The sequence below is a fragment of the Canis lupus genome, chromosome 11 (genome assembly GCF_011100685.1).
Source record: "Canis lupus familiaris isolate Mischka breed German Shepherd chromosome 11, alternate assembly UU_Cfam_GSD_1.0, whole genome shotgun sequence".
Classification (NCBI taxonomy): Eukaryota; Metazoa; Chordata; class Mammalia; order Carnivora; family Canidae; genus Canis; species Canis lupus.
In genome coordinates this window covers 27,268,693-27,340,781 of record NC_049232.1, presented here as the reverse complement: position 1 = coordinate 27,340,781, position 72,089 = coordinate 27,268,693, and the positions used below count along the sequence as shown (strand labels likewise).

Sequence of the window (72,089 nt, the reverse complement as noted above, 5' to 3'; positions counted from 1 at the left end):
GTAACATGTAAAATATCTTGTAAAAAGCCTTATCACAAGATGCCTGGGTGGTTCAGCGGTTGAGCACCTGCCTTTGGCTCAGGGTGTGATCCTTGAATCAGGGATTGAGTTCCGCATCAGGCTCCCTGTAGCGAGCCTGCGTCTCCTTCTGCCTGTCTCTGCCTCTCTCTGTGTCTCATGAATAAATAAAAAAAATCTTAAAAAAAGAATTTTGCAAATGATTTTCTGTATATATTGAGATATATATGATTTTGTTATGTGTTCTGCTCGAATGGTATGTTAAAATGATGGATTTCAAATGTGGAACTAACAATGTATACCTGGGATAAATCCCACATCATGATGTATCATCCTTTTATATATTACTGATTTTAATTTAACAATGCTTTGTTAAAGGTTTTGAGTTTGGTTCAGGAGAGATGATGGTTTGTATCTTTTCTTGTAATATCTTCATTTGGTTTTGTTACAGGGAATAGTGCTGTCATCCTAAAGTATGAAATTGGTATTATTTTTTCCTTAATTGCATGATAGAACTCACCAGTAAAGCCATCTAGGCATAGAGATGTTTTCATGACAATGTTTTTGGCTATGAATTCAATTATTTAATAAATATTCATATTATCTTTGGTAATTAAGTTCTTTCAAAAAAAGTCTCCTTTTTATTTAAGCTATCAAGTACATTGGCAATAAAATGTTGAAAATATTCTGTTATTTTATAGAATCTATAATGATGTCCCTTCTTTCATTTCCAATATTGATAATTTGTATTTTCCTTTTTCGTTTGATCAATCTGGTGAAAGGTTTTTCAGTTTTACTGAGCTATTCAAAGAAAGTATCTTTGATTTTTTTCTCTCTCTTTTTGTTTCCTATTTCACTGATTTCTCCCCCTTAATATATTTTTTCTTCTGATTGTTTTGGGTTTATTTTTTTCTTGCTTTGCTAATTTTTGAGGTGGAGGCTTAGAGCATTGATTTCAGCCTTTTATAAATTAAATATTTAATATTATGTATTTCCCTCTAAGCATGCTTTGCCCATGTTCCATCAATTTTGATATATTGTGGTTTTATTTTCATTCAAATAAAATATTTTCTAATATCAATCACAATTTTTATTTGACCATATTTAAAGATGTATAATTAATTTCCAAATATTTGGGATTTTCCAGATATTTCTTTCTTATTGATTTATAATTTAATTCCAATGTGGCTAGAGAAATACTTAACATGATTTCAATTCCTTTCTATTTCCTGCTTAGTGAATGTTCTATGTACCTTGAAAGTAATGTGTATATTGCTGTTGTTGGGTAGAGTGTTCTGTAAATGTCATTTAGGTCAATTTAGTTAACAGTGTTGTCAGTCTTCTATATCCTTACTGAATTTTTTTTCCTTTGTCAACTTGTTCTGTCAAATACTGAAGGGGAAGTCTTAAAGTTTTCTTTTTATTTTTTAATTATTTATTTATTTATTATTTATTTTATTTTTTATTGGAATTCAATTTGCCAACATATAGCATAACACCCAGTGCTCACCATCAAGTGCCCCCCTCAGTGCCCGTCACCCAGTCACCCCATCCCCCACCCACCTCCCCTTCTGCTACCCCTAGTTCGTTTCCCAGAGTTAGGAGTCTCTCATGTTCTTTCTCCCTCTCTGATACTTCCCACTCATTTTCTCTCCTTTCCCCTTTATTCCCTTTCACTATTTTTTATATTCCCCAAATGAATGAGACCATATAATGTTTGTCCTTCTCTGATTGACTTATTTCACTCAGCATAATACCCTCCAGTTCCATCCACATCGAAGCTCTAATTGTGATCATCCTTACATTCTTTCCCAAGTGTGCCTTTTCTGGCTCAGCAGTACTAAGGCAGGGCCTATAGTAGAGCTAGCATCAGCCAGGCAATTAAATGTCAATCTCCTTCTCTGGCTGGCTCCCAAAATGTATTAGTGATTTTATGGGAAATGTTTACTTTTGGTTTCCAGGAGATGAAGGGAGTGGATTGTTTTTCTTCACAAGCTTAACGTGAAACAGATGACTTCCATCCCTTCTCAGTTCTCTTTTGTGTTAAAGAGAAAGGGTGAGATTACTTGTTCAAATAGCTGAATTTCAAATATTGGGTAATTACCTGTTTTGTTTCCAGCAATGGGGACTTGGTAATAATCCAGGGGAAAATAGAAAAAGTCCTGTTAAATAAGTTACACTTGTGTGGAACTGAATACTGAATTAGTTCATACTATTATCCTTAAAATTCTATACTATAGTTAAGACTTCTCACTGAGAAAGACTGTGTCACAGAGGTAATGTGTCAGTGGAGGCTTATTCTAAAATTCCCAAGTGTTTGCTTAGATAATATTGCAATCATTCTTTTAATAGGAGCAAAAGCCGGTATGGTACAATAGTAGTTTGTTATCAGCAGCAAAAAGCAGAAACATTTAGTTTTCTTCTTGTCTATGTTTAATTTTACAAAGTACTTCTATAGGACGATCCCGTTCAACTGCAATGTTTTGACCTGATTTAACCAGTTTTGTTTTCCTTGAGTGTGATTTTTTTTTTTGTTTTGTTTTGAAAAGCAGGCCTTCCTGGAGGAGAAAAAAAGTTCTATTGGGCATCAAATTACAAATGCATGTGGAAGGGAGAGATAGGATTAACTTTTGTTGATCTCAGTATAGTCCAGACACTGTGCTAGGTGCTTACAACCATTTCTTTAGTCCATCTTATCAAGATCCCTATCTGGGATATACATTAGCCATATTTTACAAATTATGACACTGAGCTATAGAGCAGCATGAGGTCCCATAGAAGGCAGAAATTAAGATTAGAACCAGGATCTTTTTAGAGCCAAAATTCATGCTCTTTGCTGTCCATCATGCTTCCATTACTATGGAGGTCTGACACAAAGGTAACCCACAATCCACTGCAGTTTTTATTGATTAATTTTGTGGTTTCTGGTTATGCAATTGTAGTTGGCACAGAATGATATCTTTCTTTTTAGATTCACTGTTTTAGGAAAGCTTTGATCACACATTGTACCTTAAGCAGAAAATCGATTTTGGTCTTTGATAAATTTGGCATTATATAATACTGACATCTCTTTGGACTTCAACCTTTATAAATGTTAGTTTTAATGTGAGGATTGAACAGAGAGCAGCTTAAGGCCTTTGATCTAGGCAAGGAGGGAGAACTAGGAAAGTTCAAAGTGTAGCAAGGTTGATTGGCCAGTAGAAATGAGAAATCTGGTAGACAGACAATTCAGGTATCAGAATTCAAGGCAAAATAGTTATCAGAGACCCAATTCTTTCTTGCTACAAGAAAGAATAATCATGCAGAGAAATAATCCCAAAAATAGGTCATCAATGACCATGCACTTGTATGAATTGGAAAATTGATTTTAAGATATGATTTTCTGACTAGCAACATTGCCATCACAATTAATTTGTTAGAAATACAACTTCATGAGTTCCACTTTGATTTATTGAATCAGAATCGCTCAAGAATTTCTGCTTTAACAAAATTTCCAAATGATCCATATGCATGTTAAGACTTGGGAGCCTCTGAACTAGAGGTACAGAGCAATAAGTAGCAGGAAGGAGCAAACCAAGTCATGGAAGCTTGACTCACTCCTTCATGTACTTAATAAAGAATTATTAGAAATAGAAGATATCCGGCTGGCTAACAACCATAGGAAAAGATGCTCAACATTACTCATCATCAGGGAAATACAAATCAAAACTTCAATGAGATATCACCTCATTCCTGTTAGAATGGCTATAATTAACAACACAAGAAACAGATACTGGCAAGGATGTATAGAAAGGAGAATCCTCTTGCACTATTGGTGGGAATGCGAACAGGTGCAGCCATGGAATGGAGAATGGCTGGAAGAATGGCATGGAGAATGGCATGGAAGTTCCTCCAAAAGTTAAAAATAGAACTACCCTATGATCCATCATTTGTATTGCTAGGCATTTACCCAAAGGATACAAAAATACAGATTTGGAGGGGTACATGTTCCCTGATGTTTATAACAGCATTATAAACAACAGCCAGACTAGGGAGAGAGCCCAAATGCCCATTGACTGATGAATGGATAAAGAAGTGTGTATTATGCTAAGTGAAATAAGTCAGAGAAAGACAAATACCATATGATCTCATCATATGTGGAATTTAAGGAAGAGAACAGATGAACATATGGGAAGGGAGAAAAGGAAAAAGGGAGAGAGAAAAACCATAAGGGACTCTTAAGGATAATGAACAGTGTTGATGAATGGAGGTGGATGGGGGGAGGGTAATGGCTATTAAAGAGGGCACTTGTGATGAGCAGTGAGTATAGTATGTAAGTGATGAACTCCAGAACTGATGTTGCATTCTATATTCACTAACTAAAATTTAAATAAAAAATATTGGAAGTGCCAGGCATTGTGTTACATGCTGGTAATGCAGAGATGAAGGGATAAGAGTGCCTTTGTTGCTGAGATAGAGGAAAATAATACATTCGGTTGTGTTGAGTTTGAAGAATCTAGTGTTCCATAGGCAATAGGAAGCACAGTTGGCCTGTACTCAGAAAAATATACGGTCTAAAGAGTTATAAGTTCATAAAAGAATAGCTAAACCCTTGGGTTTAGCTAAACCCTAATGGTTTTGGGTGGGGTGGGGTTGAGTTGGGGGGTGGCAATATGGAGTGAAGAATGAAAGGGTCAAATGCCCGAAATTCCTTGAGGTCTTGATAACTATTCCCTTCCCAACCAGCTACAGGCTGCCAGGTGTTCTGACTACTTTCTAGTTACTCTGTTATTGAAAGGGGGGTGGTGATCCTTTGCCTTAGGTAGTATAAAATAGTTGAATACACAACACCTGATGTGACTGGATGAGATTGGCAGCTGTTTATTAGTCACATATGCTCATAGCCTGGGGAAAGGAGGACACCATATACCAGGCAGGACCCACAGGGGTTTCTCTTGGGAGCAGAGTGAACCAGCAGGGGCTATGGGAGGCAGGATTTATAACGATGAGAGGGTGAGGTGACCCTTTAACCCTGTTGGAGGATGTGGTTTGTTTGAATAATAACTCAGGCTGGCAAAGAGATGAAACCAATTAGGTTGAGGACCATGTAGGGTGTTGTTAGCTGGGTTGATAGGTGAGATAGCTGGGTGGGGAGCAAGGGAACTCATGATAAGCCTTTGGAACTCTCTCAAGGCAGCACATGGAATTTCAGATTTTATGATTCATCAGCATATGTGGGAAGTCCACTTCATCAACAATTTTCTTCTTAGGGAGCTTCTCTGGACTAAAGCCCTCTTATTCTCTTTTGCTTTTCATCTCACAGCCTGTTATCTCCCTTGCACCCACCTCTCTCTCTCTCTCTCTCTCCACACACACACATCCTTCTATTGACAATGGGTTTGGACAATCATCCTGGCTGTAAATTCAGCTGGCAGTCAGATTACCATCCCATTCTTGTAGAGAAAAGTGCCCTGTGTTTCTTAAATGATTCAGATACCCAGACTTGGCATTCTAAGCCTGGGTCTAGAGATCTCAGCCTTTGTTTATCTGAGAAAGTGGACCAAATATGTGTATATAGGACACAAATACTTGAGATGGCAGAGAGAAAAAGAGCATAGAGGCAGCCAAGAAGAGTTGTAATAGAAATTGGAACAAAACCAAGGGAAATATATCATAGGAGCCCAAGTAAAAAAGACTATGCAATAAGAATGGAGTGGTTGAGAGTATATGCAGCTGGGAGCACCAGAAGAAAGAAACTGAAAAGTGAATATTGGATTTGTCATTTTGGAGGCATTTTATGTTACCTTGTTAGAATTAACACTTTAATGGAATGTGTGTGTATAGATATGTGTGGAGAAGGGTTATAGGAGGGGTTGGAGAAAGAAAGATGAAACCATGGAACAATGAATTCAGAAAGAACAGATACTAAAGTATTCACAGGAGAAATGATGTCCTTTAATACTCCAGCAACATCAACATTTTAATGGAGTTGGATTGGGGAATCAACTAAATAAGAACAGAGGTCTAAAAATATGTGTTGTGTGATCTCAGTCTTTGTACTGGTTGAGGTCTGATTTGTGACCAAGTATGTGGTCTATTCTGGAGAACATTCCGTGTGCATTTGAAAAGAATGTGTATTCTGCTGCTTTCAGATGAAGTGTTCTGTATATATCCGTGAAGTCCATCTGGTTCAATGTGTCATTCAAAGCCCTTGTTTCCTTGTTGATCTTCTGCTTAAATGATCTGTCCATTGCTGTGAGTGGGGTTTTAACATCCCCTATTATTTTTGTTTTATTATCAATGAATTTTTTTAAGTTTGTTATTAATTGGTTAATATATTTGGCTGCTTCCAAGTTGAGGGCATAAATATTTAAAGTTGTTAGGTCTCCTTGTTGGATAGACTCCTTTATTATGATACAGTGACCTTCTTAATTTTTTTTTATTATAGTCTTGGTTTAAAATCTAGTTTGTCTGATATAAGGATGGTTACTCCAGCTTACTGGAGGTATTTTTGGGTCTAAAATGAGTCTCTTGTAAGCAGCATATCAATGGGTCTTGTTTTTTACCCATTCTGATACCTATGTCTTTTGATTGAAGCATCTAGTCCCATTTACATTCAGAGTAATTATTGATAAATATGAATATAGTGTCATTGTATTACCCATGAAGTCACTGTTCCTATGGATTGTCTCCATTCCTTTCTAGTGTTGCTTTTGGTTTCTCTTTCCCACTCCAAGGGAATATTTAATATTATTTCTTGCAGAGCTGGTTTAGTGTTCATGAAATCCTTTAGTTTTTGCTTGTCATGGAAGCTCTTATCTTTCCTTTTCTTCTAAATGACAGCCTTGCTGGATAAAGTATTCTTGATTGCATATTTTTCCTAGTTAGCATGTTGAATATATCCTGCTATTCTCTTCTGGCCTGCCAAGTTTCTGTGGAGAGGCCTGCTGCTAATCTTATGTGTCTACCCTTGTAGGTTAAGGACTTTTTGTTCCTAGCTGCTTTTAGAATTCTCTCTTTGTATGTTGCAAGTTTCACTGTGTCTTGGTGTTGACCTATTTTTATTGATTTTTGAGTTCCCTGTACCTTTTGGACTTGAATGCCTATTTCCTTCCCCAGAGTAGGGAAGTTCTCAGCTACAATGTATTCAAATAAACATTCTGCCCCCCCCCCCTTTCCTGCTCTTCTTCTTCTGGAATTCCTATGATACATATGTTATTGTGTTTTATGGAGTTGCTGAGTTCCTTAAGCCTATATTCATAATCTGATAGTTTTCTTTCTCTCTTCTTTAGTCAGCAAGAATTTCTCTGCAGCCTGGGTTTCTCTGATGTCTTCTATGCCTTTTTTAAAGCCCAACTAGTGTTCTTATGACTGCTGTTCTAAATTCTTATTCAGATATATTGTTAATATCTGTTTAGAGCAATTCTCTTCTCTGTGCTTTCTCCTTGATCTTTCTGTTGGGGAGAATTCCTCTGTCTTGTCGTTTTGTCTAGGTTTCTGTCTTTTACAGGTTATGAAAGCTTGTTATGTTTCCTGCTCCTGACAGTAATATTAAGAAGGGGTCATATACTCTTCAGGACCTAGCACTTCAGGAAGTGTTTCTGGTGTATGCTGTGTGCACTCTGCTGTTGTGTTTTGGCTGCTTTTTCCCAACAAGTCAGTCATCTGCAGAGTTCCTCCTTGCTTGCAGTGGGAAGTGTTTGGATCTTCAGCAAGACGTGCTTTGATTTGTTTGTTAAAATAAGCCCCGGGCGGGGTGGCGGGGGGGGAGCCTGATCCAAAAAAAGAAAAAAGGAAAAGGAACAAAAACTCCAAACAGACAAACAAAAAACTATAAGCCTGATTTCAACGAAAAAGAAGGAAAGAAAGAAAAAAAGAGAGAAAAGCGAAGCCTGATCAAAAAATAAATAAATAAGTAAAAGTGAGAGAGAAAAGGAAATTAAAAAACAAACCAACAAATGAACAAGAAACTATAAGCCTGATTCTAAAGGGGAAAAAAGCAAAACAAAACAAAAAACCCTGGTCCTATTTTCATCAGAACTAAAGCTGATACTTTAGTGAACATAGAGTGATGGAGCACTCTATGTTCAGTAGACTTGATGCTTCAGGCTGGGGGCTGGAGGAGGGGGAAGTGTCTGGTGCTGGTCCTCTAGGGGAGAGGCCTGTTGTCCTGTCTCACAGACCTCTATAAATGATGCCCTCCTGGGTACAGGGGAGCAGGGTATGGTGTAAGTGTCTCCAGCCTCCACTGGGGGCGCTGTGTTGTAACTGAAGTCAGACTGTGCTAGTGGGTGGGAGGAAGATGATGTCACCCTCCCTCTGTCCTAGGGAGGGGAGATCCACCTACTGCTGTTCAGGAAGCACTCACAGAAAAGAGAACATCTCCTCTCTTGTGTCCCAAGCCTCTGTCAGATCCCTGCTCTCAACCTGCCTGTGCCCAGGCCAATGGCATGCCTAGTGCCACAGTTCTCCTGTGTTTTATCTTTGGTCCTGGGCTGGGATTCAACACTCCAAATCTTAAAGGACCCAGCAAAGTGTGGACCTGTTCCCCTTCTCTAGAGGATAGCCTCCCAGCGCTGTATCTGATGCCATTTTGTCCGAGAAAGGCCGTTGCATGGCTATGCATGTGCTTGGAGTTAGGGTAAAGTACAGTGAAAAACTGTAACCAGGTTATCGGCCCTTTGTGCATGCTTCTTCTGTCTCTTGCTGATGAATGGCTGCTCGTTTGCGCCCAGGGGGTCTTTTGCCTTGGAGAGGGAACATACCCTCTCCCAAATGTGCTCCAAGAAGGAGAATGTTCTCTCCCAATGTGACCCATGGGATCCCTACAACATGTTGTTTGCTCTCTGCTCCTGGGGCTCCATCCTCCCTCTCCCAGGGAACACCACTGCCTGCCTGGCTTGACTCCAGGGAATGGTGTGAACTTCTAAAGCCTCAAAATTTGAGCTCCACTGTTTGTAAAAACTTGCAATAGTCAGTTCCTCTTGATTCCCCAGTCAATAGTTTTGAGAGAGTGTCTTTCTAAGGTGAACCTGAGGAACTGCTGTTCTTTCTCCCCTTCTCTCTTTTACTCTATCCTCTCTCCATGAGAAAGGGCTCCCTCCCTTCCACAGTACTGCAGTTTTTCTCTCTGATTCATGTCTCCACACCTTGTACCTCCTATATTCTCTCCCTCTAATTGTGCAGATTGTTCTCTTAATCCCCAGATCAATTTCCTAGGTGTTTAAAATGACTCGATGTTGATCTAGCTATGTTTGAGGGATGAGGCAAGCCTGGGGTCCTCCTACTATTCTGCTACCTTAACTACTCCCCCAAAGTGTCAAGAACAGAGGATAATTGGCAATTGTTGAACTATCTGATGGAGTCTCATTATTCTATTCCTAGATCATTTTCTAAAACTCATGATGTGTTCAGAATGATCCATAATAAATGTCAGTGTTTCTTATGGACCAGAAGGGGTCATGCAGGAGAGAAAGCCATCAAGGGTACATTTGGGAGAGGGTAAGGAGACCCCAGTGGAAAGAGGATGAAGGTGTATCAGCTAATGATGTGGGGCTGAGGAAGAAATTGTAATATGTTACAACTCTTCTAACCCTCTAGCCTTTTCAGGAGAGCAGCAAGAGAGAGGAGCCAACAGGGGATTTTTAAAGCTGCCCTTTGAAAGAAAGCATCAACTTTAATCATATGCCAGGTTGGTTCAGGGATATCAGCTTTAATTGCCTAAACCTGACAAGCTCAAAGCCACCCAACTATAAAGAATTGTTTTATATCTCTACCTTTCCTCTCTTCTGCATTCCCTTGGTTCTCCATTTCCTCATCAAACTTTAATCCTTAGGGAGAGCAAATCTTCAGGTGGCAAGTGAAGGAGAATTTGACCAGAAGACCCAAGCCCCTTTCCTCTAGACAGGATTCTAGCCTGAAGCAGGATTTGGGTTTGGGGTAGGAAAAGTAGGGGTGGGAAGAAGATGTGATGCTAATAAGTTCAGAGATTTGACTATTTCACTGAACTGGACATTCTAATTACTGAATTGAGACTGTGTTTGAACCTTAATATGACAGTAGGACTGTCTATTAAGAATGAATAGAGGGATGCCTGGGTGGCTCAGTGGGTCCCAGAAAGGCATATAGGCATCTATCTGCCTTTGGCTCAGGGCGTGATCCTGGGTCCGGGGACCAAGTCCCACATCAGGCTCCCTGTGGGCAGCCTGCTTCTCCCTCTGCCTATGTCTCTGTCTCACCGTGTCTCTCATGAATAAATAAATAAAATCTTAAAAAAAAAAAAAAGAATGCCTGGGTGACAGGCACTGAGGGGGGCACTTGACGGGATGAGCACTGGGTGTTATGTTATATGTTGGCAAATCGAACTCCAATTAAAAAATATACATAAATAAACAAACAAACAAATAAAATCTACATTAAAAAATAAATAAAATGTTATACTTGAAAACTTTAAAAAAAGGAAAAGTATAAGAGGCAGAAGTTGAATCAAGGGATGACATATAGAAGACAATGTTTTGATCACCAACTATACTTGAGGTTGTGGACTACCTCACATTTTAAATCATTTCTGGCTGTATTTCCTTATCATGGTCATTTCAGCTCACACTCAACCCATACCAGCAAACTCATTCTCTTCCTTACCACTTTCCTGTTTCCCACCTCCTCATTTCTGTTTCTGAGAGCATCATTTTCCCCAGTGTCTCAGGCTCAATATTTAGGAGTTAATCTTGATTGTTTAGGCATCAAGTCTTTTGAATTTTCTTTCTCATTGGATTCTCTGGCTCCATCACTCACTGATTGTGGGTCTGCCATAAAGTAGGAGATGTGTTCTGAGATGTCTACAACCCACTTTTCTGCTGTTTCCATGGTAGCCCCTGATGAAGATGTTTGTATTTATATTATGTTAATGTGACTCAATGACCATAGCTGGATGGACCAGCAATCAAGAACAACTTGACAGGTAGATATGCTGGGGCAATCTGATTCTCTCTCAAAAATGTGAACCAATACAAGTTTTTTTGTTGAGCAACTTTGAGAAAGTTTTTATTCCTAGTGACCAAACCAGCTCTAAAGGGAACAGAGTCAACATTTAATCCCTCTGAGTCTTAATCTTCATATTTATAACATTTAATTCCTACTCTATTACTTGTTCTAGTGGTGGCATACTAGGCAATTTACTAGTTCTAAGCAGGGTCATTTTAATTTTTTAAAAAAATGTTTAATGTTTTTGTCTAAATTCCAGTTAGTTAACATAGAGTGTTAGTTTCAGGTGTACAATATACGGAGTCAAGTATACTGCACAATGAAGGGATAATCAACAAAACTGAAAGGCAACTAACAGAATGGGAAAAGATATTTGCAAGTACCATATCTGATTTTTTTTTCTTATGGCAAACTTTTTTTCATTGATATTTCACTTGACATTATTTCCAGGAAGGTCCGTGCTCTAAGATGAACCAAAGAACAGAAATCCTAAAGCTCTTAAGAGACTTTTTCACACTATTCTGAGTAGGGCAATGTTGATATCTAACATTTTGCCCCTTGAAGCTTTACCTATAGATACAGGAAGAAGAGGTAACATCATAGACAAGAATCAAACTGTATGAGAGTATAAGAAGCTCCTCTCGGGTTACATACCACCCACCTCTTTAAGATTGTAATGATAATTGACTGATTTCTTCCCCTGTAAAGTTCAGTGTGATTTTTGTTTTAAGTAAAATGTCAGAATATGTGAACATGCTGTACTTGTTTCTCTTAATACACTAAAAATAGAAGTTTTTAAATTCTTCATGAGTCCAAGCTGGGACATGACCACTACTATAGTAGGACTACTACTACTCCTTTTTGAAGCTGAATAATATTCCATTGTGTGATTATTATCAATTGTTTCTACTTTTGGACTATTTATAAACAAGGCTGCTACAAACATTTGGTAGGAGGTTTTTTTTGTGTGTGTGTGTGAATGTTTTCATTTCTTTTTGGTCTACACCTAGGAGTAGAATATGGGTCGTAGTATCTTTTTGAGGAATCAATAAACCATTTTCCACATTGATTGTACCATTTTACCTTTTCATAAATATTGTGTGAAGGTCTCAATTTTTTCACATCCTTGCCAACAATTATTTTTTTCCTTTTTAACTTTTTTTCCCCCGGTAGGTATAAAGTGTTTTTTCTTTTTTAATTAATTTTTTTCAAACAATTTTATTTTCAAAATGGAAATAACTATTTTTCTCATTATCTTTGTTGTTATAATGCTTTCAGATAATGCAAATAGCTACCAAGATAAAAATGAAAATTGTCCATGACTCCACTCACCCAATGATAACAACTGTTAGCTTTTGGAGGCGGGCAATAGTTTGAAGGGCTATTTCAGCTAGGCTGTGAAATACCTACATTGTTAAGTATATCTTTGTAGGGCAGAAGTTCTTGTTTGCCAGAGTTTTGAATGAATACTGTCTAATTCTTGAAAATCACCCAGTTTCCCCTTCCCTACCTCCTGTTTACACAATCTTCAGATAATTGCTTAGAAACAGTTTTATTTAGTTAAATGCTTCTCCCATCCAGATTATGGCTTACAAATGAGAAAAGACATAGTCATTTATTGAGCTTGTATGAGACACCAGGCATGGTAATAAGGCATCTTCATTGTATTACCTTTAATAATCAAAACAGGTCTATGAGGAACGTCTTACTGTCATCCCACTTCATGGACTGAAACAGGGGCTGAAAGATGTTAAAAGTAACTTACTAATAAATCTAAGGCCATGACTTTCCAGCCTGGGTCTGGCAACTGAAAACTATTTGTTTTTTAAAATTTCAACATGCAACATCGTTTGGTGGGTTACTTTATTCTATTACGGTTTTTATTAATTCAGTTAATCATATATTTTAAGCAGTCAGTGGTAAATAACTATAAGGACAGATCAATAAGAAACTGAATAAGCTAAAACATTATAAAAATACAGTTATTAATTACTGATACTGTAATGCCTATTAAATATCTTTAAACATTCTGACAGTTTTATTGAAACTTAATAGACAGTCAATAAACATAATTTAAGATGGACATTTTGATAAGTTTTGAAATATGAGTGCTCCTGAGACACCACGATAGTACAGTCAAGATAGTGAGCATGTCAGTCATGCCCAGAAGTTTCCTTTTACCCTATTGTTATTACTCCTTTCTTTTCTGCTCCCATGTACTCCTACCCTCAACCACTAATGTGCTATTACTATAGATTAACTTGCATAATCTAAATTTTTTATAAATAGAATCATTTAGTATGCACTCTTTTCTTTTTAATCCAGCTCTTTCACTCAGCTTAATTATTTTGAGAGTTATCCATGTTGAAGTGAATCTCAATAGTTTGTTTTTATTGGTGAGGAATAATTTTATTGTGTAGATACACTGTAGTTTCTTTATCCATTTCTTTTATCATTCCAGTGGATGGATATTTGGGTTCCAGTTTTTTACTGTTATTAAAAAAACAGATATGAATATTCATGTCTTTGTATGGAGATATTCTTTTATTTGTTTTGGGTATATACTTAGGAGTGAAATGGCTAGATCATATGATATATGTATGTTCATTTATTTTAAAATATTTTAAAGAAACAGCTTTATTGAAGTATAAACTATATGCCTTAAAATGCATCCATTTTGAATATACAGTTCAATGAATTTTGATTTACAGAGTTATATATAACCACAGTCCAACATTAGGAAATTTTCATCACCTTAAAAACACCTGCTTCTATCCTTAGCTCAAGGCAACCACTAATCTACTTTGTGTTTCTATAGATTTGCTGTTTCCGGCTTGAGGGCTGGAATTGGAGTGGACCAACAAGGGTATGTGTGGGGAGGGACTAAAGCAGGCTGTACTCAACTGCCTGGTGGGGTGGGGGTGGGGTGGATAGCTGAGGTTGGTATGGGCCAAGGGTTCAGGGCAATCTGGGGTGGCCCTACTAGTTCTGCTAGAGCTCCTGGATCATGTTTCCTCTGTGCTATCAAGGTGTAGAGGGAATGTAAAAAATAGCAGTTGCTAGAACCCCTGACCCAGGAGAGAGAGAGTTCCAGCAGTTTCTAGTTTGGCAGATGCTCTAGAGTTAGTATATAGATTTCTTTAACTTACTAGTTGTCCTTGTAACTGCTGTGTCTTACTGTGCCCAGAGAGGTGGAGTCAGTGTGGCAATGACTCATTGATAGCCCTGCTGCTTCGGGTTGCTGCCTGAGGAGTGATATTACCGTAATTACTGTGTTGTCATCTCTCTTACCCTTCTCTGTGGCTTCCCAATCATCTGTTGTACAGAAGCTGTTCAGTTAGCCCTCAGTTCTTCAGGAGGAATTGCTGTATATGTAGATGTGTAGATTTTGTGTTTCCTTGGGAGGGGATGAATTCAGGGGTTCCTATGCTACTATCTTGTACTGCCTCATTTTATTTTATTTTATTTTTTTGCATATGGATACGCCGTTGTATGTGTACCATTTGTTGATAAGACTATCCTTTTCCCACTGAATTACCTTTGCATTCTTGTAAATAATCAGTTACATATATATGATTAAATCTGTTTCTGAACTCTGTATACTATTTCACTGCAAATACATGTCTATCTTTATGGAAATACCATATTGTCTACATAAAGGTAATCTTTTTAAAAAATATTTTATTTATTTATTCATAAGATACACACAGAGAGAGGCAGAGACATAGGCAGAGGGAGAAGCAGGCCCCATGCAGGGAGCCTGATATGGGACTCGATCCTCGGACTCCAGGATCACACCTGGGCCACCCAGGCATCCCCACATAAATGTAATTTTATAGTAAATCTTAAAAGTAGGTAGTAGAGGCTTCTGATGTTCTTTTTCTTTTTTTTTTTCCCAAAACTTTTTGGCTATTCTAAGTCCTCTGCATTTCCGTATAAATTTTAAAATCAGCTGGGGATTTTGACTGGTATTATACAAAATCTATATACCAACTTGGAGAAAACGGACATCTTTACCATACTGCATCTTCTGACCCATAAACAAGGTATATTTCTCCACTTATTTAGATCATCTTTAATTTCTTTCAGTTGTGTTTGGTTGTTTTCAATGTATAGGCCTTGTACATCTTTGTTGGGTTTCTCCCTAAGTATTTAAAAAAATTTAATTGTTTTATAAATGGTATTTAAAAATTTTCAATTTCTAGTTGTCTTTGGTTATTACATAAAATACAATTGATTTTTGTGTACTGATACTGTAGCATTCTGCATCCTTGCTAAACTCATTAGTTATGTTAGCTTCTTTGTAGTTGTAGATTCCACTGGATTTCTTACATGGATGATCATGTTGTTTTTATTTTTATTTTTTATTTACTTATTTATTTTTAAATAAGCCCCACACCCAGCATGGAGCCCAATATAGGGCTTGAATTCATGATCCTGAGATCAAGGCCTGAGCTGAGATCAAGAGTCAGCACTTAATCAAATGAGCCACCCAGGTATCCCAATCATGTTGTTTTTAAATAAAGGCAGTTTTACTTTTTCTTTTCTAATCTAGATTACTTATTTCTTTGTCTTGCATTATTGCAATGACAAGAACCTCTAGTAAAATTCTGGATAGAAGTAGACTGAAGTCCTTTTATTGTTCTTGATCTTAATCAATCTCCTATTCCGTCTTAGACTGTTAATTATGGTGTTAGCTGTAAGTTTGCTTTGGTCTATGCCCTTTATCAAGCTGAGGAAGTTCCGTTCTATATTTCTTTAATATACATATCCTTATATATTATATATCTACTTTTTATATTTGTGAGTTTGATTAAAACTTTAGCATATAGATTTTTGAATTCTTGTGTCTATGGTCATGAAAAATATTGATCTGTATTTTTCTTTTCTTGTAATGTCTTTGGTTATGATATCAGGAAAATACTTGCCTCATAAGATAGGTTCAATAGAATTCTCTACTCTTCAATTTTTTTATAGAATTTGTTTCGAAGTCATACTCTTTCTTCCTTTAAATGTTTAAAAGAATTCGCCAGTGAAGACTGGAGATTTTCTTTATAAGAAGATTTTAAACTACAAATTCACTTAAAAAAAATTGTTATGGGGTGCCTGGGTGGCTCAGACATTGGGCATCTGCCTTTGGCTCAGGTCGTGATCCTGGGGTTCTGGGATCAAGTCCTGTATCAGACTTCCTGCAGGGAGCCTGCTTCTCTCTCTGCCTATGTCTCTGCCTCTTTCTATGTGTCTCTCATAAATAAACAAATAAAATCTTTTAAAAAATGGATATAGAACTATTCATATTGCCTATTTCTTCTTGAGTGAGTCTTAATATTTTGTACCTTTTAAGGAATTTCTCTATTTTTACTAAAATTACCAAAGTATTGTCCATGGTATTTTCCTTTTCATCCTTTTAATATCTTTAGAAACTATACTAATGCCAACTCTCTTATTGATATTGGTAATTTGTGTTATTTCTTTTTGTTTTCCTGATCAGTCTGGCTAAAGGCTTATCAAATTTATTATTTTTTCTCTGATCTCCAGCTTTTGGTTTCATTGATTTCTCTATTGTTTTTCTGATCTACTTAATAGTAACAAATTATTATATATTTTTTTAGTTTTTCCTGTATCTTGGAACATCTATATTTTTATCCAGTTATCTTTTTGAAGAAATATGGATCTTTTCATTTTTACTGTTAAATTTTTTATATTTATAATGTAATATTTCATACATATGAAAGACTATCTATAACTGGTAGGTTAAGAAGTACAATAAAATAAAAACCTATGAACTTGGTGGATTACTTCTATACCTGTCAGATTGCAGGGTAACTTATATTAAAGTTGTAGAGGGGGGCATCTGGGTGGTGCAGCCAGTTGAGCATCCAACTCTTGGTTTCAGCTCAGGTCCTGATCTCAGGGTTGTGAGATCAAGCCCTGTGTTGGGTTTCATTTGAGCATGGGTTCTGCTTGAGATTTTCTCTCCCTCAGTTCCTCATGCTCATGCTCATACACTCTCTAAGCTGAATAAATAAACCTTAAAAAAAAGTTGTAGAGGAAGTTGATTGTGTTTTTCTATGTACTAATTGTACCTAAGAAAAGTTGTTCTTAATATTAAGACAGATTTGTCTGCCTTTTAAAGCTAACATTCACTGAGTGCTTTCTACATTTTTTATCAGTGTCCTAAGAAGCAGGTGTTACTATCATCTCTTCTATAGTTGAAGTTTGCTTCAAGCCACATTCAACAGAAAACCCAACTCTAGCTTAAACATACATGGGTTTATTTTTCTCTCTCAATAAGAAAGTTTACAATAAACATTACAAGACTAGAATGGCAGAAAACAATTTTGTTTGTTTACGTATGTATGTAATCTCTACACCCAGCATGGGGCTCAAACTCACCATCCTGAGACACAGTTGCAGGTTCTTCCAACTGAGACAGCCAGTGGGTAGGGGAGAGGGTAGAAGAGAGAGAGAGAGAGAATCTCAAGCAGGCTTCATGCCCAGTGTGGAGCCCAACATAGGGCTCGATCTCCTGACCCTAAGATCATGACCTGAGCCAAAACTAAGAGTGAGGCACCAGGCACAGGCACTAGTCCACTTTTTTCATATGGTCGTATAATACTTTATGTTGATAGGCCCTGGATTTTCCAACCATTTCCTAATTATTATTAGTTCTTTCAATAGTTTTCTGTTGAAATACATCTTTTCTTGTATTTAAAAATGTGTCTTTATTTTTTAAGTTTTTATTTTAATTAGTTGGTGCTCATTACAAGTGCACTACTTACTCCTCATCTCCTATTTCACTCACTCCCCCCCTTTTTGGTAACCATCAGTTTGTTCTCTGTACTTAAGAGTCTGTTGGTTGGTTTGTTTCTTTTTTTCCTCTTTGCTTATTTGTTTTGTTTCTTAAAGTCCATATATGAGTGAAATCATATGGTATTTGTCTTTCTCTGACTGACATATTTTGCTTAGCTTTAAACTCTCTAGCTCCGTCTATGTTGCAAATGACAAGATTTCATTCTTTTTTATGGATGAATAATATTCCAATGTGTGTGTGTGTGTGTATCACATCCTCTTCATCCATTCATCAATCAATGGACATTTGGGTTGCTTCCATATCTTGGCTATTGTAACTAATGCTGCCATAAATATAGGTATGCATATATCCCTTTGAATTAATGTTTTTGTATTATTTGGGTAAATACCCAGTAGTGTGATTGCTGGTTTGTAGGGTGGTTCTATTTTTAACTTTTTGAGGAAGCTCTATACTGTTTTCCAGAATAGCTGCACCAGTGTGCATTCCCACCAACAATGCAAAAGGGTTCCCCATTCTCTATATCCTTGCCGAAACCTATTGTTTCTTGTGTTGTTGATTTTAGCCATTTTGACAGGCATAAAGTGTCTCATTGTAGTTTTGATTTACATTTCCCTGATGATAAGTAATGATGAGAACCTTTTCATGTATCTGTTGTCCATCCATATGTCTTCTTTGGAGAAATGTTTGTTCATGTCTTCTGGCCCATTTTTTTAGTTGGATTATTTGATTTTTCACTGTTGAGTTTTATAAGTTCTTTATATATTTTGGATACTAACTCTTTATTTGATATGTCATTTGCAAATATATTTTCCCAATCCGTAGGTTACCTTTTAGTTTTGTTGATTGTTTTCTTTGCTATGTAGAAGCTCTTTATATTAATGTAGTTCCAGTAGTTTATTTTTGCCTTTTTTTTTTTTCTGCTTTCCTTCAGGAGACATATCTAGAAAGAAGTTTCTATGGACTATGTCAGAGAAATTACTGCCTGTGTTCTCTTCTAGGATTTTTATGGTATCTAGTTTCACATGTAAGTCTTTATTCCATTCTGAATTTATTTTTGTTTATGGTGTAAGAAATAGTTTAATTTCATTCTTTTGCATGTTCCTATCTAGTTTTCCCAACGCCATTTGTTGAAAAGACTGTCTTTTTCACATTGGATATTCTTTCTTCTTTGTCAAAGATTAATTCACTATATAATTATGGGTTCATATCTAGATTTTCTATTCTGTTCTGTTGATCTATGTACCTATTTTTGCATCATTACCATACTGTTTTGATGACTACAGCTTTATAATATAACCTGAAGTGTTGAATTGTGATGCCTCCAGCTTCACTTTCCTTTTTCAAGATTGCTTTATCTATTTAGGGTCTCTGTAGTTCCACACAAATTTTAGGATTATTTTAGTTCTGTGAAAAATGCTATTGGTATTTTAATAAGGATTGCACTAAATGTATAGATTGCTTTGGGTAGTATAGGCAGAAAATTGTGTCTTTACAAGTGATTTCTAGAAATAGAATTGAAATAAGGGCCATTTGCACCTTTTTTCTGTGACTTGTCCGTATCTTGTCCTTTTTTTTTTTTTTCCTGTAGGGTTATTGGCTGTTTCTCTATTTTTAAGAAACTATATATTAAACACATAACTGTTCATGGTATAATTGCAATTATTTTTCTCGTGTAACATTTTACTTTTGATTTAAAGATACATATGATCAGTTTAACAATATTTTTATTAACTGCATCTGGAATTTGAGTCATAGTTAGCAAGGGCTTCTACTATTAACAAATATTAGAAGATTTTTCCATCATTTCACTTTTTATATTTAGATCTCTTTCTCTTAGTATCAGTATCAGTGTGATACATGAACATAATTTTATTTTTGTCCTTATGGATATCCAATTAACCCAATATCTCCATTACAAAGATATCCTTTTCCATGCTTAACTGAGATGTCATCTTTATCATATACTAAATTTGCACATGCATTTGAGACTATATAACGTTTTTCTATCTAATTTGTATATCTGTCCATTCCTTCATCAATACCACATCACAGAGATTTTAAAACATAATTGAATAAGTTCTAGATATTTTAATATTTTAGAGAAGAATTTTTTCTTTTTCACTTTTTGTTTTTTCCAACTGCTAGATAGAGGCTGTCCCCAGTTTTGGTCTCACGGTGACTTTCCATCTTCCAAGCCAGTGATGACTAGTCAAATCTCTCTCACATCATAAAGTGACTGACTCTTTTGCCTTCTTTTCCCACATTTAAAGGATCTTTGTGATTGCATTCACTCCATTCTGATAAGCCAGGATAATCTCTTTATTTATTTTAAATTTTTATTAAATTTTAGTTAACATACAGTGCAGTATTGGTTTCAGGGGTAAAATTCAATGATTCATCATTTACATACAACACTCAGTGCCCTCTTTAACACCCATCACCCATCTAGCCCATCCCCCACACACCTGCCTTCATCAACCCTCAGTTTGTTCTCTATCATTAAGAATATCATATGGTTTGTTTCCCTCTTTCTTTTTTTCTTTCCCCCATTCCCATATGTTCATGTGTTCTCTTCATTAAATTCCACATATGAGTGAGATCATATGATACTTGTCTTTCTTAGACTGATTTATTTCAGTTAACATAATACACACTAGATCCATCCACATCATTGCAAATGTAAGATTTCTTTTTTTTTGATAGCTGAGTAATATTCCTATATATATATTTAACACCTCTTCTTTATCCATTCAGCAGTCAGTGAACATTAGGGTCTCTCTATAGTTTGGCTATTGTTGATAATGCTGCTATAAACATCAAGTTGCATGTACCCCTTCAAATCTGTATTTTTGTATCCTTTGGGTAAATACCTAGTAGGGCAATTGTTGGATTTAATTCTATTTTCAACTTTTTGAGGAACCTCCACACTGTTATCCAGAGTGGCTGCACCACTTTGCATTCTCACCAACAGTGCAAGAGACAAACCTATATTTTTAATATGCTGGGTAGTGATTCATGTATTCTCTTTATGGGAGTAACTTATGGGCTAGGGACTGTAATTGGACGTGGACAAATATTTCATCATCTTGGCATCTCAACAGGAAGCACCTCATTGATTCTAACTCTACCAATTGGCTTTAACTTTTATCTCTTGCATCTGTTTCTCAGATTCCTAAGCCCTCTAACCCCAACCATGACTATTAAGGAATTTGTAGTAAGTGAATTGATCCCCTTTTGCCTGGGACCTGCAGAGGGAACCTATTTAACATGAGCTTGAGAATGGATATATGAACAGACCAAGGTGGGTACTAGGATATGGGGATTGAGTATTCAGTCCTATGTCATTCTCAAATGAGAAACTCACATTGGTGTCTCTGACCTTTGGCAACTGTGTACTGCAGAGTTGGAGTTTTAGTACACAAATGGTACAGGTTTTAAGTCCCATGTAGACAAGGAGCATAGTTTAGTTTTTGTTTTGTTTTGTTTTTCTGGTGCTTTCGTAGTACTTAGCAAAGTCCAAAATACATGGCATGTGTTTAAGGAGCAACTGCTAGAGGACAAGATTTCTGAGCTATACAGGTCATTGTAAGATGGGGGGAAGGAATTTTGGGACAAGCCTGGCCCAATCTCCACTTGAGTACCCTAGCTTAAGATTCCTTTATCTATCATACAATTTCTTGGCATGAGGCACAAGGGTTGAAATTGTTTTTGTTTTTTGATTTGTTTTGTTTTGCAGATGTGGGGGTTATAAGTCAATTATTTTTAGCTTTAATCAAGCTTTTGCATTCTAAATAGCAACTTTTTTCAAAATTCCTTGAATTTCAAATCTTACTTTTCTTTTCCAATTCCAAGCCATATTATTCATTCAAATAAAATTTTCTTGGTAGTATTTCAAGGTATCCAATAAAGGCATAAAAATCTAAGAAATATATATAAAAATGAGGGAAATGTAAGTTTTGACATTATTGTTATTTCTGATACAATGAAATGAACAAATTCCTTCCAGGAATGTGTGTGTTATGGGCCATCAAAACACATGAAAGTAAGTCACAAAAATCCACCATACATTTGAATATTTTAATCAAATAATACTCCTCATAGTGATGGTGGAAAGTATTTTTTTAAAAAGGAAAATTGAACATGAGAAATCAAATACTCAGGTTGAAAGATACCTAACTGAGTCAGAAGTCAGGTTAAAGTTCCTTTTGCAGGTGTATATTGACTGTTTGATCTCAGGTACAAGTGGCTGAATAGCTCCTTTGTGCTGGCCACTTATGATGGGCACTGGGAGTACAAAGGTGAAAAAGACACAATCTCTTCTTTGGAATATCTTATTTAGTTTTTAATCACCAGACAAATGACCTACCCCAGATACCAACATCAGTGGATTAAGGTAAGATTGCTTTGACTTAAAAATTTCAGAATAGTTATTTTATGATAAAATCATCATGGCCTCACATACTTTTAAAAAATACAACTTGAGAATTTAATGTAATTAATATATTTAGTTACTTAAAACAAATCATTTCGAGTATATCATACAGATGCATATGGTCAACATTTAGTGTTTTTCAGAGAAGGTGATATATATTCTGCTTTTATTTTTGTCTTCATAATAAAACTGACAATGTAATGAAAGCTATGTTGTTTACAATTGTTTACCCTCACTCAGTAATTCTCAGCCTTTCTAATCTTATGTTCCACCATCATTATATCCAATAGATCTCAACAAATTAGAATTAAAAAGCCAACACTTTCAGAAACAGTTGTATTTCATAAGTATTCTGTTACTAGTTTATCACTTATTGTCAATGTTAAGCCTATGAAAAAGTTATAGTAGAATTTAAGACTTAAAATAAGCAAAAATTATTCCTTTAGTAGTTGAAAAATCATATATGGTTGAGAATAAATTTTACTACCTTAGTAATGTAAAATACAAAGATGTTTAATAAAAAATATTCCCATCAATAGGCTTATGTGAAATTCTACATCAGAGAGACAAAATAGAAAAATATGTTGGTGTCCAGAGGTCAGGTGATATGGAATGAAGCTCACGGGGCACAAAATGTATATCAAGAACAGAGTTGGTCAAAAGAAATGAAGGAAGAAAAGTCAATAAATATTCCATAGTAAACAGACTAATCAGGAAGGTGGACAAGAAAAACACTTGTACACATGGTAAGAAAGGATTATAAGAAATTTTGTGCAGGGTGACATGTATATCAAGTTACAGATCCCTGGAGCATAGAGTCAGAAAGACAGTATACAATGAACATAAGGGATAGCCAGTTATTAAAATTGTAATGTTAATGCTGTGTCCAATCTAGGTTCTAGTAGATAAGGGAACTTGTGGCCTCACCATGGTACTTGGATCCCATGGTACTTGGATGTCTTAAGGTATGTTGTGTCTCAGTGCTTTAAAATAATGTTTTAGTTTGTGAGATATTCCCAATGATTTCAATTATATGTCTGAGATAAAATTTATTTTACTTCCTAATGTAAGAATGTCTTGCTAAATTTAACTCCATCTATAAAAATCAGCATTTTAAAAATGAAACAATTAGAGGTAAAATTATTTACTTTACAAATACAGGATTTATTTTTCTTAATTTTTTCAATTGTCTCTGTCATTTCACATATTTATATTATCTGCCTACATGTGTAAGTATCTGAAATTTTGGGCATCTTCAAACAAATTTGGTGTTTTATTCCATTTGTGAAATGTTCAGTCTAAGTAGAGCTGATTGTCTTTTCACCAACAGCTCTACTGTTTGAACTTGTTTGGAACCAGGGAAAATTATGTCTCTATGTGGCTTTTTGAAATCCTTGTCTAAAATGAAACTTGGATTAAGGCCCTTCCTTGTCCCCAGAGGTCTCAGCAGAGCTTAATTAGATATTAAGCTCTTTCTTGACAGCAAGTAGAAAAAAGTAAAAGTCAGGTTGTATATTTTCTGAGGTCTCCTTAATAATACACTATTGAATATGTAGTGAGACAAGGGTAATAAAAAACAGAACTGAAGGATTATAAAAATATATTTTACACATAATAAGAAAAACATTCCATAGCATACTAAGTACTCTTTATTTCCCTTAAATGTTGTCTATCTCTTTATCTCTTATTCTTTCTTCAGCAGTAGCTATCTGGGCTACCCAACCCAGGATTGACAACTTTTTTCATCCCATTAAATTTAAGAGAGCTTAAATATGGTTTTCTCTATATATGAATCCTTAGTTTGGTCTCCTACTTTAATTAAAGCAAGGTGGTTATCCTTTACTCCTATAAACACTCCAGGATTGTTCTTACATTCGAATGAAACACATTCAGAAGACTTCCTATGAAGGAGGAAGAAGGCCTGGTCTGGCAATTGGTTTTCACATTTTTGTAGCTGAGGAAACAAGAAAGAAAGCAATCGGTATGTAAGTGGGAAGTCCAAAGTCAACCTTACTTCCCTGTATTAGAAACTAAAGGGGAATTATTATAACTTAGTATCTTTGGCAAGACTACTTACTAAGTAGGGGATGGGAGTGGTAGAGAAGGAAGAAATGAGTAGGGAGGGCTGAAGTGGAGGGGGGTGATTTGATTTGATTCCCTGATAATCAGTATACCTTGAGAAACATTATAGCTTAGAATGACTGGATTTGGATGCAGCAGCTCAGGATTTGTGTGAAACTTTTGCCATGTACTATCTCTGAGACATGCACATTGCTTTACTTCTCAAACCTCAATTTTTTTAGTCTAATCAGTTTTCTAGATTAGTCAACCTCCAACTTACCAGCAGATATGTGAATGATATAAGTGATCATTATTTTAGGTTGATAAGTTTTGGGGATGGTTTGTTATACTGTAATATTTGAACAGTACAACAACTCCATTATAGAATTACTACAAGAATGAAAGGAAACTGCATGTAAAACATTTAGTACAGTAATTGGCATGTAATAGAGCTCTGTATGGGGTCAGCTCTTATTATTGAGTAGTTATATATGTCCAACTGTTATATACATTTAGGAATGTTTATTAAGGGAGATGCTGGTTACCATCCAGTGTTTATGTTAATACTTTAGCTGGCTGTATTAGTTAGATTTATAATTTTGTATTTATGTCATTTGTCATCTGTATTATAGTCTTATGTTTTTTTCCTGGTCCCTATCTTTGGCTTGTTTGTTTCTGAAGATGTTTATAATTTTTCATCATGACCAATATTACACTGTGACTTACTAGCTGAAAAAGACTATGCAGTGAATCCTATGATTAGAATGTGATTGTTATGCTTTCGTTGTAAATATCGGCATATGGAAATGTTTATGACTTTCCCTTTAGCAGGCTCAGAATGTAAAATTATTTTTGAATTTGCCTAAGAAAACTATATTTTACCAAGAAATACTTCCTGGAAGAACAAAGTTGTTCCTCAAGTCAAATAAAGAGGATTTGAGATAATTCTATATAGCAATGCTTCTCAAACTTTAACTTGCATATGAATCCCTTGGAGGTTTGTTTAAATGCTGATTCTGATTCAGTTGTGAGGAAGCCTGAAATTCTGCATATCTAACAAACTCCCAGGTGATGCTGCACTGCTGGCAGAGACCAGACTTTCAGTAGCAAGGCTATATATGCCATTTCCTTCCCTTCCCTACTCCAGAAGCAAGTTATTAGTAGTAACTTACTGTGTTTTACATATAATACACAAACAAAACTTCTTTGAAATATTCTGAATACGCAAATCTGTACAAATGTGTGGAATAAGTTACGGCAGTTAAATGCATATTTCTATTACCTCCACAGAATGTTCCTCGTTGTTGGCATGCAGCAAAAAATCTTTATCTTTTGTAGGACTCAGGTTTACCAATAACGTCTGGCCATCAACATCATCACCTTGCAATTAAAAAAAAATAATTAAAAATGTAAACTATAAAGTTAAGAATTAACTCACTTTAATTTAAATAAATTTAACACCTAGGAAAAGAGTTCAAAATATGATGGAAAATAATTGCTTCATTACCCAACATATCCTTTAGAAGTATTTGTACCCAAATGAAATCAAAGAGTCATTGGACAATTTGGGGGTAATTTTAAGCTCCTTAATTTTCTTATATCCTTTCTGATCGTAGAACTGTGATTCTATTGGGTATTTGTCTGGGTGTCAGCTTCTCTGTCTGCATGTAAAGCCACTGATAGTTGTCTCCCAATATCCATCTACCCTCCTTGTATAATAGAACATTTCTCAGTCTGTTTTCTTGTAACTAAGTGTAGCAATGTGACTAAGTTTTGACCAAGATGAGGTGAATGGAAGTGTCAGGTGCAACTTCAAGGTTTTATCCTTTATGGGAAAGAGAACTCATGCATCTGTCTTCCTCTGTCCTGCAGATTGGACATTGCCATGGTAGCAAGTAATCTTGAACCATGTAGGTATTGGCAGAGTCAAAGAGAAGGAGCAGGGTTAGTTGCTGGACAATCTGTTGAGCAAAACTGCCATTCCAGTCCTGGCTAAGATAGAAATAAAATTTTTGTAGCTTGAGCCAAAATTATTCTGGATCTCTTTTAAATGTAAACCTTTATCCTAATTATTAAACTGCACAATCAATGGGAGGGAATAAATCCTCTAAGAATCTAAGATTTTACCATGAATGTGGGCTGGAGAGAACCTTTTGAGGCTGCTTTCCTTTTTCGTGGAGGATTTTTGGATTTGTCCTTACCTCAAATTCAAGAATTCAAGCACTACAGCTACCCAGCCCTCCAAATTACCTGTTTCATGTGAGGGGGATTGGGAATCATAATAACGGAATAACACCTTATCTGAAAGAGAATGCATAAAATCCCTTTGATGAGACAATTTTATCAAAAGGTTTCAATTTCAACATACATATAACTTCAGAAAATACCTTATTTTATTATATAACAATAAAAGCAAAACTTTTGTGATTTTAAGGTCTCAAAAATGTATAAGTATGCTCTGATAAATTCTCTAACACAGTCATTATTAAAATATTTAGCATATTGTTTATAGCACTGGTATATTCCTTTACTTGAGGTTGTACTTTGGTGATATTGATAAGGCTAGAAAGATCTAGTAGGTAATTTAACAATAGCAAATATGTGCTGTCTCTCCTTCCATCTTTTACAACAAATACCACTTCTCAATATCAGCATTCTTCCCTAAAAAACCCTGACTAAGCTTCTGAATCCTCCTCAACTTAGTGGTATTTAGGCATTTGCTGCCAATTCATTGGAGTTAGTAGACAGCATTAAATCTATTTGCCATATCTGAGGTAAGCCAATGTTTATGGTTTGGTAAATTTATTATTATTATTATTATTTTATTATTATTATTAAGAGAGAAAGAGAGTGGGGTGGGGTGGAGCTGGAGGGACAGGGGCCAAGGGAGAGGGAGAGAGAATCTTAAGTAGGCTTCACGCCCAGCACAAGCCTGATGTGAGGCTTGATCTCAAGACCCTGAGATCAATGACCTGAGTTGAAATCGAGAGTCAGAAGCTTAAACTGGGCCACCCAAGCACCCCTTGGTAAATTTATTTTTTACTTTATTAGTCATCATTATATCATTATAGACAAAAGGAAATATTCTACCTTTCTCTTGGCCTTTTCTCAAGTCTTCTACATAGATCTCATAACTTCCATCCTCAAAAACGAAAGTAATAGATTGATCATTGTATGTGCTCAGAGAAGCAGAATATTCTGTAACAAGGGAAAAGCTTGTCATTAAAAATTCAAAAAGACTTGTTCCCATGAACAATCTTTCACAATTAAAAGGAAATACTTCCTTAAAGGCTTTTTTTTTCTTTCCAATTTGAGCTGCACTTTGCTCACCACTGTTGGATAGATAAAAGCCTTTGGCACAAGCTTAATGTAGCTCAAAGGGTAAGGTGTGCCACTTGAATGGGATTAAAGACGGTAGTCTCTTGCTTGAAAATCGTAGGTATAAGTCATATTTGTGTGCTTATGGGAGGATTTGGTGGAGAGAAAGTAGACAAGACTTTGCCTGAGGAAGCCTCTGCTTTTTTGCTTCTTACAGTTCTGGAGGGTGTGTCTGTCCTCTGGCTAAATAGCAGTATTCCTAACTTTTTAAAAAATGTCCCAGCACACATAGAAAATGATAATATTTCTATGGCATGCTGGGATAAACTGGTGTAGAATTAGGTACTACCTATGTTGGTCCTGGAGAAAAAAATTATATTTTCTCTATTTTATAGAATTATGCTAGGAAAAATAATATACAAAACAGAAGCATGTTAAATATTGAGTCTGTATATGAAATTCTAAAGTAAAATGATTTAAAAATACTTAATGAGAAACTTGAGTATGCTTTTTAGAGCTTAAGACATTTGTAACAGGATTATGCTTGAAATAGCAATGTGCAATTCCTAGTCAAATTAATGATCTCTTCACTTCTTGATGGTCACATCAATTTGGACTTTATTTGCACAAGTAGGTAATACAACTTAAAGCCATTTTAACAATTATTTAGAATATTTAAGAGTTGAAATTATATTTTAAAAAACATAATAGTTCTTCATTTTCTTTTAGTGTCAAAATGATGAGGTTGCGGGGGGGATATGGTTGCCCCCCCTCCCCGACCCCAAAGGATAATATATTTTCCCCAGGAATAATGTATATGAGATTCCAATCCATAACAAGCATTTCAAAATAATGATAGAGGGCCAACTAAAGTGTACATTCATTGTCAGGGCAGCTACTTTGTACCTAGTTTGAATACCACTAAGTGGGTATGTGGGCAGCAAATAGGCAGAAGTTTCTGTTACACAAATAAGCATAGACATGGAGCTGCTTCCTAGAGGAGCACTTGCTGTGGTCCTGTGTCTATCTCCCTCCTCACACCCACACCACCCCTATCAGCAGTCATACCTTGGATACTTGGAACATTAGCTCTTCCAAAACATTTCTGTAACATAGGGACATCAGAGGTGAAATCTTTGTTCAGCTGCTGATGACAGGCAGTGAATACCAGACATTGCTTTCTGCACTTTTCAGCTACAGGACAGGGGGAGAGTAGGAGTGGACTGTCAGTTCCCACTCTGCCCAAACCTCTTTACACCTCTTTGAGGATTCCCAGTCAAAGATACTTGCTAGGACTGACCCCAGGACTATAGCCTCTCCACAGTCTGAAGTGATCAATGCCTCCTGCACACTTAAAACCCCAGTGGGGCATACCCATTGGAATCCAGGTGGAAGAAAGCTAGTTACCCATGGTCTCAACACCCCAAAAAATAACTGCTATTAACATTTTAGTTTAATTCCTTTAAATGAAAAAAATCTCTTAAAAATACTGTATATATATTTATAATTTTATATGCTCTATTTTCACTTAATATTAGAACATACCCATTTCTCCCATGCTATAAAAACTCTTTATATAAAAAAAACTCTTTATATGTCCTATTGAAAATGGCTAAAAAATAGTTCAATATCCTTACTTTTTTTCAGAAGGAAAATTTGCTCAAGGGAAAAATTATATATCCAAAATGTTGGAAATAAAGGCAAATAGATGCCCATTAACATACTGAAGAAATACCAGGAAATGTATAGTTTCCCCTTACCTGTTCTTGGTGAATACCTTTTGGTGATTTCTTTCCTAAAGTAACAGGATGTCTTTTCTATGATAAGGCCAGAACGCAGTTGCATAAAGTACATCTGGCAAACTCCTTCAGGCTTCTGTTGGGATTCTAAACAATTGAAAATTTTTGAGACTGTTTCACTCCATCCATTTTTATCCTTTTATCCTTATACAAATCCTGAGCATACCAAACCAGGAAATCAACTAAAGGTCTGCAGTATCTTATCAGAAACCTTGGGGCCAGTTGTGTTTCAAAATTCACAGTTTTTTTAGATTTTAGAATTGTCATGTAGAGTATATGCTGTTATATATGTCATACTCCCAACAGGGATTAGGGCAGTACTCACATCATAAAAAATTAATACTGATTTTATAGTGAAATATAGGAACATTTACATAAGGTGAAATAAACATTTCATGTTGGTTCAGGTCAGAATTTAACTGTCAAATATAATAAGTTCAGATCATATTTTATTACCAAATAAGTTATGAAAAATTAGGTCTTTAGAAAAATTTTGGTTTTCAGAATTCTGTATAAGGGAGTGTGGATCTACATCCAACATATATCATTCTTTGTCTGCGGGGGAACTTATATGACCATATGAAATCTATAATCTTTTTTACTTATCTGGAATACACTTTTAATAATTTTACAGGGATAGCTATAGTCTCTAGAGTTTATTGATATTAAAAATAATTGGTCCATGTTAAACAGGAGGAAAGGAGCCTTTTCCCCTAAACTCCTAGGAGTTTCATGGTTTCAGGTCTTACATTTAAGTCTTTAATCCATTTCAGGTGAGTTTTTGTGAGTTCTTTTACATGTGAATATCCAGTTTTCTCAGCACAATTTATCGAAAAGACTATCTTTTCTCCTTTGAGTATTCTTGGCTCCCTTGTCAAATGTTAGTGTGTCCACGGTGGGCCAAGCACTGTGCTAGTAATTTTATATACTATTTCACTTAATCCTTTACACTAATATTACAAGGAAGTTATTATTCTTCCTATTTTGCAGATGATGATCTAAGGCTCTTAGTAGTCATGACACTTGCCCAAGATTACAGGTTTGGTGAGAAGTTTTGACTCAAGTATGTCTAATATTAAAGCTACTCTTTCCATCCTTCCACCTAAGAAAAGAAAATGCTGTACTGCAATACAGTACAGTTCCTGTATTTAGGAACTGACATAATACAAATAAATCCAAGTTAAATCAGTTAAAAATTTAATCACCTATTTAGTAATACTTATTCAGTCAAAGAAAAAGTCTCAAACAAAAAATTAAATTTATTACTTGGGAATTCATAAAAGGCCTTTCATAGTGAAACAGAAAAGAAAATTGTAACACTTGAGTCATGGCACCTCAACTTTTAACAAAGTAAGTGAATTATCAAGCAATTTGTACAATAGAGCCAAATTTCAATTATTCACAGTAGTTCAGAAAATGAAAATAGTTACTTGTGACTTTGAGATTCATTCTATGATTTTTTTTCTAATTCTCTAAAAGATTTGCTTTCCTGATATGCTTTTCAAGGTTAAGTAGAGTTAACCTCTCTTATAGATAATTCAAAATAATAGCTATCTTGCCTCCAGTTCAGATGGGCATCTACCTTTAAGTATCTTCAACTGTCTGAACAGGGCAAGACCCCTTAATTTTACTCACATTTATCCTGAAACTTCCCAACATTGCATTACAGCTTATAAATATCAACTATAGTATTTCATATTTATGTAGTGCTTTTACAATTGCAAAGATAATTTATAAAGCTAGGCCTGAGCCAACATTGAATTTGGTCTCCTGGTAAGTAATCTAATATAATACTTTATTAACTGTAACACATCGTCTCTCCAGGCCCAAAGGGCATAAGGTGATATTGTAAGGATGCTCATTCCTTTTATGCTTATCTTTATGTTATAGTCAGAATCCCCTGGGACATGACTGACAGGCATGTCTAATATTGAGAATGGACTCTCTGGAGAGCAGGATGTGGGCCTTGGGTAGTTAGAAGTAAGGGTCATGATACTGAGGAAGCATTATGGGCATAGAAGTAGAGAGGGGCTAAAGATATTAATGTAGGGGCTAGCATCTAGTGGGACAAACACTGGGTATACTATATTGAGGCGTGATTACATTTGAAGTATTGAAGCTACTTAACATTGGGGAATTTGGAAGAAGGTATACTTTGGTGTTTGGGGAAGCTGAAAGTGTGATGTGAGGGTTGTGTTCTCAGATGGGAAGCACAAAGCTGGCATGGCCTTGGGGACTCTGTGGGAGAGAGTGCTCTGCTGGGGTCAGAGGGTCAACTCAAGCTTATGTAAGGGCTGTTGTCACTTCCTATGTCTATATCTTGCCTGATGTCTGAGGGCAGTGTCTTAGCATGGCTTGTAAGGAAATTCTCATGAGTAATTTCATCATCACCACAGCATGATGAAATCCCTCACGTAATTCTGGTGAGTAAATGGGAAGGGGCCTGGAAATCTTCCTGTAGTTCTTCCACTGAAAGAGCCAGACTGTGGCTGATGGGAACAACCTAAGTGAATCACTCATCTTTCATTTCTTCCCCAAACACCTATTTCACCAAGGTTTCTTCTCACTGCTTACTACCCTTGATTTATCTGTGGCATTTGACTTTGGGAACCACATATTTCTTTAAAACTCTTCTTCCCCTATTGTCATGTCACCAGTCTTCTTAGGTTCTTGTTTTTCTCTGATCATCCATTTCTCTTTCTCTGTTAGTTTTTCCTTGTCTGACTCCTCCTAAAATGTTTGTGCTCCTCAGTATTTGTCCTTTGCCTCTTCCCCTACTCAAGACTTTCTTTCTGGGCAATGCTGCCTGCTCCAATGACTTCTGTCACCCCTAATATGCTGATGGCTCTCCAAACTGTAAGTCTACCTTTGGTCTCTCTCTTGAGGCTTGTGTCTATTGCTTTTTCTTCACAGGGTATTTTGACTTCAGTTAGCTTGAGGCATCTCTGTATCTATCTGTGGAGAGCGTTCAGAATTCTGGACCTCTCTACCTAAATGACCTACATTTACCCCCATTCAAATATACTCATAATAAAAAAAATCTTTATTTTTCTCTACTTACTATATATATCCTTCCTGAATTCCTATCTTGAAAAAGTACCACTTTCTACCATTGTCTACCCAATTCTTAGGTCATCCTGAAAGCTGAGAATCATCTATTTTTTCCTCTCTGTCCATCCTTCAATTTATTTGATCTGTCATTAAATCTTATTGATTTCACTTTCTGAATGTATCTGACATTTAATCCTTACTTTCCAATCTGTTCTCTTAGGTCAGGCCCTCATCTTCAGTCCCTTAGATGAATGCAGCAGACCTCTAACCAGTTTTTTCTATTCTTGCTCCCTCACTTCATCTTTACACCAACATCAATGTGATCTCTCTAAAAATATCTTGTTATTCCCCAACTGAATGTTTTCTATGATTTCTTACTGTCCATAGAATAAAGTTGAAGCTCTTTCACTGTAACAGAAGATATTCCATGGACAGACCCAAATTAACGGGTGTGACCTCTACTCATTTTGCATGCAATTATTGCCATGTAGGGATATGTGCCCAGTGTTGCTAGGTTTTCAGGTTTTTCAAGAGATTCAGATTTTTACACACAGTCTTCTAATTTTAAAATTCCTTCAATTAAAAAACAACAATAATAGTGTTAAGGCCAAATAAAATGTTTCTGCTGGATGGATCTGTCCCAAGGCCTCCATATTGTAAATTCTGACTAGATCCCTAAGGAAGCTGGATTATCAGGGCAGGGAAAGGGTTGATGGATGTAGAGGACTTAAAGTAGCAGAGAAAAATGCCCTGACTCTGGGAGCAGCTTCCTGGAAACTGGGAAGAGAATGAATTTGGGGAGGGGCTTTTCTCTAGCTCATTAAGTCTTGTACCTTGTTGGCACTAGAGGTGAAATACTCTGGTGATGACCCAGACTGATATGGAACCTGTTTGTATGTGTACCTCTAGTGGGTGGATATTGGGTTTTGTGATGTTGTGATTGTGTCAGATCCTGCTAGCCCAAAGTTAGGAGAAGGAACTAAAACAAGCTTTCTTGCTTTGTTGCTTGGGGGCTCAGAGCAGTTCATTTAGAAAAATAAGATATGACGTTGCTTGTACCTTGAATTTTGAGAACTGGTTCATACCTGCCACACACTTTGTAGATATCTGGAAATTTTGGCCAAGAGTATCTAAATAATGACAATCTTAGTGTTAAACTGAGCCAGCATCTTTGGAAAAGAAGATCTGCTAAGAGACAATGAAAAAAATGTGCTGCATTCCAAAGCTATATAAATGGTTTGGGGATTATCTTTATCACTTTTTAAATGGTATAAATGAGCTGTTAGGGCCATAGCACCCTTAAAGGAGGGGTTACATTTTAATGTTTGCAACTCTGACATAAACTCCAGCCTGCTCCCTCATGTTTCTTTCTTTCTTTCTTTCTTTCTTTCTTTCTTTCTTTCTTTCTTTCTTTCTCTTTCTTTCTTTTTCTTTCTTTCTTTCTTTTTCTTTCTTTTTCTTTCTTTCTTTCTTTCTTTCTTTCTTTCTTTCTTTCTTTCTTCTTTTCTTTCCTTTCTTTCTTCTTTCTTTCTTTCTTTCTTTCTTTCTTCTTTTCTTTCTTTCTTCTTTCTTTCTTTTCTTTCTTTCTTTCTCTCTTTCTTTCTCTCTTCTTCTTTCATTCTTTATTTTCTTTTTTTCTTTGTTTATAAGAGAGAAAGAGCATGGGGCCCCTAGAAGGCTCAGTTGGTTAAGTGTCTGCTTTTTGCTCAGGTCATGATCCCAGGATCCTGGGATGGAGCCCCTGCATTGCACTCCCTGCTCAACTGGGAGCCTGCTTCTCTCTCTCTCCCTCTTCCTGCCACTCTGCCTACTTGTGCTCTTTCTCTCTCTCTGTCAAACAAATAAAATCTTTAAAAAGAAAAAAGAGAGAGAGAGGGCATGCACATGACAGGTTGGGGGAGGGCAGAGGGAATTTGAAGACACAGAGTCAGTTCCACTGAGTCACTGCTTCTATACACAGCATTTTGACTCAGACACAAATAAAAGGACTAACTTAACTGTGATTTTCTGGCCATGCAAAAACCATAGTCAAATGAATGTTTTCCCTGGTTACTAAAACCAGCACGAGTGGGCCAGAGCCTTAGAGAAGACAGAAAATGATATTCTTTAACATTGCTTTCTCTTCTAGCCTTAAAGAGGTTCAAGGAAATGAAGAGAACAAAGGACAAAGGCATACCAGTCCCTGCCATCATTCCTCATCTTTTATTTTTCTCTCTAGTTTGGCCAGGGTTCCATTACTTTCTTTTGTGTTCCCTCTTTTGTATGAAAAAAATGTGAGTATAAATTTGCATAATTCTTTTCTAGGGTATGTATTTTTAAAGATTTATTTATTTACAAGAGAGAGCACATGGTGTGTAGGCACATTCGAGTGGGGGAAGGGGCAGAGGAAGAAAATCTCAAACCAACTCCTGCTGAGTGCAGAGGTTGTTGTGGGACTGGATCTCACCACACTGAGATCATGACTTGAGCAGAAACCAAGAGTAGGGCACTTAACCAAATGAGCCACCCCGATGTCCCCTAGGATAATTTTCAGGATCAAAGATATAGCCGTTTCATCTTAAAGCTATGGCTACTACCTGACTTTATTTACCCTTCAATTTATTACAACTCCTTTGAGTTTGCAATTGGATAGACTCGAGCATCATTTGATCAATTCTGCTTTATTTGAAGCATGGATATCTTCATGCCTCTTCAAATATCTTCACTTCTGATTCTCTCCTTTATCAGAAGTTGCAAATCAAGACCACAGTTTGATACATCAAAGGTGTATATTTTATATACAATAGATGTTGGTTGAATGAAGATCAGTTTAAAATTTTGTTAATCTAGGAAAAAGATTTTGAGATTAGTTGGAAAGAGGTGGGTAGAGAGAAGGAATTGATGTAAAGGGCTATGTATGTTTATCACTATTATCAGGTAGCATATATGAACATCAGAATAATAAGAATTTGATAACAGATAAAAATAGTGTGTAAACCAAGAAATGCTTAAATCCTTACTTCTCAGCTTAGGAGATTTTACCAAAGCCTTGTCTGCTGAACTGTTCATCTTTGCTGGGGGGATTTTCCTGGTTGAATACTTCATTTTAGCCTTTGTTGTTGAAGCTTCTGTGGATTAAAATGTAATATTAGTTCAATTGCCTCAATTTGAAAATAAACAGAAACAACTGTGACTAACTCAAAATAACATTAATAACATAGCCACATAAAGAAAATAATTATTTCAGTAAAATTTGAATATAGTTTTCTGAAAGTATATCCATATTAGAATACATTCAGAGGACAAAAAGAACTACAAGGAATTCTTAAACTTCACTTAGTGGGCTTATTGTTCGTAGTATTGTTGATATTGGGATTCTGAATGTTTTTGCTATACTATAGGATGGAGCAAATAAGTAGATGTATTGATATTATAGAATTTTTACTGCAGGATACAAATATAAAATATAAGAAGTCAAGGGAAAATCTCTGTAATGTTAAATCTGAATCAGCAATATTAGTGTGCCCATATCTTAATTTCTAAATATTTTTCCAGTAAAGGGAACCAGGACTTGCTAGGTCTGGGCTCAGAATGTAGAAGTAAATATGGAATATTCAGTTATGCCAGAAAGTAGTCATTCAAAAATGTGTGAGTTTGTGTCCAAAGGACACAGGAGCTCCCTTAAAGGGTTTCTCACTGGCCAAATTTGGCACAATTTGAGTATCAGAAAGAATAATGATAGTAACTCACTATAAAGTATTTAATGCAAAAGGAAACCCACTAGTCCATAGCATTCTTCAAGAATGAATAAACAAGGGATTTATTCATTACAGAAGGAATGATAGAATCAGAAAAATAAATCTTGTACCCCCCAATGTAATATTTGATTCAAGCAAGGATCATCAGTCAATGTTGTGCCTTGAGTATCAAGCTGGGTCAGGGTACCTTACTGTAAGAATATTGCATTTTCTATTATAAATTGTAGGAAGCTTCATATTAATTCAGTAGGGTACCACTGCCTGGCCTCATCATCAAGGTAAGGTAGTGGTGCTTTGAATTGTGGAGGGAACAGGACTTCTCCAGTCTTAATTCTCCTTTACATTGCTTGAAATTCTAATAGTTACTTCTACTTGGATTAAGCATTGCCCTTTTTTCCCTAGATTAAAAAATATATATTCAGTTTATCCCAGGAGTGGTTGCTATTTAAATCTTTTACAAACTTTAAATGAATCAGCTCTTCTAGAAGGATAAGGGACATTAGAGGACTCCTCGGAAGATGCAACTTTATTTTTTTTCTGAACAACCTTGAATAGATTGAAATTAAAAATTGTCTTGTTTAGATGGAACTAGAATCTTACATGCAACCATCCTATTTATAACTGGCTTTATGAACAAAAATCTTCAATGGAGAATATTTAGAAGCGGGGAACCTTAGATATCATTTTGTCTGAGCCCATAAATCTATGAATGATTAGGCTAAGACTGAAAGATAATGTCCTTACCCAGAATCACAAAAGCAATACTGGGACCAGAATCTAGTCTGATTTCCATCTTTAAGCTAGAGCTTCCACACAGTGTCTTCTATTTCCCTCCTCCAAATGTAGGAAGGAAATAATCAGAACCGGGAATTTAACTTCAAATGCTTGGTCAGTTGTCCAACCTCTTCAGAAATAGTAAATTTTTAAATATGGTAGTTAATTGGTAATCATAATGTAGAATAGTGCAGTTAGGTAATCTTACTGTAGTTAAATTTTAAGTTTTACAGAAAATAGTTCAAATAATACCCTGCACTCAGTGGGTATGCAGCTAACACTTTACTGATAACATGAACATTGTAATGCTGGATTGGTTTTTTTTTGTTTGTTTGTTTGCTTCTTTTCTTTTTTTATCCAAGGATCCTTACGTCCCAGAGAGAAGTTCTCCTGGATGGACATTAAAAAAAACCAAAAAAACAAAACCCGCAACATGGGGATCCCTGGGTGACTCAGCGGTTTGGCGCCTGCCTTTGGCCCAGGGCGCGATCCTGGAGTCCCGGATGAGTCCTGCGTCGACCTCCCTGCATGGCGCCTGCTTCTCCCTCTGCCTGTGTCTCTGCCTCTCTCTCTGTTTCTATGTCTATCATGAATAAATAAATAAAATCTTTAAAAAAACAAAATAAAACAAATCAACTTCTAAAAATTAAAAATTAAAAAAATTAAAAACCCGCAACAAACTGTTGCATTTTCAAATAAATCTGGGAAATGTTTCTATCTATATTCCACCTCTTGTGAAGTCAGAACCACATTAGCATAGTAAAGATGTTGATGATTCACGGTACTTTTGTTTAACTAATTATTTTTGGTAATTATTTGATCTTGTAACTTCTCCCTCTACCTCTATGAACACCCCAGTTAACATGGACTATCTATTAACATAGACTAATTTGAGATAACACACGTGGGGATCTCTGCTCTAAACCAAATTAGCTTTCTGATTTGAGCAACACAGATAAGAAATGAATACATTTACAATGGAATGACTGACATAGAGAAAATCAGATGCTTTTAAAGAATTGAATGATGAGTCAAAAAGCATAGTGAGGAAATAAGTATTTTCAAACCCTATTCTAAAAACAAAACATTTTCTTTAAACCTACAAATCTTTTACTTTAAAAAAGATTTTTAAATTGTTTTCACTATTTTTTCAGACTTAAAATTTACTCTTTACTCTCCTATTTTTAAGTCAGAGATATTTCAGAATAAATAGCAATATAAAAACCACTTGTTCTTTCATGCTGCTTTTCCCAATAACAGGCAAGTGTCCAATTCTTGCACACTGGTTATGATAACTTACCTTAATTATAAACATGAGGGGCTGGTCTCAAATAATGAAGTTTCTTGTCATCAGCATTTGATAATATTTGATGCTATATTCCAACTCTACTTATATATATGCGCTTGGATTAAGCAACATTGGGTGGCAGTGTTTGATGAATGAGGCAATGCATAGTGCTAGTTGAATGGGTTAGAATGAGTGGGAGTATATCTTATTTCCACAGCCAAATACTAAACAGACCTATTAGATTATTTTAACTGCAACACTTTCAATGAGTTATACTCAGTTAATCATTAATTTTTATGAAGCCTCTATGACATGGACTCTAGGTACTGTTTATTGCTTAATGTAGAGCATGCAAGGGCACAGACTTTCATTACCTTTCTCTTTTGGGAAGTCGAAAACTTTAGGTAATTTTTTTCTGATTATAAAAATGATGATGTACATTCAGAAAATGGATAAATGATAGGAAAGCAGATATGCTATATTTCCTGACATTCTTTTTCCAACACGGAAATACTATGCATACCAATTTTTTTCACAAAAGAAGAGAATCTACTGCAAGTATTATTTTGTAAGCTGCTTTTTTGATTTTCCAATTAATGTCAGAAACATTCTTATACAGGAAACATTATAACTAACATTCAATCATAGAAGTATACCATAACCAATCTTTTATTGATTAACACTTTGGCTGTTTCTGTTTTGTTTTTGTTTTTGTTTTTGTTTTTTTTAAAAGATTATTTATTTATTTATTCATGACAGACAGAGAGAGAGAGAGAGAGAGAGGCAGAGGGAGAAGCAGGCTCCAAGCAGGGAGCCCGATGCGGGACTCGATCCCAGGTCTCCAGGATCACACCCTGGGCTGAAGGCAGCGCTAAACCACTGGGCCACCAGGGCTGCCCTGTTTTGTTTTTTTCCTTTCGTTTCTTCTTTCCTATTATCACCAATGTTGCAGTTGACATCTGTGTGTGTGTGTGTGTGTTGTGATTCTTGGTAAACTTTTGTATTTTCATTGGTAGCACAAATTCCTAGTAGTAAGATTGCTGAATCAAAGGCTTTGTGCAGGGGATCCCTGGGTGGCTCACAGGTTTGGTGCCTGCCTTTGGCCCAGGGCTCGATCCTGGAGTCCTGGGATTGAGTCCCACGTCAGGCTCCTGGCATGGAGCCTGCTTCTCCCTCCTCCTGTGTCTCTGCCTCTCTCTCTCTCTCTCTGTCTATCATAAATGAATAAATAAATTAAAAAAAAAACAAAGGCTTTGTGCATCTTATATGCTGATATTACCCCTTTGAATTTCTAAAATTTGTACTGGTTTATATTTTTTTCAATGATCCAGGTGAATGCTCTTTTTACCATTGCCTTAGCAGTAGTGCATCTTCAAAATGTTTGCCTTTCTAGTGGAATTTAAGAAACAAAACAAATGAACAAAGGGGGAAAGAAAAGAGAAAGGCAAACCAAGAAACACAGTCTATAGTCAACTATAGAGGACAAACTGATGGTTACCAAAGGGAGATATGTAGGGAATGGGTTAAATAGGTGATGGGGATTAAAGAGGCCACTTGTCATGATGAAAACAAAGTGATATATGGAAGTGTTGAATCACTATATTGTACACCTGAAACTAATATTACACTGTATGTTAACTAATTGGACTTTAAATAAAAACTGTTTAAAAACTTGCCTTCCTAAAGAGTAAAAAATATCTCATGGTTTTGAATTTTATTTATTTAGTGAAATTAAGCATCTTTTTAAAAATGTATTTGTTATCAATTTCTATAAATTATTGATTTATATGAATTCTTTGTAACTTAAGAAATGAAACCCTGTGACATGTGTTGAAAAATTTTCCCCAGCACCATTTATCTTTAGACTGTTAATAGCATTTTTTTTGCCATACATAAATTTTCAAATTTCATGTGGTCAAATTTAACTATTGTTTTAATTATATGGTGTCATTCATTTGGGGAATATAAAAAATAGTGAAAGGGAGTAGAGGGGAAGGGAGAGAAAATGAGTGGGAAATGTCAGAGAGGGAGACAGAACATGAGAGACTCCTAACTCTGGGAAACGAACAAGGGGTGGTGGAAGGAAGGGTGGGCGGGGGTTGGGGAGACTGGGTGACGGGCACTGAGGGGGGAGCACTTGATGGGATGAGCACTGGGTGTTATGCTATATGTTGGCAAATTGGACTCCAATAAAAAGAAATTAAAAAGAATATTGTTTTAGAATTTCTGGATTTTGTGTCCTGCTTCAAAAGACCTCCACTCCTCTAAAATAAAAATAAATTTATCAACCATTTTCTTAAATTTTATTGTCTACTACTTAATACCTAAATCTCTGATCCACTATTACTTTTAGTATAAAGAATAGGATTTTTTCCCCTCCAGTGCTTATCTCAACCACACATGTAATCCAATTTAGACAAAGTGAAGTTTCATACATTTTATTGAGACTAGCATGTAAAGGGCTGTGAATGCAGCAATAAGGAGTTCAAATTTTATCCTCTAGCCAACAGGAATCTTTTAAAAGTTTTTAAAGCTAGTGAGAAGTATTATACAAATGTGTTTTAGGAATGTAATTTTATGGTTGTGTGAAAGATCATCTGAAATAATGAAAGAAGAGAAAGACAGGAAACAAAGCCAGTCAGGAGGCCAATTAAAATAGTCCAGGCAAAAAGCAGTGAGGACAGGGCCAAGACAATATTAGTGAAGCCAATAAGGAAGGGATGAGGGTGATGAGTGCTGCAGTCATTGTATAGAGTCCTTGAATATTAGAGTCAGAAAGGGCCCCAGAGATCCCTGTTCCAGCTCCACTAAGTCCCTCAGCTCCTTGGTGGCTAAATCAGGATTTTAATGCAAGTTTCCCTCTCAGTTCAGGATTGCGTCCATCACAAAGCCTCCACAGCTCTTTTTGGATGTATTTGTATCAGTTCTGGACTGGGGAAGTGAGGAGGTGAATGGAAGTAAAGGGGGGTATCAGTGGTTCAGCATAGGAAACTCAAGAGTCCATTGTCAGGCACAGGTAATGAGTCTGATGTGGGATAGACGGAGTTTGAGATACTTGAGGAACAAGTATGGAAATTTTAGCACTTAGCTGGAATTAGGTTGTGGGTGGGTGGGTGAGGCCAGAGTTAGCCATGTGGATTTGCTACATGGGTATTGCATTTGTTACAGCATGAGAGTTGATGATGTAGGAACACATGAGATTGTCTCAGCTAGGTGTGGAAGAGGAAGAACAGGCTATGTCTAGATGGAACTACAGGGAATCTTACATTTAAGGGGTAAGAGAAGATAAGAAAGTAGCAAAGAAAACCAGAAAGAGAACCAGAAAAAAGAAGAGGTCATATATTATTAAAGCTAAGAGAAAAAATCATCTCAAGAAGGAACATTTGATGATGAGCACTACAGAGACCCAGCTGGAGATTAGAGACCTTGGAGAGAGTCCATTAAGCATGGGACTCTCCAAGAAACTGCTGTGGATTGCACAATGTGGAGGAGAAACTGAGGCTTTTTAAAGAAATACAGTAATGAAAAGGAAACAAAGAGAAAATGGTATCTTGAAAGAGTGGCATGGAGAAGGGAAAATGCTGCTTCCCAAGTTAGTCTTGGGAAGTTACTCAATATTTCTAAGCTCTCAGTTTCATTATCATAATTTGAACTCAGTGGCTCATTTCAAGAATTATGCCAGAAGGTATGTTTTAAGCAGTTGGCACAGTAGCTGGAACATAGTGGGAACTGAATACATGCTATTATGATATTATTGTTTTTTTGTTTTTATTGGGATGTGGGACTCTTGGGCTTGTTTCAATGTAGAGATAAAAGGAGAATGAAAAAAGAGAAAAGAAAAGGAAAAAACTGATATAATAAACTCCCAGAGGAGACAGAGAGAGGGGAAAGAATATTAGTGGAGGGGTGGCTTTGAAAAGGAAGATGCATACTTTTTCTGTAGCAGAGGAGGAAAAGCAAGAGAATGGGAGAGATGTGAAATTTTAAGCTACACAAACTTGATAGTTTTGTAAAAATGGCCTGAATCTTCATAAAGTAGGTTGTGAGAATTACAGAAATTAGGAGAAATAAGCATGAGTTTTAAATTTTGAGGGTAAATATTTGCTTGAAGAATGCAAAAAGAATTTACTGAGGAATGAGGAACAAGTGTTCACGGATATCGAGTTTCAGCTTTAGAAGACGAAAAATGTTTTAGACATGGATTGTGGTAATGGCTACTCACCAATATGAATGTACTTCATGCCACTGCACTATATACATAAAAATAGTTAAAAAGATAAATTTTACCACAATTTAAAAAAATGATTTTAAAAAGGATACAAAAACGGGAGTGGGAGAAGTAGGAAGATGAGGTTGTTTGTACACCAAGGAATTCCAATGTTCCCGATCTTGGAGTTAGAAAAGTTCTGATGATAATGGTTGTCAGGATGAGGTTTTGTGGGTGAACTTTGGAAGAGTATTAAAGAGTCTTCAAAGCAAGCACTGGAGTCACCAATGGTGACATCAGCTAAGGCAATATCAAACAGAAAAGGACATCAAGGTCCCCATGTATGTAAAGAAATTAAGATATGTAGTTAGACCCAGTAGAAAATGAGAAATGTGCCACTTCTCTGTTAGCCCTGGGAGATGGGCACACAAGTGGAGTGGATTTTGATAATAGTGGTGTTGCCAGGGGAAAGCCACATTTTAGATAATAAAAGGAAATAGAAGAAGCTTTTTAAGAAAAAAGGATGGAGAAGACATTCCAGATGAAATGATACACATTAAAATTAAAAAAAGAAACCCAAACAACTTGAAAGAAGATTTTAATCTAACAAGAAATTAGATTTCTATTTATTCTAAATAAATAGAATAAATACATAGAAATTCATTAGTTGGTGATTCCCATCTGAGCAACAACAATAGAAAATGTATGAAGGGTAGTCATTTCCAAAGTTGCAATGTGTGTGTTTGTTTCCCTGGAGAAGGTTTCCAGAAATTTATACTCAATAAATATCTAGTGCCCATAACTTGTCAGGGACCATGTAGTCCAACAGCATTAGCCCATGGGACATTGCATGAAAATTTTCATTTCACTTTGTCTTATTATCTACATCTGATCAACTGAAGTCATTTATTAAATCACTAAACACCTTTCATATGTCAGGCAATGCCCTTTGATTTTAAAATACCAATACACTTTACCATGTTAAACCTATTGGTCTTTCTTTCTGTATTGTGAATTTTGTTTCTAAAATAAATTCATTTCATTAGATTTCCTGTGAGGAGGCTTGTTGTTAACCTGCAGAGTTTATAAGAAATTTTATTAAAAATACATGTTAATTATGGAAAATTTGGATTATAAAATATAAAACTCAACCTTTGATGCCCTGGAAAGTAATTAAATGCTTTGCAAAGAAAGATACCTAGTAATCATTGTAGGGAAATTCTGCCCTCCTAAGATCCCAAGGTCCCAAATGATGCTGAATTTGCATCTATCTGTACTACAGCACGGAGTGCTCCCTACTAATGGTCACAGTAATAACTCAAACACTTGTCTAGTGCTGGGCTAGATGCTGGGGGTATGGTAGTGAACAAAACAAACTTTTTCCTGCCCTCCCAGAATTTACTTTCTTTTGGGGAGATAGATATTGAGCAAATAATCATACAAATAAATCATTTATAAACAGTGATAAATAAGAACTAGGCTGGTAAAAAAGATAAAGAGTAGTACTAAAGTAGTGTGGTCACAGAAGGTGACATTTATGCTGTACTCCTAAAGGTGTAAAGAATGAAGGGAGGGACAGAGGGTGCCCTCTGGGCAGAGAAAACCCCAGGGCCAAGGGTCCTGACAGAACTTGTGGTATTTAGGATGCTGATCAAGCTAGTGTGGCTGGAACGCAGTGGACAATGAGGATAGTATAATGTAAAGGGTTTGGTGATGAAAGGGGACAGAAGCCAGGTCAGGCTAAGCTCTGGAGGCCAGGAGAAGGAGCTTGGATTTTACTCAAAATGTAGTGGGAAGCCAAGGAAGGGTTTTAAGTAATATGAGATGTGACTTGGTTTTTGTTTTTAAAAGAGCACTCTGGCTACCATATGAAAAACAGATAGAGGACAGTTAGAGGGAAGGAATGAAGTCAGCAAGGATTCTGCATTAGTTCAAGCTCTTAATAATGGTGATGGGCCTCTTCTGTGGGCCAGATGCTTTACATATATTATCTCTAATTGTCACCATGACTCTGGTCTTTGAGTATGATTGCTTTCATTTTAAAAATAAGGAAATAGAGATTGAAAGATTTAAAAATGTCTTAGTAAGTACCAAAGCTAGGATCTGAACTCAAGTCCATCTGGTTCTTTCTTTTATTCCATGGGACCCATTGGTAGAATGAGGCGTAATTAACATCACCTTATGAAGCTTGCATGCTCTTGCATGGGCAGAGGACTTATGAAGGTATTGTGTAATTATGCAAAACCATTGTTGGGTACTAGAAAATTACTGGAAGAAGACAGTGTCCCAAAACTTGTCCTGGCTGGTAGGAGGGAGAGGAAATGGGCAGTATGACTAAGCTTGGCAACACTATATGACATCATGTTGGGAGACTTTATAGGGGAGGAGGAGAAAGAGGGTGAGATGAGAGAGTAATCACATTATCCTCTGTTCCCTTGGGTACACTGGTTTCACTTCTTTCTTGAGGGAGATCAGAAAAAGTGATGTGGAAGAAGGAGAGGTTGAAGTTTGAGGAACCGTGAGATAGCATTGCCTTTCCTCAAACTGAATCACTTCCTGTCTCTGAGGCTCTGCCATTCTGAAAGTTTCTACATGCTCCTCAGCCAGACCCAGAAGATAACATTGTCCCAAAGAGGAAGCAATTTAGCAAATCAATGTATAACTCAAGTCAAACCACTATGAGAGAAGGGTAGAGATGTTATGTTTTTAGGAAAACTTTTTTTTTGTTCTTCACTTAGCATTTGTGAAGTACTTCTATGCCTTCCCACAGTTTTCCTGGATGTAGTCTTACTCCATCATTTTTATTCACTAGCACTACCTATTCCTTCAACTTTTCTAACATCACACAACACCCCCCATTCCCCACTGTACATTTTACACCCACTGGACTTCTTACTGTTCCACAATTCACCACACACTTACATACCTCCATGTTTTTGCTCAAACTTCCCCTCTTGCTAGAGATGCCTCTTCCTCTTTGTCTGGGAAACTTCTATTTAACCCTTAGAGCCCAATTCAAATGCCTTTGTTTCCCTAATCACCCACAGTCAAGCAAAATTTATTGCTTCCTTTCTTACTTGCTTATCACATCAAACTATATTCAATTTCCTAACTCCTCAGCTAGACTGCTAGCTCCTCGGGAACAAGGGTTGTACCTTAGTCATCTTTGTTTCCCAAGCAATTATCAATAGCAGCCACCCAGGAAATACTGGGTACTTTGGATCTGTCCTTGCAAAAACCGTGCATACTAGGTAAAGAAGGTACTATACACTGAACAGATGTGGAGACCTTGTTCAAATCCCAAAGATCTACTGACTAGTGGAGCTGGAACTGTGGATTGAGCAGTGTGGGACTGGTACTACTACATTTTGGCCTACAAAGATGACAGTTTTATATGACTCACCCTAATAGAACTCATTCCTGGGTCAATGTTCTTTCTAAATCATTTAAGGAAGCTGACTTTCTGTTTGACCTAAAGCCCTGTGGTTTTAGTGTGACCAAACATTTCAAATCATTCATTTGAGTGTGTTGTTTTATTCCCCTCTGGTGCCCCTCCCCATGTCTCACATACTTTGGAGACCTAACTATGTGTTGAACAAAATCTTTAATGATTTTTGAAGAAGAGGTAGAATGACCTTCATTCTCAAGCTTAGACTTAAGATTTGCTCCTGCCCTGCAGGGCTCTTCAGCTCTTTAGGTCTTAGTTTCCTCATCTCAAAAATGAAGAAGGTGCATGAAAGCCAGGATCTTCTTATCCCTTTGACTCTTTCTTGTGCTCCTATACAGGTTCCCACTACAGTCCCTTTCTTTCCCTTTCCCTGAGTTACTTCTTCAATAACAGTAGCTGTACCAGCCCCATGCTCCCCAAAAGATGTCATTCTCAGAAAAATGCACAAGTTCTGCCTCAGCCCTGTGCCTTCTTCCTCTCCTTTTGCTACTTCACAATGATAGGATGATAGAGTTAGACAAGGGGAGAATTAAGTAACCTGGAGCCATATCTCAGGCAGAGACAGATTTGAAATCCAGGTGAGCCATGGACTTGGCTACATTCTGTCTTAGGGCAAAACTGCAGAGAGAAAGTCTATAGTGTAGTTTTTTCTTTTTTTTTTAATGGATTTGGGAAACTCTTTAAGTGTTTGAGGAAAGCAATATATGGGAAAGAAGCAACATGGAACAAATAGGTCTTTGGTTTTTGTTTAATTCTGAAGTTTAAAGTTGAGATCATTTTCTTTTACTAACAAAATTTTTTAAGTAAAATTAGACAAGTAATACACAAATTATGGATTTTGTAAAAATTCAGTGGAACATAAAAAATTCAATAGGAGTATGCAGAGTTAAAAGAAAAGTTCTAAGGAGTATGTAGAGTTAAAATAAAAGTTCTTATGAGAGACTCTTAACTCTGGGAAATGAACTAGGGGTGGTAGAAAGGGGCGTGGGTGGGAGGTGGGGGTGAGTGGGTGACAGGCACTGAGGGGGGCACTTGATGGGATGAGCACTGGGTGTTATTCTATATGTTGGCAAATTGAACACCAATAAAAAATAAATTTATAAAAAAATAAAAGTTCTTCTGTGTTTTTAAAAAATTTACCCTTATATAATATTTACTGTGTGCCAACTACTGTACCAAGTGCTTTATATATTTAAATCACTCAATCATCAGAGCAATTTTGTCAGGGAGGTACTATTATTTTCCCAATTTTATAGGTGAGAAAACTGGAGCGAAGAAAGATCAAATAATTTGCCCAAGATTCCATAGCTAAAACCTGAAGCAAACGTTTTCAGAATTCATAAGGTGCTCTAGAAAAGGGTCGAGGAATCCAAACCTCTTGGGTTTCAGATCTTCCTGCCTATACCCCACACCCAGAGCAGAAACTCCTTATCCATAGTTGGTTTCTGCTTAAAGTTTACTTGATCAAAACGGTTTTGCTACAAGAAAACAAATTAAAGTTTTGATAATCTGGCATAAATCCCTGCCACCTGGATTATTTAACCCTATAAAGAGAGAATGAGATTAAAGCCAGTTCATTGACGGTGGTCATCATTGGTGGTCTAGTTGGTGAGTAGATTTAGCAGCATCATAAGAAAAAATCATCACAGTTTAAGGTTGGAAGAGGGAAGTTTCAAAAACTTTTTTAGAAGTGGAAAGTTTGTCTGAATAAGTATTATTGCATAGAACCCCAAGAGATTTTTAAAAATCAATCAATTAAAAATCTTAAAAAAATAAAAATAAGTAATTTATTTATTAATAAATCTGGCTTATATGTTTAAATTTTAATATTTGCCCATTATAAAGTTAATCAGAGACTTTGTTTTCATTATAATGATGGATTAGTTACTATGACCAATCCTCCTGCCAAAAACAATCAATATTCTGAAAGAAATATGCAAAAAGATCTTTTCAAACTCATTGTTGAACTGGAATGAAAGTAAAGAATGTATAGTATTCAAAATACTGGGAGGCAAGAAACCCTGGCTTTTTCCTAAAGTTGTCTGCTGCATCCTGGAGACAGGGTAGACAACTACATGAAGTGCAGGGTCCAGGAGATAAAGCCCAGGATATGCCTAACATGGGGATTCTAATAATGCATGGCCTAAGCCTGAACACCCAAAGGGCTGCTCTTGCAGTGTAAGGGTGATTGAGATAAATAACCTCACTTGGCAGAAGGGGACCACTAGGAAGCGTGTTTGACTTAGCTTTGGCAATAGATAGAAAGTAAACCATTCTTCTGAGGATTTCTCTCCTCATGAGAAGTCAGCCCCCATGTGGGTTTGCAGTATGAAATCACACTATCTGTGTGTTTCCAAAAGTCTGAAATAGAGAATTAAATAAAAAATAGCTTTAGGTTGGTAGTGTCTCAAGAAAAATGGGAAAGGCAAACACAAATCTTATCTTGATGAACTCGGCTATTGCCCAAGCCGCAAAGTATTCATTTACAGCAAAATTTCCAGGGCAAATGAGTAGTTTGCAATCAAAATTTATAAAACAAACAAGAACACTAGGCACCATGGTGAGAGCCACAGTAAGAACAGATGGCAGGACCCAACTTGTAAAGTTGGTTAGAACTATCAGAAATGATATATAAAACAACTGATTTTAATATCTTTAGATAGAGTTCTAACACTATTGAAAACAGGAACAGAAAAAATTAGATTTAAGGAAGATCCAAATAGGATCTCTAAAAATAAAAAAAAATTAATATTGAAATTAAAACTTCATTAAACAGCAGATTAAATAGCAACTGAACTTGATGAAGAAGAGTCGGTCAACTAGAAAATATATTTGAAGATTTTCTTTGGGAAAAAAAAGATATTCTTTGGAATACAATTCAAAGATACATAGAGATGGAAAAGGGGGTGAGAAACTTGGAGGATAGATAATGTGTATCTATTTGGAATTTTAGAAGGAGATGACAAAATACGGAAGGGAAATATTTGAAGGTATAAAGGCTGAGAACTTCCAAAATTATTGAAGGACTCCAATCTTCAGATCTAAGAATCCCAAGCAAGTTTAAAAAAAATTAAAGAAATCCATATTTTGATATTTTAATTATGAACCTGCAGAACATTTTAAAAAGAGAGAAAGTTGTATTGTCAGTCATTGAGGAAAATTAAGCTACTGGGATGAGGAAAAAAATTTTCACATAAGCAAAAAACATAAGTAGATTCAAATTTTTTTGATTTGGTTTATGGATACATAGGAAGTCTTAGAGTAGCCCCTATATCTGTGAAATTAATATTAGGTATTTTTGGAACCATTAAGAGCAGATCTTTACTCAAAGTCACATAGCTAGTGAATGGGTACATGTGGAGTCAGGACGAGAACTCTGGTCTCCCAGCTCACAAGGTGGTAGCTGTCACTGCTCTTTCCTCTCTACCCTTCTGCTGTTTACAATACTAAACAATAGCAAAGAAAAACAAAGTGTGAAGAAAGTACAGAGAATAGTTTCAGTTTATCAGGGAATTTTTTGGCGCTGTCCTTATGTTTCACGTATGGGATTTAATAACTGTTTTAATACATTCTTACACAGTACCGTGTCCCATCTCTAGGAACCAGTGAAGCTGCTCAGTTTTCAGGTGGGGGTAAGGAGATGAAGCTTTGTTTCCTTTAAGCTTATAATATAATGTGAGGGTAGAATGAGAAAGGTTTTAGAAGATGTAATTAAAGCAGAGTTACAGAAAATAGTTCTGACACAGCATTCTGTAGAAGGTGGCAGAACAAGTGGGAATAGATGCAAAAATCTCAATCTGGAGAAAGGCTTTGCTGAGAAATACACACAGAGAAAGCAGGTGCCAAGCCACAGTATGTATATATACCTGAGTCACTGAGTCATGAATCAGCACCCAAAGCTGGAGATGAAGTACAATCTGTTTTGCTTCAGTTCACTGCTTTAGACCTAACTTGTTTTGCTTTCTAAAAACTTTATTTATGCTTAGATCCACAAAGAAAGATAACTTGAAAGGGTTGTGTCCCAAGATAAATGTATATATCATTTGTATATATTTTAAAATCTATCATCTGTGTTCATGAAAAGATAGTAATTGCATCTATGTATATGTATGTATGGAAGAATTATTCCTGAGTCTTGCCTAATTCTCTACAAATATATACCAACATGTGTAAGAACATCTGGAATTGGCAACAACATAAGTAGATTCCTTAACTAAGAATAAAACTTGCACATTACTGTTAATTTTGATTCTGGAGATAGTGCCCAGACTTCAAAGCCTAAAGTACCTTAATATTTGCATAATTTGAGATCCTAACAAGTATACAGTTCTTTGTGCAGTATCTTAAATTGTATCAGATGACTTGCTGTTTTTTAAGAGAAAACATGATATTTTTTAGACAGGCATATTTACATTTTTGAAGCTCATCTTCAGAGTAGAATGTAATATATATCTTTAAATTGGCTCATTTTTAAAGAGGCAGACTTGGGTATGGTACATTTTTCAACCACATAAAGCATTGATGAGAAATTTATTCCAGATGCCACCAATATATATTTAAAGCCAAGGAAAGTATACCTAACTTCAATTTCCAGTGCATAGGGAAGCCACTTAGATACTTCTGGAATTGATCCTGGGAGCTAGTAGGCTTTGGAAAACTAAGGAATAACAAGAGGAACTTCTAAAAGGATGAGCCAAATATTTATGGAAATGGGGAAAGAGGAGTTCTAATCTCTAAAATTTAGAAGCAAGAGAGGGCAGCCTTAAGCAGTAGCTGAGGTAACAAAACATTGCATTGGTGGAAGATAAATGTAGCAGACCTCCTTTAAAAATAAAAACATTACAAAAAAAGTTTTCTCTTTAAGAGCAAAAACCAACTACTGGTTAGTCAAGTACTTACAAATTATATTATGAAGACTAAAGATAAGTTTCAAAAATAAATTCCAGCCTCCTGACACCAAACCAGAAGATAAGAATTGTCCTTGTGCTAAAACAAAAACTGGTCAGCTAGTCAGCCTTTACTATTTTGATGTCACATGTGATCTTGATGTGACCTGCTTTATCAGGTGCTTGTGATAAATTTCACAAAGCAGATACTTTGTTAAATTATATGTCATTTGAACAATGTTTTAATTAAGAAAATTAATCAGAGTAGATTATTTTTAGCTCATAATGATTCAATAATACCTTGACTAATTTTTTTTTTTTTTTTTTTTTAGTTTGTGGTATAGTCTATAAAAACTAGATCTTCTTCTGTCTTGGAAACTTTGGAGGCCTGGTAGGAACAGGAATCCTAAAACGATGGATGTCTGTGGTCCACGGGCATTTTTGCTGGCTGTAAGTGAGGTCTCTGGAACCAGAAGGAGCACACAGCTCTTTTTGAAATTGAAAGTGTTTATTCCAGAGATGAAATTGGATTTTATCTAGGCAAGAGATGTGCTTATGTGCACACAGCAAAGAATAACACAGTAACTCCTGGTAGCAAACTGAAAAAAACTGAGTAATTTGGGGAAAAGTAACTCATGCTCATGGAAACAGTGACACGGTTACGGCAAATTTGAAGTAACCTTCCTGCTAAAGCCACAGAATCCGTGTGATGCTGTACCCTTCAAGGATCTAAACTTACTGAAAAGTAAATAAATAAAGGTATAGATTTGTTAAAAAAAAAAAAAAAGTCCATAAAAACTAAATTTGTGATCATGGGGTTAAGAGAATAATCCTTTTTTTTCCTTCTGTGGTATGATACTTAAAGTGATTCTTGACTTTTTCCCCCCTGGAACGCAAATACAATATGATGATTTGTTTTGTTCCCTAATTAATGTTGCTTTGTAACTGGGAAACAATAGACAAATGCATCAACTCCAAAATTACAATCTTAGGGAAGACATGTTTTTCTTTTGGTTTTGTTTTTTTGTTTTTGTTTTTTTCTAAATTGTGTCTGCTTAGCTAACTCAAGTCTGGGGGGAAATTACTAGCTGCCTTAGACTGACATAATAGATTTCTAGGGAAGGTAAAGAAAATGCATGCATTAAAGGAGGACCACAATGCCCACCTATCAGAATGGCTAAAATGAAGATGATAGAAAATATCAAGTATTTACAAGGATTTGGGACAAATGGGATTATTCTACATGGCTGATTAGGGTTCATATCGCTACAACCACTTTTGGAAATAATTTGATGGTATTCACTATGGCTGAACATGTGCATACTTTTGGGCCAGCAATTCTACTTGAAGGTATATATGAAAGGTATAAAAATGCCAAAAGACATAATAAGGGGATGTTCATAGTAGTCTTAGTCATATAATGCTAAGCTGGAAACACTGAAAAGGTTCATCTACATTATAATAGATAAACGGTTGCACATTTATTTAGAATTGGAATTCTAACCAAAAATGAGAATAAACAAGCTACATCTATGTGCAGCTAAAAGATGGATCTCACAAACACAATGTTGAGTGAAAAGCTAGAAACAAAAGGGTAAATACGGTATGAATTCATTTATAAATAGTTCAAAAACCCCGCAGGCAAATTGAATGTAACATATTAGAAAGCATAATGCTATTCTTGAGGTACAGAATAGTGACTAGAAGGGGACATGAGGAGGATCTTAGAGTTCTATATCCTTGTATTTCTTTAAATGGTTACTTACATTTGTTCACTTTGCGACAGTTTATTAAACTATACAGTCATGATTTGTGCAGTTTTGTATGTGTGTTATATGTGAATGAAAAAATATTAAGTTAAAAAAAGGGAGACTGTCAGTGAATTCTAAAATATATAGATTCCATGTTCTGTTTTTTTTTTTTTAAGATTTTATTTATTTACTCATGAGAGACACACAGAGAGAGGCAGAGACAGAGGCAGAGGGAGAAGCAGCTCCCTGAGGGAAGCCTGATGTGGAACTTTAATCCCAGCACCCCAGGGTCATGACCTGAGCCAAAGGCAGATGCTCAACCACTGTGCCACCCAGGTGCCTCTACATTCCACATTCTTAAGTGTAGTGGTCAAAGGGACTCATTGACAGAATTAAGTAAGCACTCTATATTATGGTTAAAATAATTAAAGAAGTGTCAGCATCTGTGTTTAAGAATGCATTGAGCTATTTGGAAAATTATCAGACAGGAAATGCACACATTCTCTTCTTAGTACAAAATAAGTGGTTCTGTTATGCCCAATTAAAGACTTAGCTTTCTGACCTGAAGAAATTGAAAATTAGATTAAAAGAGATTTTTGAGGTGTTTTTTGAAATAAGGCAGACTCCTCATGGTAATTTTGAAGAGTTTGCCCTTCTCAGAAGTTCTTTCTTTTCTTTTCATAAAGCTCTCAAAAACAAAAAAGGTTGAGTTCTGCAGGAATTAGAGGATGTTGGGAGTTCCCTGGGATGAACGTTGTTTCTTAGCTGACAAATCTCTTTTCTTTCCCCAAAGAATAAATTTAGATATGCAGAAACATAAGCCATTCACGTCAATCCTGTCTGTCTGCCAATAATGCATCTAGCAATAGGCATGTGACTCAGATCTTGCCAGTGAAACAAAGGGGAGTTGTGTCTGGGGTTTTGGAAAATTTTTTTCCTTAAGGGTAAGCACTTTTTGGCTTGCACTGGCCTCTGTGAGGATGTGATGATGTTCAGAGCTGGGCCAACCATCTCCCATAAAGGGAGAGATCAGAAGAGCCTGGGTCTTAGGGGATGACTGATTCTTTGCATCAACTGTGGGACTGCCCACTTTAGAACTTCCTGTTAAGTGACCAACAAGTGTCCTTATATTTTAAGCCATGTTCAATGCATTATTCTATTTTGGCATCCAAAGCATATCAAGTGATACAAATTATCTTTCTTTTTTGTCTAAATGTAATCTACATTGGTTTCTTCTAAATCCTAAAATGAAATGGCAAACCACTAATGTATTCTCAACACTGATTTAATAATATCTTTAAATACAGCTGGATTATTTAAACATTTCCCCCCTGCCCCCCATACTCAAAGCTCTTCTTTTTTTCTTTTAATTTAACTTTAATTTTTAATTTTATTTTATTTTAAAGATTTTATTGATTTAACATGAGAGGGAGGAGAGGCAGAGGGGGAGGGAGAACTGATTCTCTGCTGAGCAGGGAGCCTGATGCAGAGCCACCCCAGGACCCTGAGATCATGACCTGAGCTGAAGGCAAACGCTAACCAATTGAGTCACCCAGCTGCCCCTTAATTAATTTGTAATTAAATTTTATTAAATGTATTAAATTCAGTAGTGTTAACTAAATCTGTTCTGCAGCAGATATCTAGAACTTTTTCATCTTGCAAAACTGAAGCTCTATTCATTGCAGAGCAACTCCATGTTTCCCTCTTTCTCAGGCCCCTGGTGACATTGTTCTACTCTCTGTTTCTATTTGTTTGACTACTGTAGACCCTTCATATAAGTGACATAATATAATATACAGTATTTGTATCTGGCTTATTTCACTAAGCATAATGTCCTCAAGATTCATTCATGTTGCAGCATGTGACAAGATTTCCTTCTTTTCAAAGACTGAATAATATTCTATTGTATTTATATGCCACATTTTCTTTATCCATTTATCAGTGAATGGAAATTTGGGTTGATTTTACCTCTTGGCTATTTTGAATAATACTGCAATGAACATGGGTATACAAATATCTCTTTAAGATCCTTCTCTCAATTCTCTTGGTTATATACCCAAAAGTCAGATTACAGGGTGATATGGTAGTTATATTTTTAATTTTTTGAGGAATCATCATACTGTTTTCCATATCAGCTAGTTTAAACAGTTTAATGTTTAAATAATTTTATATTTAAACAAAATTATAGCATAATAGTATGGATATACAAATTGATACATTAAAACCAATAAAATATGTATGAAAGAAAAAGCATGATATAGGATAAACTGAAATTTTTTTGTATCAGGACAAGATTTTGAAAACTTATAAGTAACTGTTTGAAATGCATTTTTAAAAATAAATTCAGATGGCCAGGGTCACCTGGGTGGCTCAGTTGGTTAAATGTCTGCCTTTGGCTTAGGTCATGATCCTGGGGTTTTGGGGTGGAGCCCCACATTAAATTCCCTGCTCAGCAGAGAGTGTGCTTCTCCCTCTCCCTCTGCTCCTCCTCCTGCTCATGTTCTCTCTTGCTGTCTCTTTCCAATATATAAATGAAATCTTAAAAAAAAAATTCAGGCAGCCCTGATGGCCCAGCAGTTTAGCACCTGCCTTCAGCCTGGTGTATGATCCTGGAGTCCTGGGATCAAGTCCCACATGGGGGCTCCCTGCATGGGGCCTGCTTCTCCCTCTGCCTGTGTCTCTGCCTCTCTCTGTCTCTGTGTCTCTCCTGAATAAATAAAATCTTAAAAAAAAATTCAAATGGCCGATAGCAGTACTGTTAATTTTTTTTAAAGGATTTTATTTATCCATTCATGAGAGACACAGAAAGAGAGAGAGAGAGAGAGAGAGAGAGAGAGAGAGAGAGAGAGGGAGAGACACAGGCAGAGGGAGAAGGAGGCTCCATGCAGGGAGCCCGATGTGGGACCCGATCCCAGGACTCCAGGATCACGCCCTGGGCCAGTGACACTAAACCCCTGAGCCGCCTGGGCTGCCCTAGCAGTACTGTTATTACTATTTTTACTATTAATTTTACAGATTACCAATATAGTAGTATTACTACTATTTTATTTTTTGCAAAACATCAGTTGGGTTTGTTTACCAAAATTTGTGTGTGTGTAAACTTCTGTGTAAAACTGATTATAAGAAAAATAAAGTAAAATTTATTATGAAAATCATATACATATGATACATATTCAATAGGTCATTGTGGTTGGACAGATAGTGACGAATGAAATGACTTGGAAGGACTTTGAATATCACACTTCATTTAACATTCTACTTATAAATTGAACTGTTAGACAAGTTTTCATTTCCTCCAGTAACTAATATAGCTAATTAAAAGTGAAAGCAGGCAGTCAAGTTTGTGGGTGGACTCCTCTTGGTTTTGGTAATACCAATGGGAAAGGACGTTGCATAAGAAAATGGTGGCTGACAGGGAAATTTTCCCTCAGATGGCAATGAGTGTAACCCTAAAAAAATAAGTGCAAGGTTTGAATGTCATCTCACTAATATTTTTCTGTTCAAAAATTATGGGAACTTTAAATAGAAAATGGCTTTACAAATTAAAGTCTCACTAAATGAAGTGTTTGGAATCCATCTTCTTTTTTCTTGGTTCTTTTCCTTCATCGGGCTTAACTCTGGGTTTTAACCTCTGATTTGAAAATTAATGATTGTGTCATCTTGGGTCAGTACAATCTTTCCAAATTTTTCTTGCTGAATTTTATAAATGGAGGATATTATCTCACAGAGATGCTCTCAGGATAAATGGGTAATGCAGGGACAATACCTCACATTTAGTACATGATCCATGACTAATAAGAGTTACATTTAATGACTTCTTCTGACTTGCTTTATTTTCATAGGTACCGTTTTGTTTGTTTTATATTTTATACCAAAGGGAAAAGAAATCAGGGCCAGGAAAGTTAAATAAGATCCCAAATCACACAGGTAGTCAGTAGATAAATGATGGATTTAAAGCCTGTCTAACTTGAAAAATCTGTGTATTTTTACTATTATGTTATATTGCACTCTTTGCATAGAGCAAAACAAAATCAATTATGTTCACAGATACAGCGTGATCTATGGACAATAACCGGGCCAGCCTGTGAGTATCTGCCAGGAGCCTGTCACAGGGAGGAAGCGCCCGATCTCCTTACTTCCCCATATTCTGCAACAGTGAACTCTGCCTGCCCAGTAAGACTGTGTCCTCTTAAAGCTTACTTTTGCATATAAATATGCAAAGAATTCAGAGGGAAACTGAAAAAGAGCAGAGAATCTGGAGGGAAACTGAAAAAAGATGAGAGGTTCTACCATAATTTCCTGAAATCCTTGAACTAAGTATCATTTTGTTTGAAGGAATTAAGATTTCTTTCTGCTATTCAAGGAGATGATTTTTGGTCTTAATGTTTCTAAATGTCGCTACAAGCTGTGATATAAAAAAAAAATCTGACTTTTGATTTCCACTGTGTTTACCAAAATTTCAACTTGTTGAGTAAAAAATGCATTGATTTTTGGCACAGTCATACTCACATCTCCAAAAAGGACTTCATGCTACCTGATTTACTGACATAAAAACTCCCCCCATGTACACTTTTTTCTTCCCTCAATGCAGTTCCCTCTGCAGAACTTCTTTGTAAAGAGTTAATTCTGCAGACATATCTCCAAAAAAGGCCTTGTGCTATGATTCTTCTCAAGATTTACTGGCAAAAATATTTGGTGTTTATTTTTCTTCCTCCCTTCAGTGCTACACATGCATACACACCCCACAGTATTTCCCTGTAATGATTTAATTCCCCCATGGGTGAACTTTTTACAATAGAATCTCAGACACATTCCCAGAAGTTAGTTCTGGGAAGAAGAAGCTCTGTTCCTCTGCTGACCCTAACCAGAAGTGGCAGCTCCCATTTCTCAATCTCTTGCTTTACTTTTGGCTCTGTTTCAAACTCTAAGTTATCCTTAAGTAGTTAAGAACTCTCTGTGCAAGCATTGCTCTCTGCAGCTCAAATTTCACATTTTTTCCATTTTTTTCTGAAAGGATCTTAGATTTCCTATAGTCCTTGACTTGTAGCAGCCTAGTTCATTTTCTCAGCAACAACCCAGATAGTTTTCTATTTCCCATCACTATTTAGCTTATAATATCTACAGCCAAGATGTACCTCTTTCTCTTTCCCATTTATAAAGAGGGAAGAATTTTCAGGAGATTACTCAACTGTATGATTCTTTTCAAGCATTCCAAACTTTGGGAAATAGAGGATTCTAAAGTTTACTGAACACAGAACTATGTCTTTTTAGGGAAAAAATTTAAACAGGAGCACAAATATTCTAAAGACAAATGTAAGAAGCAATAGGTAGGGATTTATTGGGAACAGCATTGGACCAAAGTGGCATACAGGGATGATTCAAGCTGAAGAGGCACAGTGCTGAGAAGGGATCAGGAAGATCCAACTACACCTATTCCTAAACTCTCAAATTTCCAAAGACCTGAAATCAACTTCGTGCAGCCACAATACTTTAGGATTCATGCCATTTTCTTTATTAAAATAGTCTGGAGGCATGTATTTATGAGTGGGAAGATAAGGCAGAGAAAAGTGCAGGAAAAAAAAAATTGCCACAGGGCAGACAGCAAGAAATAAAGCGAATAAAACAATCTTATAAAGAAAGTGTTTAAATGAATAGTAGCAAAACTATGAGCTTTTGAATTTACTCACTTAGGATACCAATTGTTTTTTTTTTCAAAAATTGTTTTTTTTCAAAAATTGAAAAAATTTTTTTTCAAAAATTGTTTATTTTTGAGCAGATTATTTTGAAGGGATGGCCCCTCTCAGTTCTTCTATTTGTCCCCCTTTTTTAAAGCTACGGGTAAATAATAGTGAGTAGGTTTATTTTGGATAAGTGTTAGGAATATGAAGTAGAATTATCAACTTGTTTTATAAAGTTTTGTGGTAGAGGAGGGAAACTTACTATAAAGACTATTTTAGGGATCCCTGGGTGGCGCAGCGGTTTAGCGCCTGCCTTTGGCCCAGGGCGCGATCCTGGAGACCGGGGATCGAATCCCACATCAGGCTCCCGGTGCATGGAGCCTGCTTCTCCCTCTGCCTGTGTCTCTGCGCCTCTCTCTCTCTCTGTGTGTGTGTAACTATCATAAATAAATAAAAATTAAAAAAAAAGACTATTTTATAATCAATTTTAGCAATTTATTAATAATTTTCCAAATCATCCAAAGGAAATTGAAGTGGAATTACAAGTTAGTAGCAATTATTATTATCAACTTTTACTGGTATTGGCAATAAAAAACAAATCAGCCTAATCCTTTATTTTATAGAAAGAAAAACCAGTTCTATGTGTTTCCCAAGATCTTATTTTACCAAACCTGACAAAAAAAGTACCAGAATATTATTTTTATTCTTACCGTGTAATCTTGTTTTGATTTCTCCTCTGAAAAGCTGCAGCTCTGTGTTCAGAGAGCTTGCAGATTCTATTTATTACCCAAAGTTTGGCAGAGAACCAAATCACTGTAAGAAAGAGATCTGAGTAAGTGAGATTTTGGTAGGTTTTTAATTGCATTCAAAGAGCCAACAGAGTTACAATCCTGTCAACATTCAAGATTCCCTGTTTTCTGTCTTTTCCCCATCTCCATCTTAAAATTTAATACAAGAATTGTAGATTTCATGGTTTTTAAAAAATTTCCAACTCACATCAGAATGATCTTATATGCAACTTCCCACTCCCATTTCCAACTCACAGTCCTCCTCTGCCCCCACACATTACAATTTGGCTCTCTTTAGAGTTGAACTTCACCTTCAGCACTGTCCATATGGAAATTCTTGGAGAGGGTTTTATTTGTTGATGAGAAGTTACTGAACTTACCTTTTCCTATGAACACACCAAATCTACAGCTACATATTGGATCGATTCCCTGCAAACTAGAGGAACTGCTTTCCACAACAAAGAATAGCAGCAACAGTATACAACAAAAAGAACATCAAGATGGGTAGGAGAGGTACAGACAGAAACTCACAAAAAAATAAATCTGACCCCTGGCATGGCAACAGACAATAGCGAAGGAGACACCACCAGATGGGTGCTTTTCCCAGAGGAGTAAAAAGTTAGTCTCCCATATTGGGTGCCCCAGCCTGTGGGATCTGCAATGGAAAGACAAACTCCAAAATCTGGTTTGGAAAACCAGTGTGTCTGATGACAAGGAGTCCCAGAATACAATAAAAAACTGAGACTCCAAAAAAAAAAAAAAAAAAAAAAAAAAAAAAAACTGAGACTCTTTTCTTGGAGAGCTCATATATAGTCTTACTTGTCCCAAGACCCAGTGAAAAAATAGCAGTTTGAAAAGCACCTATACTATATGAGGAACATTCATTGCCAATTTGGAAGCATTGGCTGAAGGGGCAGGGGGCAGTTAAGGTTCTTCCTGGAGATGGAGATGCTGGTGGACACAGTTATTGCACTCTCCAGGTAGCCTGCAAGCATAGGCAGGTGAGCTCAGATGCAGCACCCTCTTACAACCTTGCTGTGATGGAGGAGGGAGCACTTACACCATGTGCTGAGGCCAGAGAGCACAGGGGCAGTTGTAGTGCCCCTCCACTTCCTGGCTGGGGTAGGCAAGAGCAAGTAGTTACTATATTCCAGCTTTCAACCCAAAGCTGGTACTTTTGCACTGCATTACTGAAGGCTCGGGGAGGAGGGGCAGATAATGTAGTGAAAACATCTGCTCAACTGCATTTCTGAAGCTGGTGAGGATAACCCACTTCCTACACTCTCTAGCTGTCTTGCCCAAACCAGCAGGCATGCACAATCCATACAAGGGACACTCCTTGATTGCCTGACCCTGGTGGCCAAGACTGTAACAATTGGAAAGATAGTTTTTGGTGGACCATCAACCCCAAGGCACTACACAGACAGCAAACTAAAACACAACCCCAATCTTCCTGTGAAAAAGATCTATTTATTTAGCCTGGAGCTTCAGCCTGAGGGACAGGCTTTAGGTATCCCATACATCTAGAGGATGAGGAGTGCATCCGGGCAATATAAACAAAGATACACCATCCTTGCATACCCCCTTGGCCTTGCTAGAGATTGATAAGACTTCCCAGAAAAGAGTTTATACACTCTTCTAGAGCCCCAATTATTGCAACTGCCACCCAGGGGACACTTCCATATCTCCTGGTCTGGAGGCCAGCAGGAATTATGATTGTGACCCAGAGGACTATATATTTGCATACTTTAAAAGCTGATGCCTGAGAGTGTGGTTTCCAATCAGCTTGAAACTAGATGCTAAATGAGATTCTTCCCCTTGAATCACTGACAGGTCTTAGCACACTCTCTACAATGGGGGAATATCAAGAATAAATCAGGTTATTTTGAGAATCACAAAGGTTTGAGAGACAACCAAGAGCTAGGGTGAAGTTGAATGAGGTCATCACTTATACAAGGCTTCAAGGCTGAGAGAGGTAGTTCTTTTGTATAATACATAAAAATAAAGAGTCAAGCAAAATGAGAAAACATAAATATGTTCCAAACAAAAGAAACAGGACAAAGCCTCAGAAATAGACATAAATGATATGGAGATAAGTAATTTATCTGATAAGGAATTCAAAGTAATAGTCATAAAGATGCTCACTGAACTTGTAGAAGAAATGATGAAACAATAAGAACTTCAGGTAGAGGGATAAAACTTAAGAAAATACCAAAAAGAAGTCACAGAGTTTAAGAATGCAATAACTGAACTTAAAAATAACCTAGTGGGTTCAACAGCAGACTGGATGAAACAGAAATGGATCAGTGAACTGTGGAACTCACCTAGACAGAGTAACAGAGGAAAAAAGAAAAAAATGGCAATAACTGAAAGTACATTTAGGATAACATCAAGGGGATATAACATTTGTGTTTTAGGGATCAGAGAAAGAGAAAAGAAAGTGACAAAAAACTTATTTGTAGAAATAATGGCTGAAAATTGCCTTAACCGAGGAAAGGAAACAGACATCCAAATCCAGGAAGCCCAGAGAGTTCCAGATAAAATGAACCTAAAGAAATCCATGGCAAGATACATTATAATTAAAATGTCAAAAGTTAAAGAATCTAAAAGCACCATGATGGTTTTTTTTTAACCAAATTGTTACATACTAGGGAAATCCCAAAGACTGTCAACAGATTTCTTAGCAAAAATTTTGCAAGCCAAAAGGTAATTGAATGATATATTCAAAGCACTGAAGGGAAAAACTTCAAACCAAGAATACTCTGCCTAGCAAGGTATCATTCAGATTGAAAGAGAGATAAAGAAAATTTTAGACAGAAGCTAAGGCATTCATCACTACTAACTGGCCATATAAGAAATATTAAAGAGACTTCTTTAAGCTGAAAAGAAATGGCACTAACAAATAATAAGAAAGACAAAAGTAAAAATCTCACTGGAAAATTTAAATATATAGTAAAGGAAGAGGATTAATCACTTATAAAGCTATTAAGAATTTTGAAGACAAAAAAAAAGAATTTTGAAGACAAAAGTAGTAAAATCAACTAAAACTATAATAGTTTAGAAATATATAAAAAGACATAAAGAGTGACATCAAAAACATAAAAGGGAAATAAAAATGTAGTTTTGGAATGTGTTCAAAAAGATAAAAAAATCGGCAGACCTTTAGCTAGACTTACCAAGAATAAAAAAGGGTTCAAATAAATAAAATCAGAAATAAAATTACAATTGGTGCCACAGGAATACAAAGAATCATAGATGACTAGTACGAATAATTATATACCAATAATTTGGACAACCAGGAAGAAATGGACAAATGCCTAAAAATTTATAATCTTCCAAGACAGAACCGTGAAGAGATAGAAAATATGAATAGACCTATTACGTTAAGAATATTGAATGAGTAACTCAAATCCTACCAAAAAAAAAAAAAAAGGCCCACAAAAAACCTATCTGGGAACAGATGGCTTTACTGGTGAATTCTACCAAACATTCAAATAGCATTTAATTCCTGTGTTTCTTAAACTCTATCAAAAAATTTCAGAGGAGAGAATACTTCCAAACTTATATGCAACCAGCATATCTTGATACCAAAACCAGACTAGGACACCACAAAAAAAGAAAATTATAAACTAATATTCTTGATGATCACAGATGTAAAAATCCTCAAGAAAATATTAGCATTCCGAATTCAACAATATGTTAAAAGAATCTTACACCATCATGGGGTGGGATTTATTCAGGGATACAAGGATGATACAGCACCCATAAATCAATCATGATAAACCACATTAACAAAATGAAAGATAAAAATCATATTATAATTTCAATAGATACAGAAAAAACATTTGACAAGATTAGAAAAAAATCTTAAAGTGTGTACAGAGTGAACATATCTCCACATAAAGACATATATGTCAAACCCACAGCCAACATTACTGCCAATGGTGAAAAGCTGAAAATTTCCCCTCTAAGATAAGGAACAAGACAAGGGTGTCTACTTTTGTTACTTTTTATTCAACATAGTATTGGAAATCCTAGCAGCAGCAATTAGGCAACAAAAGTGAATAAAAGGCAAACAAATTGGAAAGGGAGAAGCAACATTATTACTATTTGCAGATGACATGATACTGTATAGAAGAAACCAAGGACTCCACCAAAATGCTGTTAGAATAGATGAATTCAGTAAAAGTGCATATACAAAAATCTGTTGTGTTTCTATATAGTAATAAACTCTCAGAAAAATAAATCAAGAAAAAAATTCCATTTACATCTGCATCAAAAAGAATAAAATGCCTTGGATTAAATTTAACCAAGGAGGTGAAAGACTGTACTCTGAAGGCTATAAGACATTAATGAAAGAAATTGAAGAAGACACTAATAAATGGAAATATATTTCATGATCACTGATTGGAATAATTAATATTGTTAACAGACCCATGCTGCCCAAAGCAATCTACAGATTCAATGCAATCCCTATCAAAATTCCACTATTTTTCATGGAACTAGAACAAATAATTCTAAAATTGTCTGGAAATAGAACAGACCCTTAATAGCCAAAACATTCTTTTTTTTTTTTTTTTCAAAACATTCTTTAGAAAGAGCAAAGCTGAACATAGCACATTCACTGATTTCAAAGTATACTCCCAAGCTATTATAATCAAGACAATATGGTATTGGCATTAAAAAAAGACACATAAATCAATGGAACACAATAGAGGGCCCAGAAATAAAGCCAAGAATATATGGTCAATATATATGCTTTATATATTTACAACAACAGAGAGACCAGAAAGTACAATGAAAGAAGACAGTCTTTATAATCAGTGGTGTTGGGAAAACTGGATAGCTAAATGCAAAAGAATGAAACTGGACTATATTACACCATATACAAAAATTAACTCAACATCGATTAAAGACATGAATGTAAAACCCAAAACCATAAACTAGAAGAAAACAGAGTTACTAAGCTCCTTAACAATGATGTTAGCAATTTTTTTTGGATCTTTTCCCAAAAGCAGTGGAAACAAAAGCAAAAATAAATAAATGGGACTGCACCAAACTAAAAAGCTTTTGCATGCTGAAGGAAATCATCAAAATGAAAAGACAAATTACTGAATGGGAAAACATTGTTACAAAGCATACATCTGATAAGGGATTAATACTCAAAATCTATAAAGAACTTATACAGCTCAACAATAAAACAAACAATTCAATTAAAAAGTGGACAGAGGGCAGCCCAGGTAGCTCAGCGGGTTAGCCCTGCCTTCAGCCCAGGGCCTGATCCTCCAGACCCGGGATCCAGTCCCACATCGGGCTCCCTGCCTGGAGCCTGCTTCTCCCTCTGCCTGTGTCTCTGCTTCTCTCTCTCTCTCTCTGTGTCTCTCATGAATAAATAAATAAAATCTTTATTTAAAAAAAAAGTGGACAGAGGATTTGAATAGGTTTTTTTTTTCTAAGAAGACATAGAAAAGACAGACACATGAAAAAATACTTAACATCACCAGTTTTTAGGAAAATGCAAATTAAAAACACGAGATATCACTTCACACCAGTCAAAATGGTTATTATCAAAAAGACAAAAAATAACAAGTGTTGGCAAGGCTGTAGAGAAAAGGGAGCCCTTGTGCATTGTTAATGGGAATGTAATTGGTGCAGCCAGTATGGAAGACAGTATAGAGGTTTCTTAAAAATTAAAAATAAAGCTACCATATGATCCAGAAATTCCACTTCTGGTTATCTATCCAATATCTATCCAAAGAACATGAAAACACTAATATGGAAAAAAAATAGACTGTATATATTAATTGTAGCATTATTTTCAATAGCCAAATTCTAGAAACAGCCTAAATGTCTATCAACAGATTACCGGATAAAGAAGATGCAGAGTGTGTGTGTGTGTGTGTGTGTGTGTGTGTGTGTGTAATGAAATATTGCTCAGCCATAAAAAAATAATGAAATTTTGCTATTTATGATTACATAGGTGGAACTTAAGGGTATTATGCTAAGTGAAATAAGTCAAAAAGAAACAAATACTACATGATTTCACTTATATGTGAAATCTAAAAAACAAAACAAATGAACAAAATAAAGCAAAACCAAGACCCATAAATACAGACAACAGATTGGTCATTGCCAGAGAAGAGAGTAGGGTTGGGGGATGGCAAAATGGGTAAATGGTATTTTGAAGTACTAACTTTCAGCTATAAAATAGATGTCATGGGAATGCAATGTACAACATAGAGAATATAGTCAATAATACTATATTAACCTTGTAAGGTGACAGATGATAACTAGACTTAATGTGATGACTCCTGTTTCACAATGTATACAAATTTCTAATCATTGTGTTGTATACCTGAAACTAAAATAATTTTACAAGTCACTTCTACTTCAATTTAGAAAAAGATTTTCTAGATGACCACCAAGGAGATGGTTAATCATTAGCTAGTTATTAGTAAATTATATGCTACTTAGTGATGTGGTATATATACTGTAAAGGATTTTCAAGAAATAGATCATTTCAAAAGGTGAAAATTTAAAAACAGCAATCAAAATAAAAATAAAGCACTCTAGGGGCGTCCGGGTGGCTCAGTCAATTAAATGTCTCCCTTCAGCTTAGGCCATGATCCTGGGACCCTGGAATTGAGCCCTGCATCACATTCAGCTCCCTGCTCATTGGGGAGTCTGCTTTTTGCTCTCTTTCTGCTCCTCTCCACTTCTTGTGCTCTCTCTTTATCTCTATCTCAAATAAATAAATAAAAATCTTAAAAAAAATAAAGCACTCTAAACCTTAAAAAAATTCTATTGTCATTTGTATTTTTAATTTTGGCCATTAGCTTCATTTACAACCTTCACTAAGAGTCAGTTTATTCTTCCAAATTCCTTTTTATATAGGGTTGCTCCATATTGCCTATCAGTAATATGCTGCTCATCTGCAAATAAAACTTCTCAGATACTCCATGCATCTCAGCACACCTGACCTGCCTTTCTGCTCCACATTGTTTATCTATCCTTTCATTCATCTCAAAATCTCAGAAGACATATTTTTTTTTGTTGCAGAAGCAAATCCTGCACTGTAGATCCCAGATCTTCTTACCTCAAGAGAAAATTTGCTCCTACACACCTTTTTCCCCTCTTTTGACATCTGTAATATAACCATAGCAAGAAATAAAGGGGTGAAGGAATACTTTAAATGTTAAAAAATCTTGGACTGTTTCTGCATCCTAAGATTATACATCAGAGGGAGATTTTCTATTGTACTTGGAAGGAATGGGACTGTTTGTGCCTAGCAACCCCTCCCCCACCCCAGCCATTCAGTTTACATGTTTAGAAGGGTGATCTTGAAACAAAGGGGCAGAATAAATGTTCTGTAAAACTAAGTAACAGGAACTTTTAGTTTTCCTATTGGCATACTGAGGAATAGAATGTTAGGTTCTGGACTCCATGGGAAAATGAGGATGAGATAGCAAGCAGTGGCTGACTGGGTCTTGAGAAAGATATGATCATGACTGAGTCCCCTTTGGAAAAAACAACAGAGGAACTGAGGAACACTGACTTGTTACTCAGTTTAAAGTTATTTCCTATTCTGTGTAGTGATGCCCTTTTGTCATAGCCAAACTTGAGCAATAGTCTGCTACAAAGCCAGTGTTGTATTTGTGAAGAATGAATTATTCATTGGTTCTTTCAGCCGCATTTATGACTTTTTTAGAAAAGATTTTATTTCTTTCTTTATTTGACAGAGAGAGACAGAGAGCACAAGCAGAGAGAGCAGCAGGCAGAGGGAAAAGCAAGCATCCCACTGAATATGGAGCCCAATTCAGGGCTCAATCTCAGGACCCTGGGATCATGACCTGGGCTGAAGGCAGATGCTTAACTGACTGAACCACCCAGATGCCCTTGCACTTATCATTTTTATATAGTTCTTTTTCCTTCTTTGTTCCTTCTCAAATATCAAATCGGCCCTTCCAGCTACCTCCTTTCAGGGTAGATATGTGTATATGCAACATCTAGTGATGTTATTTTGTTTCTAAAGAAAGAAAGCTAAAACCGAGGGTTTGCTTTAAACAGATTTTTAAAACATAAAATTGTAAAGGAAACACCTTAGGCAGAGGAAGTCCCCAAATAGTAGATCTGAGATTCAAGTGGAATTGAAAAGCAAAGGATATAATAAATATGGAAGGAATGCTAAACAAATATTGACCATAAATGATGATAATAATATCTTGTAATGTTAGGAAAAATAAGCCAGAAATAAATACATGACAAATATAGCCCATAGGTCTGGAAGTTAATGATAAGAATGAAAGTTTGTAAAGTTCATATATTAACCAGGGAAGAGATTAAAATATTGCTGAATTTTAGGTTTTAATACATTTTTTTCAAATTTTTATTTAAATTCTAGTTAGTTGATGTATAATGCAATATTGGTTTCAGAAGTATTCAGTGATTCATCACTTACATATAACAACTTGTGTTCATCATAACAAGTGTCTTCCTTAATACTCATCACCCATCTAGCCCATCTCTCACCCACCTCACTCCATCAGTTTTGTTCTCTATCATATCTTATGGTTTGTATCCTTCTTTCTCTCTCTTTTTAATTTCCCCCTCCCATATATTCATCTGTTTTGTTTCTTAAATTCCACATATCAGTGAAATCATGGTATTTGTCTTTCTCTGACTGACTTGTTTCACTTACCATAATACATCTAGCTCTATCTATGTCATTGCAAATGGCAAGATTTCATTCTTTTTGATGACTGAGTAATATTCCTGTGCGTGTGTGTGTGTGTGTGTGTGTGTGTGTATGTGTATACCACATCTTTATCCATTCATCAGTCAGATGGACATTTGGGCTTTTTCCATAGTTTGGCTATTGGCAATGCTGCTATAAACATCAGAATGCATGTACCTCTTTGAATAAATATTTTTGTATCCTTTGGGTAAGTATCTAGTAGTGTGCTTGATCATAGTAGGTTCTGATACTTTAAGCCTATGTATTACATTTTCTAGGAAGATTTTCAAAATTTAGGTGTTGGGCACAAAACTAATTTCAAACCTATGAGAAGAGAAAAATAAAATGAGAAAAAAATAGCAATCTATATACTGTACAATGGAAATCAAGAAAGAAGAGAAAACAAAACATAGGAAAGGCAAGACAAAATATAGGAGATTTAACACAAAAATATGATTTTAATACATGAATCAACTACTCCAGTCAAAGAACTTATATTATTAGACTTGAAAAGATCTATCTATGCTGTTTTTAAGAGATATATTTTAAAATCCATAAACTGAAATTAGATAGGAAAATATATGAAAATATATTAGGAAAACCTTGATCATTAGAAATAATATTACTTTATGTTAAGCTTTAAGGCAAAAAGTACAGCTAAATAAGGTTATTATTGAATAATGACAAAACCCTAGGAATGAGAAGAATTGAATTTCCACAGTTGCCACATTATAGTATTTAACATGTCCAGTTTTCCACAGAAATATGAAACATGCAAATTAACAAAATATGGCCCATTCACAGGATAAAAGGAAATTGAGAGAAACCAACCTTTAGGAAACCAGATGTGGGATTTACTAGACAAAGACTTTAAATTAACTGTCTTAAATATGTTCAAAGAGCTAAAGGAGACCAAGATAATGATGTCACACCAAAGAGAGAATAACAATACAGAAAAAGAAATTATGAAAAGGGCAACTAGAAGTTCTGGAGTTGAAAAGTATAACTGAAGTGAAAAATCACTAGAGGATTTTAGAAGTAGATTTGAGCAATGAAAAGGAACATGATAGGTGAATTTAAATTGTTTGGTCTGAGAACTGTAGGAAAAGGCCTGCTGTATCATAAACAGATCTAAGAAAAGAGGCTGTTAATGTATAATCCTGAGAAATACCTCCCATGGCACAACAAAGAGAAGTTTCTACATAGAGAAGAACAGTAAGTCCTGAATGCAGGATTCAACCAACTGGAACACCAGAGTGGGCTGTTCATCCTATTTGAAACTACCTTGTGCACCCTATATGGGAGGGATGTTTGTTAGAAGTTATTTTCAGCCTGTCTCTACATTAGACTTGATGTAGGGATCTCTCTTTTGAACATGTATAGTTAAGCAATGCATTTCATAAAAGTAGCAGCCTTTATGAGCTCAGGTCCTTTGCGGCTTTGCATGGGCTCCATAATCCCCACACAATTTTGTGTCTGTCTCTTCTTTTATTCCACATGCACATTGCACTTTCAGTTCCCGAACCTTCCAAGCCAGACTAGGAAGCAACAGAGGACCAAAAAGAGAAAAAAAAAAAAAGAATGAGCAGAGTCTAAGAGACCTGTGAGACACCATCAAGCATACCAACATATGCATAATAGAAGTTTCAGTGGGAAAGAAGTAAGAAAAAGAGACAGAGAATATTTGAAAAAATAATGGTTAAATATGTCATTAAGTTTGGTGAAAGACAAGCATCTATACATCTATTTGCAGATACTTGCTTTTAAATGCATCTGTTTGCAGATACTTGCAGATAATTCCAAAGAATCTATAAAAACCTCCATAACAATTAGAGCTAATAGATGAATTTAGCAAAGTTGCAGGTTACAACATTAGCCATAAAAATCAGTTGTATTTCTATACAAGAAATATAGTGAATTAAGAAAAAAAATCAAGAAAACACTTTCATTTACAACAATGCCAAAAAGAATGAAATACTTTGGATTAATTTGACTAAGGTGTAAAAATTGTACACTGAAAACTACAAAGCATTATTGAAAGGAATTACAGAACTAGATGAATGGAAAAATGTCCCATGTTCATGAATCAAAGGGCTTGATATTGTTAAGATGGCAATACTCCCCAAATTAATTTACAGAGTAATTCTATCAGAATTCTTAGGCAGCTCTTTAGTAGAAATTGGCAAACTGATTTTAAAATTCCTAGAGAACTGCAAAGGACCAGAGTAGCCAAAATAATCTTGAAAAAGAAGAACAAAATTAGAGGACTCATAGTTCCTGATTTCAAAATTTACTGCAAAGCTAAAATAATCAAAAGAGTATGACAATAGCATAAAACTATACATATAGAACAGTGGAATAGAATAGAACCTAAAAGTAATCCTTCACATATATAATCAAATGATTTTTGACAAGAGTGCCAGGGCCATTCAGTGGGGGAAAGGAATAGTCTTTTTTGCAGATTATATTGTGACAATGGGTTATATACATTGAGTAAACTGAAGTTGGACCCTGCCTCACACCATATACAAAGTACAGCAAAATGGATTAAAGACCTAAATGTAAGGATTAAAACTATAAAAACCTTAGAAAAAATAAGGATAAATCTTTATGACCTTATAATAGATTTTTTAGATTAGTTCTTGTGTAACATGAAACAGAAATTTATTGTAATAATGTAAACTTGTTGATTATGCAGCATTATTCAGTGAATGTTTATCACAAGATTGAAAGCAGTAAAGTCAAGTAGGATAGCCCATGGTGTTAACTAACCTCTGTGGTCACAGAGCTGGGATGTGGGATTGCAGAGTGTGGGCCTAGAAGGGCGTACAGAAGGAATCCAGCCAAAAGGCTAAAGGGGTTTCCTTCTTTAGGCTTTTGTATTTGGCATTTATCTCTCTCCGAGTGTCAGGAAACTAGCCTGAGTCAGAGCTGACGACATGATCCTTGAGTCACTGATTTTCCTCCCAGAATAGCAATAGGTTTCCTGAAGGAAACCTCTAATGGTGCCTCATTTTAATTTGTACCCATTGTGCCCAGCACTTGCTCATGGGAGATGTAATAAAGATGTAGATGCTAACACAATGCATGTAGAAACAATTATTTGTGACCCACTAGTTTCATAGAATCATTTTACACAATTTCCTTATTCCTCTTCCAACCTCTTCCAACACATATAGAATGTCTGGGATCAATCTCTTTAAAATTTTTAATTTGAAAGGGCTCTTTTCCCCATTGTCAAAATATTTCTTGTCCAAAGTGTGGTATGACTTGGACAATATGCTACTCAAATATTTACTGTAAATGCTCTCTCTTGAGTCTCCAGCTCTTAGATTCCTTATTTTTCTAGTCTAATTCCACAGAATCTAGGCCATTTTTTCCTAAGTGAAAAAACACAGAAGCCAAATACTCTGGGTTTGGTTAGAAGAATCCAAAGTTGAACCCTGACAACCTGAATCAGGTGTCACTCTCTTCCACAATATTCTCTTGACTTGAAGCTATTGTTAGGTGATTTGACGCTGCATGACGCTGCATAGGGGCTCAAAAATAAAACTGTGGAAGTGGTAAAATGCATAGAATTACGGGTGTGTCCTCTTGAAAGACATTTTAACCAATGAAAGTGGTAGCTTTTATGTCCCATTGTTATTGCTCCTGGGCATCCTGCTCCCATTGTTACTATAATCAAGTGCAGTGTTTGGTTTCCATTTCATCCATATGCTGCTGTGAGCTCTTTGATGAGCCTCATTCTACTCAAATATGATTTCTCTGTACATAACTTAGGACCTGGTACACAGGAAGACTCAATAAGTGTTTTCTGAGTGAATGATTTCCCCAGATTGTAATAGTAAAACTAATTGTTAGTTGTACTAATTGCTAAGTGTACTGATTGCACACTCTGAGTCATGTGCTATGCTAAGCACCTTAGATGTACTATCTCATTTAAATCCATAATGACTCAGTGAGGTTAATACTCTTTATCCTCATTTTACTGATTTATAATCAATGTTTTGACAAGTCAGTCTTTCAAATATATCTAAAATTTGATCACTTGTCATCACTTCACTAATCTTCACTTTGTCCAAGTCACCAAAGTTTTCTCACCTGGATATAGTGTTCCCTAAATATCAGTTAGCTCAAGGTGACTTATAGTGTAATTATCTTTTATGTTTTCACAGAACTTTTCATCTAGCTCTAATCAGTTGTCAAAAAAAGAAGTATAAAATCTACAACCATATAGCAGAAATTGTCTGTTTCTCTCTTTAATTCTGTCAATTTTGACATTATCTACTTAGAAACTCTGTTAGTAGGTACAGAGATATTCATTATTGTTTGTTTTTTTAAAA

At 35.9% G+C, this 72,089-nt stretch overlaps 1 protein-coding gene across 1 annotated transcript; it reads right to left on the bottom strand.

Moving 5' to 3' along the window:
• Window positions 1-22,113: 22,113 nt before the first annotated feature.
• IL33 (interleukin 33) lies at window positions 22,114-58,965 on the bottom strand. The gene is given in 8 exon segments (NM_001003180.1): window positions 22,114-24,180; window positions 25,570-25,667; window positions 26,538-26,588; window positions 27,378-27,485; window positions 28,674-28,799; window positions 29,366-29,491; window positions 35,455-35,562; window positions 58,935-58,965. Coding segments are annotated over 7 exon segments (792 nt in total). The 5' UTR covers window positions 35,540-35,562; window positions 58,935-58,965; the 3' UTR covers window positions 22,114-23,982.
• Between the last annotated feature and the right edge of the window lie 13,124 nt (window positions 58,966-72,089).